The 72,089-nt window shown below is 41.5% G+C and overlaps 2 protein-coding genes across 7 annotated transcripts in view; both read left to right on the top strand.

Annotated features, from left to right (window-relative positions):
- Positions 1-6,854: 6,854 nt before the first annotated feature.
- Positions 6,855-34,874, top strand: LOC307036490 (uncharacterized protein). 3 transcript variants are annotated; one of them, XM_079676856.1, is made up of 3 exons: positions 6,855-10,645; positions 11,348-11,469; positions 34,797-34,874. In XM_079676856.1, the coding sequence occupies exon 1, from the start codon at positions 7,306-7,308 to the stop codon at positions 8,407-8,409; it is 1,104 nt and encodes a 367-aa protein (XP_079532982.1). In that variant the 5' UTR covers positions 6,855-7,305; the 3' UTR covers positions 8,410-10,645; positions 11,348-11,469; positions 34,797-34,874. The 3 variants fall into 3 exon arrangements, with proteins under 3 accessions (XP_079532982.1, XP_079532980.1, XP_079532981.1); XM_079676854.1 differs by lacking the exon at positions 34,797-34,874 and having other exon boundaries at positions 11,348-14,841; XM_079676855.1 differs by lacking the exon at positions 34,797-34,874 and having other exon boundaries at positions 6,855-10,073; positions 11,348-14,841.
- Positions 34,875-55,669: 20,795 nt separating this feature from the next.
- The window catches only part of LOC307036324 (uncharacterized protein), a 98,516-nt gene continuing 82,096 nt past the window's right edge, over positions 55,670-72,089 (top strand). For 3 of the 4 annotated variants that reach the window (XR_013807331.1, XM_079676548.1, XM_079676547.1), the window contains exons 1-4: positions 55,670-55,844; positions 56,252-56,320; positions 56,496-56,594; positions 56,775-56,929. Coding sequence is in view for 3 of the 4 variants with exons in the window: in XM_079676548.1 (XP_079532674.1) it covers positions 55,754-55,844; positions 56,252-56,320; positions 56,496-56,594; positions 56,775-56,929 (414 nt within the window). In the remaining variant the exon portion in view is untranslated. Of the gene's footprint in view, positions 55,845-56,251; positions 56,321-56,495; positions 56,595-56,774; positions 56,930-65,680; positions 66,010-72,089 lie in introns of those variants that run through there. The other variant, XM_079676549.1, reaches the window with a different exon arrangement.

The following is a 72,089-nucleotide window of genomic DNA, read 5'->3' on the forward strand; positions in this document are numbered from 1 at the left end:
TTCCATATTGACTTCGCGTGTATTTATCTGACTAGGTTAATATGTGTTCACTAGTAATTTGTGATATACAGGACAATGCTCGTCGTCACTCCTAATGTAGTTATTGTATTTATTTAGCTTCCCTGCCTTTGTCTAGACGTGTAAATAGTTTGAGTGTACAAACACCTGTATTTGAACTCCACCTTGAGTGATAAATGTAATAACAGAAAAGTACCAATAAAGCGCTTATATAGGAGCAGCGGACTGGCTTATTGAAAGCCAGTTGAGTAGCACTCGAAATGTTTTGGCACCTATAAACCCTGATTGTAATTTAATGATCCTGTCTTCTTTGATTGTATGTTCCTGGTGAAACGCAGTTATTGTGAGTTGTTTTGGATTAAAGCGTCTTCCAGGTGTAATGCAATATTGCAAGAGATACTACAAAATACGTCCAGCAGATGGAGCCAACAAACTATACCATTAAGCAATACTCGAACCGCTAGTCTGTCCTTTCTGTGCCACACCCTGTTTGCCACCAGATGGCGGCACCCGACCAGGAATGAGCTCCACCTCACTGAGGGGAGAAATGATTTTGGAAGCAGCAGGCTCAAACTTTGCTTCTTTATCTGACCAGTAAATATTCACAGAAAAATTCCCCGTACAGTCTATTCAGCTTTTATTGTCCGATGTTTATTTCAACAAGTTTAGCAAGCCTCTCAGCGCGCTTCAACACCGTCTTTCAACGATGTGACGCTGACATGGAGTAGTACCCAGGCTTCACAGAACTTTCTATCGTGACGTTTGGCTTTATAGATTCAACCCCACAGAACAAAGGATTAATGAGGTCCGGTCACTTCAAAATTGCTTTTTGAAGGTTGCGTTACTCTCCTTTGGATTTTACTTATAACTCAACTTCGATTCCTATGAACCTAAGAATTGTTATTCAGATTCGTCTCCTGGATGCCGTCTGAAAACGGTCACTGGACGTCCCCCAACGAGTCTTCAGCCGTCTCCTTTCTGAAAAAAGTATGGGGCCTTTCACCTTCGTCTTACATACCTCGTTGATTCACTTTTATGTTATATAACTTTCCTACCTATCTACAATATGTATCTGTACTGTTACTATAAAAACACTGTAAACTTCGTCTGACAACCCTAAAATTTGGAATATGGTCAAATCACAGATTTCGAATTAAACTGGCATCTGTTTACCTGTTATTGTCAGAGCTCTGTTGTTAGTTGTCAGAAGAAGCCGAGATGTTTAGCCCTGGACTATTCCGTCCGCTTGCTGCTGGTGGTCTCTTCCCCGAAAACACCCCACTCAGAAACGTCGGGTCACCATTTGTTGGAGATTTGGAGGATGTTGAAAACCAACCTCGTCTCCGCGTGTCGTTTGATAAGCTGGGTGAATTCGTGAAAAAGGAAGGGATTAAGAAACACCAGAATACAAGTTAAACAATAATCTTGCTTTAATGATAAACAGTAACAACACAGAATACACATACAAACACAAAGACAAAGGAAGTACTTCCTGCTCTCTCCCTGTCCTACCCTCCTGGTCAGCCTGAAGAAAAAGAGGTCGAACCCCGGGAAAACACAGTGTTTCATACTAAAAACACAGGAGGGGGTGTGTGCGGGCTTTCCCCCCGAGGTCATTTTATTGGCAGAGACCAACACATGGCCTGTCGCACCCAATCAGTGCGACACAGCAGAAGAAACCCGGAAACAAAAAGTCTCATTCAGTTTGACGAAGACCAGACACCTTTTGGTGTCTGGTACGAACTTGCTCTCAACAACAAGTTTCCCTATCTTATTTCACATCTTGTAGCCAGCACACACACATCCCCTTTGTATGGCCCTTTGTCCCTGTGTCCATCTTCCCCCCTTCAGGTTACCACACACAAGTTAAAAGTATGTTTTAAGATATAGTTGTTATAGTTGGCTAAATATACGTAATACATGTTAATTACTTTCATATCAATAATAACGAGGAACACATTACCTATGCTCTTAAGCAGTATTAGAGATGCTTTTCAAATAGTCAAACTTCACACAGGCCTCATATAGAGAACACACTCATTTGTCCTATAGCCCCTCCATTTGTTTGAGCTATTGTTCACATCTTTACTTCAAATAAAAGGTTTCACATTGTATATTTCCAGCTTCCTTTACACATACTGTTATTATTAATACAAAGTAACCAACCACACACATCTATTGAAAACAAGTCGATTCCCCTGACAATTGACATGCTGAAACTCCTCGGAATGCGCTCCCTCCCCCAACTCTCTCGTTCCTGTCATAAAAAACTGCTTCCATTTCATATAGAGTAATGAAAGATGTTTAAGCTAATTTCTCCACAATGTTTGTAGCCATTTAGTACCCACACATGAAAGAACAAGAACAGAGGTATAGTTGACCAGTAATCCTGTAGCACATATATTTTACTGCAATGAAAACACACACACATCTGCTACAAGATTGTGTAGCGCACACCCTTCTTTTACGAGGGAAACATTCCAGAGTTTCGGCCCTATCTCCAAATAAGGGTGTCCCATGCTCCCATCTCTTCTCAAAACACCAGGACTTCACCTCAATATATTGGGGGAGGGAAAAGATACTTTGTCCCTTCAAATTTAACACACATGAACATATATAAGGTGACACCAAAATGAATATACCAGATTTAACTTTCCTGCCATACCCCGTTACTTTAATACTTCAAATAATTCAAATAATCCTTCAACTCCTGAGAAAGACTGCCTAAATTTAAGTTAAAACAAGCCTAAATTGATAAACATTGGTATCCTACCACACGTGGCGTTGCTTTGTCACAGGCAGGGTGAATTCAATTAATTGTGTTCTATTTAACCCTGCATGCTATTAGTTTGTCTGTTATTACATGTCGGCTAGAGGCCAATCACTTCTATCAGTGTCTTTTGTTGCGTTTTAAGTTAACGTGAATGGTTTTAGGCCATTAAGCAGTCGGGACTGCTTGAGGCAAAGACACAGCCAAAGTTTGAAGCTAAGGTTATTGGAGTGAGTGTTTTGTGTTAACAACAGTGTGAGGCTGTTTTAAAAAATTCCTTTTTCAAGGAAAAGGCCTGAGGAGTTTGAAGCTTTCAGTTGTTACTTTATTTCTGTTTTCAAAAAGACATTGCGTTGTGGATTACGGCAGGAAGTGCGACATTCGTGCGTTAGATAGACGATATTCTTCTGATTGTGTTTGGATAGCGTCCCATTTTGTCCCATAAATAGCGTGTTTAAACAGAAGAGATGACCATACTGGCTCTTAAAGTCAAAACATTTACGTACATGAGTAGAGGGCTATGACGTAATGGTATAAGGCCCATTTATCATTGTAAACTAAATAGAAATGTTATTTTAAACTACAGTGTTGTGTGCTGAATTTACTAGACAAAATATCACCCCACCATTATTTCAACTCCAAGTGTTTTCTCAAATCCCTTTGTTCTTCAGGTCAAAGGTTGGAAAACCAGTTGCCATCTTGTCTTGACCTCATGTTCACAGTGAACCACACGGCAGTCGCCATTTCATGAAAGGCTAATTGAAGTACTCTGTTTGCTTTAACACACTGAGGCTAGGCATTCCATCTTCTAAAGAACATTATAAAACGGACAAGTCAAATCAAGCAATCTGATTGGTTCTTAGCCGTGATATACTGTGCGTATACCACGGGTAGAATTGTAAGTTACTTTTCACAACAAGTCAGTATCCCTCCGCGTCTGAGAAAAACAGTATACCGTTGGGCTGAAAAGCAAACTGCCTGCAGTTTGCTTTTCATACTGGAACAAGAAAGCAGCGGAGAAGTAACGGGGCAGAAGCTGGGCAGAAGCCCTCCTTTTTGACGCAGCGGTCCAGACATAGACATCAAATGGCAAAACATATTCAGTGTGCAGTTCCTTTGGCATTAGGGCAGGGATATCTAGATACTTTTGAAGGTTTAACATAATGAATTGTGCTACTTTTAAAGCAAGCAACGATGTTTTCAAATCTGTAATCAAAGAGGTCCGCAAAAACGCTATCGACCAATCAGATTGCTTGATTTGACTTGTCAGTTTTATAAATATATTTAAATTTCTTCCGTTACGAAACAAACTTACAAAGCATAAAATGGAAACATTTAAGATTAACTTCGACCTCTGGGGGGGTCTTACTATAGTATGTAGGAGTGGATTGAGCAGTTCCTATCTCCAGAAAAAAAAAGCACTTAAACTACAACATGCAGAGCTACGTGAAGAGCAGGTAGACCAACTGGAAAAGTAGCACCATTCAAAAGCTTTCTGATGCGGGTCTTGAAACAAAGCAGTGAAATTATGACCGTTAGTGGCCACAGGTGCGAAAGCTCTCTCCAGAGCTACTGGAAGCCCAATCCCGGGGACCGGAGAAAGTGGAGCAATATTCTCGCCACGCCAAGCAACAGCCTCGAACAACCTCGAACAACCTCAACCTATACAAGTGACCACGTAAGCCATGCTACTGATGCTGGACAGTTTTTCAGTGGCTGCACAATAAACAGCAACATACACATTAATGTAAATAAACAGCCAAATAATGGATCAACGCTCTCTGTCTAATATGTTCGCTTGCTGTTAGTGTTGTTGCATAGCAACCACCTTGTACTATGTTTTGTGCAGAAGGCAACGGAGGGACTATTTTATTTTGAACATCATTATTTACTAATAAAAACTATTTAAATTAGAGTGTGTATTTTTCTTTCATATTGCCACACTTGGTAACCGTTTTATAAAAGCAATAGCTCACTTCAGGCCGTGGTATATGCTCATTATATCACAGCTAAGGGGCGTGGTTCGGCCCGACGTTTCACCTTGTTAAAAACAAGTCAGTTTTGCAACAGCTATTCCCTAGTGGATTAAGCTGGAAATTAAAATAGCGCACTCTGGTGGTAGTACAGAATTATTACACCAATAGAAGAAACACCATAACATTGTGAAGTATCATTTTAAGTGTTATAAACAGTGTTGGGTGTAACGCGTTACAAAAGTAACGGAGTTACACTAATATATTACTTTTTGCTGTAACGAAGTAATGTAACGCATTACTAATGAAATGTGGGTAATATATTACCCGTTACAATGCTCAGTAACGCAGTTACAACACATTTTAACCCGAAATTAAATGGTGTTTTGTTTTTTAAGAATGTACTAACATAGCGAGACATTCCGACACCGGACAAATTCTGCGGGTAGATTAGTAAACCTGGTGTTTACCCTTCAGGGTTCGCGTCGAGATCTTCGGGGAAGTTGAACGTTATGCAACCATTCAAAAAAGAGAACGTAGCGAAAAATACTAACAACAAATTGTGTCAGGTGCGCGTGACCTGCTCCGCTGCGCGTGCATCATTTCCAAAGTGCTTCCACAGCAGTGACACACATCGGATCTTTGGATAATCATTTATACGAAAATGGTTAAAGCAACCATCACTAAACGCCAGCAACACTGCATCTACTCCAGACAGTAGCAACAGGTCAGATGCGGACATCACGTTACCCTCCGTTGTGGACACTAGCTTACTCCCGCCTGACTTGCCGGCCCCGGAGCAGCAGTCTTCGTCGCCCGAAACTACGCCGCCCCTCTGCGGCCCGCAGGTGCCAGGTATATCTAAACAACTACCCGCCTGTACAGTGGGGTAAGGCGGTCATTTTGCAGCTTGTGGTATAAAAATAGACAATGGCTAGAATATTCATGTGAAAATAGTACCATATTCTGACATGCCTTTAGAAATGTTGGGTCAAAAATAATGCATACAATAGCACAGATGCCTTCACCACGAATGGCTACAAAAATATCTCATATCCCAAGCTTATTATCAACGAGCTGATGTTGAGGCTGAAATGTTCTTCAGGTCACAAAGTCAACCTCACATGATGATGTGATACCAGTTTTCAAGCACAGTAAATATTCTCTTTCCAGCGTATATGATGGGACCAAGGTGATGATGTAGTAGGCTACATGGTTTTAATAATACTTTTGCCTTTCAATGTTTGCCATTTCAAACCATTAGCATGGTTTAAATAATATTTGCCTTGATTTACAATATGTTAACCTTCATTATAGTCCGTGACAGCGGTCTGTACTGCTGTATTAACAACGTGTCACATGTTAAGAATTTACAATCAGAATCGAGTATTCAACTAAGCCCTGTAATACAAGTTGTTAGTAGCCTTAAGGGCCTACACAGTTGTTATGCTATACCTCATTGCCCTTCACTTGATGCATAATGAGCTGCACTAAACTACATTTTAGCATTTAAAATACCTAGCTATTCTTTTGCGTTTATTTTGGTGAAAGTAACTAAAAAGTAACTAAAGTAGTGTAACTCATTACATTTCAGAGACAGTAATATTGTAATGTAACTTATTACTTTCAAAAGAGAGTAATAAGTAATATGTAATATATTACATTTTGGAAGTAACTTGCCCAACACTGGTTATAAATAAACACATGCTTGATCGCCAAGATAGAATTGCAAGTGGTTTCTAATTATAAGAGAAGAAACTTTACATAATACTTTTTCAAACACCAATTTATTGAAGCTAACACAAATAGTGACATTAGCATAATTTCATACATTTCGGTATGCACTGTACACAGGAGATTTGGATTTGAACCATATTCATATTTCAAAGTTAAAACCATACACGGTACAACTTTATTTTAACATTTCATATTGTAATTTTGCATATTTTTTATATATTAATTAACTTTATTAATATTTTTACCTTAAACTTAAAAAAATAATAATCTATAATTAAAAAAATAATAATAAAACGTTGAGCAAAAAAAAAAAAAAAAAAAAAAAAAGATTTAAAGTTCGGACGAACAGCAACGAAGGTGCTAGTCAGAAGATTAGTGCTTCATCTTTGATAAGTTAATAAATAATTGGAGAACATGTCACCAAAACAAACTAAGTTGAGACTAGACGCAGGGCCAGGCTCAACAGCAGATATCAAGGGAAGGATACAAATCAGATCAGATGCTATAACAGTTCCAAATCTTAGACAAAAGACATGGAACCACATGGAGAAACTGTTGGAACAATGGCAAACGAGAGGACTGCATCCAGCTGATGATCAACCAACACCAACGAAAGCCCATAGAAAAGCAGTAATTGACCATGAAAATTGAAAATACCTGCGAGAACAACAAGCATGGATCAAAGCCGGACAACCCCCTTGGTATGGACCTGCTAAAAGCGCTATAAACAGAGCTGAAAAAAGAAAATCTAGAGTTACAAGTCTGGTACTCCATCTAAAATATGTCAGCCAAGAATCAACGAACAGCATGTATGTGGCTCAAGGAGCAGAGCTCACAGCAAAGGAAGATAAGAAAGAAAAGACAGAAGAAGCTCCAGTAATCCAACCTTCAAAGCTCCATCCAAGCCTGACAGATGCGCCTCCTCCCTACATGACAGAAGAATACAGTTTCTTTCAACCCCCAATACAAGCTCCAACTCTGGGTGTTTTAGGAGGAGTATTGGAGTTGGACGGTTTCCCCACAGCTACACGTGTCAAAGACTTGGAGTATGAGGTAAGACTCCTATCTGGTGAGCTCAACAGAAGATTGGAAGAACTAGGCAGAAGAATGGAAGAGGAGCTCAACAGAAAGATGGAAGACCTCAGCAAACGTATGGAAGCACAACTCAAGAGAAGAGAAGGTGAAGGTTCTCCAGACACCACAACCGTAACTGAAGCTGGAAGACTCAAGAACTGCTCAACACTCACGCTACCGGTGATAGTGGCTGGAGAAGGAGGATTGAAATACCAATCATGGACTCACAGAGACATGGAAGCATTAGCGGCAAAACTACCTCCACTTACACAAGGAGGTCAGAAGTGGGTGAATGATCTGGAGAAATACACAGTCCAAGACCACCTGTGCTTGGGAGACATGAGGGCACTGCTTGGACGGATAGAAGGAAGACTAGAGACAAGAGCAGTGGATTCCAAGGCCAAATGCATCAACTCTCCAGATTACATTTTCTTCAACAAAGTCAGGTCGAGGTATTGGGCTGCCATTCGTCAAATCTACCCAACAACACAGAGTTTACATGCCCTCAACAGCCTGAGAAAAGAACCGGGGGAAGACATGTATGCCTTCCTGAAGAGATGTGAAGGAGTGAGGGAGGACTGCACTGGAGAACGACATGACGTTTCACCGTCTGTCGTAATGCTGTGGAAGAACGCGGTCATTAACGCCCTTCCCCAATCAGTGCAGGCAAGCCTGGGAGATGTGGTGGCATTAGACGCTATACCCATTGAAGAATGGAGACAACATCTCATTTACCACGATATGAAATACCAAGCAACCCAGAGATGTCAAAGACGTACAGGATTTCCAAACATGAACCAAATGCCACAGACAGCCTGGTATCAACCACAACAATGAGGAAGCTTAGAGGACCAGACCACCAGGTGATGCATCTTCAGCACTAAAGTATTTTGAAATCCAGCTAAATAGAGCCACATATGTCACCACAGGAGGGAGAGGTTGAATATTATTTAAAAGATAGTGAGTAGAATATTTCATTTACACATAAAGCATCCACAGATTAGAAGTAGCAGAGTAGAACATTTAGCAGACTATTTTTGTAATTATGAGAAGGATACAGATTACAAGTGATGTTGTTCCCCCACACAGAAAACTATTGTGTCGACACAGCGAGTGAGGTCAAGACGATGGGCTTCCACCCAAAATATGCAAGGGGCGGCGATACACCTGACGTGAAGCTGTCCAGACCTGAAAACAGAAATTCTGCTGTGGTGAAGTCTGGCTACAAAGGGAGGTGTTCCAATAGGGTCCCTTGTCTCAAACCAGTGAAGAAGTCAACAAGAACCCAGCAGAACTAGAGAGTGACTGTTAGCGGGAGAACTGTGACGGAGCGACAGAGACTGGCCCAACATTTTCCAGCCAGTACATAGGTAGACCCCGTCAGAAGACCGGGGCTGTGTTTAAAGGGGAACTTCATTTATTCTTAGCCAGAAGTGCAGTTTTTAATCAAACAATTATGTGATTTATGGAGTCAGATTACATTTTTCTCATAAACATAATTTTATAATCGGTCTGAAGTATCTGTTTTAAGGCATGAGCTGCAGATTAAATAACATAACACTGATTAAGAGCTTGGATGAAGAAGTTGTAGGGTTTTTGCAACAGTTTCAAGAATCAGTCTTTATTTATTTATTCTTGAGTAACTTTACTGATTTATAGTGTAGTGCGTAAGGCAATATCTCATTTGAGTGAGGGGCACCAGCCCTTCATGCAGGTCAGCCTCTGTGAGAATAGTTCATATTTTCCCTCCGGTTTGGAGAAATATTATTTTATCATATGTTAGTTCAGCAGTGTCAACCAATCCTCTAATCCTAGAATTATTGAGACGCATTAGCGGAAAAAGGGGTATGGTTTTTCGCAGCAACGATGATGCATAATACCAAGACAAGAGCCATTATTAAAAGAAGCAAACTAATTTTGTGCTAATGGCAGATCTTTTTGTGAATATGCATTTATACCGTCAGAAAACCATACATCATACGATATTTTTGTACGCCTTATGGGTACATAGAGAAGTTATATTTATTTAATGCAACGTTATGGGTTTTACATGTCCTGTTCATAATAGGGTAATCATTGCAATATTAATTGAGCATTTTATGCTCAAAGGAGGGAGTGTCATGATTATACAGATATGTTGTTTTCAGTGACGTAGTTAATAAATAATAACATGTAGTTAACAATAGGTCTCATAACAAAATAGGTCTCATAACAACAAGGGGTATGCCAAAGCTGGGCCTTCTCCAAGGAGGGAGTGGTCCAGTTTTAGATATTAGACAAATAGAAGTGGATGAATATGTCAGAACTCTGAGTAATATTATGCAAGTTTTGTCTACACAGGCTAGGAAAACTACAGAGATACCAGACGAGACACCAGAAGAGACTCCTGTTCGGCCAGGTGAATGGGTGAGGGTGAAGGTTCACAAAAGACAGTGGGCTGATCCCCGGTGGACGGAAGCGTGAGAAGTTGTAACGAACTTCACACGCAATCCGGTTTAAAGGTAAAGAAAGAGGAGCAAATTGACACCACCTCACACATTGTCACCCTCACTGGCAACTTCCAGAACATTATTGGGAGTTAGGACTGATTTGGCAGAGCTGGAACAAAACAATAAATAGAAATAAGATAAAGATAGAAACAGCTCAAAAGACAAATTGTCTATAGAGCTTTATAGATTGTACATTAATGTGAAAACCAATTTTTTGTTTTACATCTGTAAAAAGAGTCCAATTTTTTGTATATGTTATTTTTGAACTCATTATTTAAATTCTGTAACGGACACAACCAGGGATAAAATAGAGATGATGACGAGAACAAAGCCAAACCAATTGTGGGGTCCCCTAGGGATAAGAGTTAGAATAGCATTGTCGATTGTGCTCATTACACTTGGCACCTTTCTGGTTGGAAGGGGAGTACAATATCAAGTAAAACATGGAACCATTAGTTCACTCATAAAGAATGCCCACATCACTAACAAGACTCCAGCTGTGTTTCAGAGAATTTCACTTATCCCCAGAGCCAAAAGATCAGCTGAGCAACAAGAAGAGGAGTTAGAAATACTCGTTCCCAAAGGTGAGGCGGTTATAATCAAGATGATTCACCCCCCCTATATGCAGTTCTTGTATCAAATGATGAGATGGGTTTAAGAGATCGGGATATGTAAGTGATGGGGATTTACAGATTAGGGGAATCTCTAAATACACTGGATCCATGTTTTAGTCCGTACCAGAAACACCCCCTGTTAAGCTATGAACAACCGATCGGTGACCTGAGCACAATTATTGAAAATGATTGTTAGACACAGGCTACTAACCCACAAGTACAGCTTTGTATGTACAAACTCTATGAACAAGATTCCCCAGCAGATAGTGGCGACATTGCAGATATGTCCAGTCACAAAAGTTATTACGGTTCTAAATAACAGTGAGATTTAAAGTGATGGAGAAAATTTCGAGACGTTCTTTTATAGTGTGTGAAATATGTGGTGCTTGAAACATGTAGGTATTTAAATGTATAGAAGAAAATGGTTTCCTGAAAGAGTTAATTGGAGTAGACATGTTACAGTGGGTGAAAGCAATGTTTAGGGATATGGTACAATTATTAGTAGACATGAATTGTGTTTAGATGACATTTAACAACTAAGATGGATAGTAAGATTAGGAAAATAGAGTGGAAAAGGTTGGATTTATTTTACCTCAAGTGTGTTAGAATTAACTATAGATAATGCGTCACGAGATCTCTCTCTCTCTCTCTCTCTATCTATCCGCCTGTCAGAACGCTACGACCCCAACTTCCAAGCAGACAAAAGACCTCACCACGGAAGACTCCTCCTCCTCCATCGAACAGACAGAGAAGCAGAGCTGAACCATCTCCACCTGAAGAATCCAGAACTACAGGTGACATAAAAAGGCACACTCATCGGTCCCCCACAGGACATGAAGTTCCAAGCTGAGCCACAAGATTTGGGCACGAGAGCAGAGTGTGGGACATGAGAGCGGAATACGCCTTCCATGCAACCAGTAGAGACTGTAAAGGAGGAGATGAAATGCAAAGCAGATGGGACACTGAAAAGAGTTACAGCGGAAGGATCCAAGAGCAGATGGACTGAGGAGAATTTGGGGGAGATTTAATTTGTTACAGTATAGACCTACAGTTTAAAGGGATGGTTTTAGTAACCACTCTATAAAAGCAGACAAATCTTTATTTGTATGGAAAATGTTAAAGGTAGAGCTAGTACCAAGCCAAAGATAGTATTCAAATCTAAAGTATTGATTTCTCCATTGTAGCATGGTTATTACCACAGGATAACTGTTAAGGAGGAAATAACATTTGTTTGTCGTCCAAGATGTAGAGTTTTAAAAAGACACTGGGCAAAGAGCGATAGCAAAGTTTAATTTTTTAAAAACTAATGTAGTTGGGAGCAATACATGCGGGGCCTTGGGTCACTCATTGTGATGGTGCATATTTGTTACAACAAACATCGTTCAGGGAGAAGGGGTCGCTCAACCCATCCTGCAGATGTTTTCAATCTTACTTGCAGCTTCAGAGGGAGCGCACGGCACCAGAGTATGAGTTTTAAAAGACAAGCGCCACCAGCTCCTAATGGTCATCCATTCAATCAGTGATGACCTGACATTTAGAGATGTTATTTAAAGGAGAAACATATCTGCCATAAGTATAAATTCCGGAATTGAACTACAAACCATTAATGAAATGACTTCTGTTTTTAAAATCCTTGTTAAAGGAGGGAGTAATTATCACATGCTCGGGCACCCAAGGTTCCACACACTGTTAAAGGGGTTAGCATAGCTATTTAAGTAGACCATAATTGAAGATAAATTAGTATAATTAGTTATTGATATTCCACCGGTTCTCACACCATTTCAGGGACTTTATCACTGCATTAGAACAGACCACCCAAAGGTACTTAGTAGGAACTTTTAAGTGATGACATTCTACAACTGTTGTAACTGACCAAAATCTTCTCCCAGAAATGACTGTCTAGAATGCCGTACCCCAGAGTAGAACGCACAACGGCCCCTTCTAGAGAACATATTACTTTAATACCTTAAATGGTATGAAAGGAGGGAGGGTACATTTCTCATGAGGAGACAGTTACAAATGCTAGCAGAACAAGACAACCCACCCCGTATACAGATGTTGATGACAATGATGAGTTAGTTTAAATGATATGGATGTTCGGAGATGAGATTGATCAATGAATGTCCAGCCGATGTGATTCTTTACATGATGAAATCATGTGAAGAAGTGAGCAAAATAAAATGCTAAAATGGAGTGAATCCATTTCAATTTACTTCATACTATTCCAAGATAGTATATTTTTATTATTCCAATTAATTTTACACTATTCTAAGATAGTCCATTGTATTTGACTTTATTATTTTATACTCTTCTAATATGGTAGATTTCATGTTGTATAAATCAAGGGCGCCGGAAGCAGGGGGGCCAGGGGGCCATTGGCCCCCCCACTTTTCAGCCCTGCCCCACATTTTCGCAGCAGCAGATGCCGCGGAAAACTGTACAAATCCCGTTTCAATAATTCCCCTCTACTCTAAAGTCGCATCTAAAACGCGATCTGATCTAGCTGTGTACATTTTGTTATTTTTGATTGTTATATTCAGTCTCACTAGCTTCAGGCATGTTTGAAGCTTGTAAAGGGAAGATGACAGCTCTCACTCGCCACTCTGCTGTTCCTCAGCGCCGCTCCCCCTCCCTCCCGCTGAAATTATGAATGTAAGGTGTATAGTAATCATAGATAACACGGCAGGGTCCGTTACAGTTTGTTTTTATCTGATTTCAAATAAGCAAAGTCTTGGCTTTCAGTACATTAAACTTGTTTCGGCAAATTCAGATGATAAATAGGCCTACAACTTTGAAGCTTGTAACGGAATAATTACAAGCGGAGAACGGAGTAATTTAACGTCACTGCAGGCATAACAACAGCCGGTGTTTCTCGTGAGTCTTTTCCCCGGGAAACAAACACAATACACACAAACGCAAAAATACACAAACACACACGTATATACACGCGGCGCGGAACACTGTACAAATCCCGTTTCAATAATTCCCCTCTACTCTAAAGTCGCATCTAAAACGCGATCTGATCTAGCTGTGTATATTTTGTTATTTTGTATTGTTATATATATTCAATCTCATTAGCTACACGCATTTTTTAAGCTTGTAAAGGGAAGACCACAGCTCGCCTCTCACTGGCCACTCTGCTCTTCCGCAGCGCCGCTCCCCCTCCCTCCCGCTGAAATTATGAATGTAAGGCATAGTAATCATAGATAACACGGCAGGGTCCGTTACAGTTCGTTTTCATCTGATTTCAAATAAACAAAGTCTTGGCTTTCAGAATATTAAACTTGTTTCGGCAAATGCAGATGATAAATACAGGTTTGAAGTTTGTAATGGCATAATTACAAGCGGAGAACTGAGTAATTTAACGTCACAATAGGCATAACAACAGCCGGTGTTTCCCGTGAGTGCAGTAATCCAAACGAAAATATCTTCCCTCCGTAGTATTTTTGATCATTTGCTCCGCTAATAATCAATCAGATCGATGGATTCCAGAGAAGAGAAACATTTTAAAGGCCTTTTTCTCAAAACGATGACTCTGTAACAGTCATTATATAATGTGACATATTTTGCTTAATATTTGGAGTACAAAAACAATCCTGATCTCATTAGAAAGCTAGGAATCAAAATGTGTCTTCGGGTCAATGCGAACGATTTCGATGGAGCAGGTCACTTTGCATTAGGTAAAATAAAGCAGGCAGACATAACAGGAAGAATATGTACATTTTAACCCAATCAAATAGGACATTGTCACACCATTCAAATGTATCCATGTAAATTACAACCAATAAAAAAGCTTAGATTTGTTTATTTGTTACGTTGTTTACTTTATTTGTTACGTTGTTCTGCTGTGTGTGTCAGCCGTTAACCTAGAGATATAAAGAATATATACACTTGCAAACATGTCAGAAGAACCAGCGCAGAAGAAAACTAAATACGGTCAATCTAAACTTAAATTTAACAACTGGAAGGTCACATCCCTGACTACCACATCTCCGGAGGTTGGACCTTCTTCAAACAGCGAAGCCAGATGAACCCAAAAGCAGCAGCTCTAGTCTGCGGCCGCAGAAACTGTCAAAACCGCCGCCGACCCCACCGCCGCCGTTGTTGAACCGAAACAGGCTGGTTCCAACTGCATGGAGGTTTGCTGTCGGGACATTGAGGCGGTTAAAGCTGTACAGCTAACTATCAGAAAAAAGGAGACCGCTAGTAGATTATTTGGGCAAAAAGAAGGTACTTCAACGCAGAATGGTACAAAAACAGAGTGGTTAATTCTTTGCAAAACCACTAAACGATAGTGATAAATTGCGATGTTAACAACCTCATGATAACCTCATTTTTTTTTTTACTTAGGATCATACCTGTGTTTAGTCTAGAAAAAGGTGAATGTGTGCATTTTATTATAAAATTGTGTATATTTACAGACTGTTGCAAACACTAAGAAGCTTATAAACATCAGATTTAAAACTAAGAGCTTTACAAAAAAGTAACACAATTAAAGATGTTTGGAGTTTTATTTGAGTTATTCATTTACATTTTTTGTCAAAGAGATGCTGATTTGAAACCGTTGTAGCCGTTACGGCATTTCCTGTTTCTGCCGGAGAGAGGGGAGTTTGTCCCAAAGCTTGCCGCTGTATTTACTCCCTCCATCTGACAGGAGGGAGCCTCATGTGTCACTCCACGGAGTTCACTCCGTCACGGAGGGGGAGTGTCTAGGGCGTAGTTTGGGATTGGGCCATACACACGCACTTTTTTTGGCCCCCCCAATTCTAAAATGAATCCGGCGCGCCTGGTATAAATCATTGCTATTCTAAAATCGTTTGTTTCTTTTCACTTTGTAAAAACAAGTGCCTTAACACTGAGCGTGGTATGAGAACGGTTTATGTGAAAGGAGGGAGGAAGAAATGTTCTGATACCAAGCCATTGCTGCTATTTTGAAGAATGATATTGAATGCAAACACTAGAAGTTATACACAAGGGAAAACTTTTAGGTTTGAACCAGGCAAATAATTTATTTTGTATTTTTGTAAAGTTAAGCCTATTGAACCATTCCATTTAGATTGTATGTTTGTAATATGAGATATGTACTATGCGAAGTTCAGATGAAGAACTCATTGATTTCAGTATTATACACACCTTTTAGGTGTGTAAGGAGGGACTGTTAGAAATTAAGATCAATGTTTTGATGGTATAATGTAGCTTAAACATACCGTCAGTTTAAACGCTCTTTTATACTGAAAAACCAGAAATTCTTGTGCACAAGCAGTTAAGCTTTTATTCTGAAAATCCTTCATCTACGGTTAGCATTTAGCATGTGGCTAATATACGATTTCCTAAAGAGGTGAATTGAGTAGCGAAATGACGTGGTGTGGTGAAAACCGAAACCTACTGATTTAACACTACAACTATAGATGTCGAGATACTACCATGCTGAATATTAAATGAAAGTACAGTTTATTTGAATACACTATTGTTTACAGACGAGAGTAGCATGTGACAACATCCGGAATGACCGGAAACCAAACCAGCCGTGAAGCATTTTCTGTATGTTTTAGAGTATTGATTACAGCATTTAGAATGTGTTACATGAAAAGTGATAAAAGAGAATATGAGGAGAAAAGGCGTGTTAAGCAAAAGTACCAATCCTCTGTTTAAATGCAACAACGGACATTAGAGGCGAGGCGAGCCGGCAAGCGGGGAGGAGCCAGCAGAGGATATATAACGGCACCGAACGGGGGATTGGCCCTTCTCTTCTTGCTCAGGAGAGCCAGATCACAGCTGTTTTCTGCCGGAACAATATTCTGTCTGTAACACTACCGCACCTTTTTTTTATTAAAGTATCCCATTTGAATCTTTTCAGAGACTCCATTTAGTCTCATTTTAAAGCTTCTCTCCTGGACGCGAGAATAAAGAACATATTTAACAGTAGCCTACAAGATTGAAGCTGGTCAGATAACGAACGAGTAAATGAAACAGAATGAGGCGGAGAAGTGTGTGTGTGTGTGTGTGTGTGTGTGTGTGTGTGTGTGTGTGTGTGTGTGCGTGCGTGCGTGCGTGCGTGCGTGCGTGCGTGCGTGCGTGCGTGCGTGCGTGCGTGTGTGTGTGTGTGTGTGTGTGTAAAATAGCCCAATTGCTTTTACAATAAATAAACCTTGAATGTGTTTAATTGAATAGTAAAGGGGTTTAACGTTAGTGGCAGGTTGTGTGTGAGAGAGAATACATAAGACAGCCCAATATTTTAAAAAGTTGTTATTATTTTTTCCCGCATATTTAGCATATTTCGCAACTTTCCGCATATTTCGTAACTTCCCGCAATTTCACCGCATAAAATCACATAAAAACCCTGCATGTTTAATCGCATAATCAAGGATTTTAGCCCGCATAATCAAGGAATCTAGCCCGCATAATCAAGGAATTTAGCCCGCATAATCAAGGATTTTTGCCCGCATTTTTCTGGAGAGTCTATACAACGTTTTCATTGTTACCAAGGTGGTTGCTAGGGACGCTGCTATCGATATTATTTCTGTTATGTTGTGTAACTGTTTAATGGTGTTATCTTTATTGCTACCCCCTTCCCCGTCAATGTATAGTGTTGGTCCACAGCGCAAACGTATTAGTTTAACAAAATCCGCATCTAAAATGGTGCCATAGATACGTTATTTTCCCCTGTGCAATTCCAGTCTGACATGTCACATCTCACATCACATCGTCATAAACAAATACCGGAAACAGACCGAAAACACTTTATTCCGAGTCTGCTTGCTTTTCTCTTTGGAGGTCATCACATAACGGCATTGTAATACACGGTTCGGCTGCATTAAATGTTACATATCTGCTGTAATTCTCTATTTATAGAGCCTTGATGAGAAGACTTCTAGACAAACATGAGGAACTGCCGCCAACACTGAAAACGTGACGTGGATCATAAATATATCAGCAATTAAACAACATCTTACATTTATTTTCACACAATACATCTCCTTACAGTATCAACACTAATTCCGCTGACTTTTATATTTGATCCAATTGGTAGAAAGGCTGTATTTACACCATAAACGTTCAATCCTGATATAAAGGGACATCTAGTGGTTAAAGCATGTTATTGAATTTCACTATTTTTATTATTAGATATTAATAGGATCCCTATAAAGTATATTCATTACTCGTTATTCTCTACTAATAGTTAATTAAAGACTGTATATAATGACTAGTTTGCACATCCCTTTCAAGATTTCAAGATTTTCTAAGGTTTATTGACATACACAAACGGTGTAGTTATGCAATGAATGAAAAACTTTGTGTATACCTTCAGCAATGTTAACTCTGTTGAAGCACTTATTTTAACTGATATTATACATAATGTATTATACTCTTATATAAGATGTATGTAGATAGTATAAGACATGTGCAGAATATGACAGTTTAATGGTGGAGGTATACACAAATATTGATAGATGTCTTGTAATGCACTGTTGAGGAACCTGCGACCCAAGTTTTTCATCTCCGGCCTTGTCAGGTATTGAATCAATCAATCAATCAATCAATCAATCAATCAATCAATCAATGTTTATTTATATAGTCCAATATCACAAATGTTACATTTGTCTCAGTGGACTTCACAGTTTGTACAGAATATCAGTATGACAATACGACACCCTCTGTCCTTAGACCCTCACATTGTATTAAACAATCAATAAATAAAGAACACAGAATCATTCATTATAAAACACAGAATTTGTGTGATTATACTAAATGATTTACAAATAAACACCACTGCATGTGTTACACAATAATTCAATAACATGCTTTAACCACTAGGCGGTGCACACAAGGTACACACAGCCATAATAACTTTGTATTAGAGAGAACCGCAGTGACGCGTCGTAAAACCCGGAAGTAAGTTAGCATTTTTAGCACTTCCGGTTCCTTCCTCAAAAAGCAATGCATTTTTTCCATAGGGTTTTGGAAAATAGCTTGAAATAAGGTCTGTGGTAGACACAAATTTAAGAGATAAATCACGTTTTGTTCTACGACATTAAATACATCAGCAGTGACCCCACTGGGGATTTTTGAAGAGTTTACGTGTCTGAAAAACGATGGTTGTTACCGAGTGGCTGAATAGGACTACAGAAATTGTCGAGGCCGTTTTACGTCATTACGCCGAACACGTAAACACTCCCGCTAAGTTTGTTTCCCCCTGTGTTCTTCTTGAAAGCAAGTAACTGCATATCTGTAGTATCTGTATATCTATATCTGACCATTAGAATCTGCATTTTTGAAATTGTTGTTTTTAACACCGTAGTTTTACAAATTATAGAATAATTAATTACCAATGTTTTCCAATTTTACTCGGCAGTTCGTTTCGTTAGCTAACGTTAGCTAAAGCTAGCGCTACTAGTTAGCTACGCAATGGTTTGTTGCTTTGCTCCGGGTTGCAGCCACAGGTCTTCGCATGAAACGTGCTTGTTCTATCGTTTCCCGGCCGATGTTTTCCAAAGGAGAGTCTGGATTCGTGTCATGAGGTAAGCTGACGTTACATTTTTGTCCATGTCACGGTGAAATGTAAATGATGGGTAGTGACTGTATGGCCGTTTTAGAGATGGCGCTGCTGAAAAGACCGCAACATAAGTAAAGATAATGAATACATCCTATTAAAACCTGCGTGGCTTATATGATAAGTCTAATTAGTACAAGCAGCATAACGTTTCACCATGTAACTAAAGATTGTAGTCAGGGAAATCAGTTTGACATATTGAACTAATAACAAATCCACTCTGGCTGGCAGAGAACTCTCTGCTCCATAGCTTCTCTTGGACGTAAAATCACATGTACATTTTACATTTATATTCAATTTAATATTCCATCCCTCACATACTTTTGTATATATAATAACTTATATTTTGTTTTTCTTGTTATGCTGCTGCAACACAAACATTTCCCAAATTGGGATCAATACAGTAATATCTTATCTTAATTAATTAAGAAATATAACTATTATAATTAGTGTAGCAGCTGACACCTATTTCCAATATGGATTAATCTACCATTTATTTCTTTAGTTCAATTTTCATCTATAAAAATGTCAAAATAGTGAAAATGTTCCCGAGACTTATCGAAGTGCAAGGTTATATCTTTAGATGTTTTGTTTTAGCCTATGTACTTTATGTCTTAATGCTCTTATATGTGACGGTGTGACTTCCATGAAACTAATATTTTATATCTTCCCAACAGACGAGCTGACATGAAACCTAACACTCTAACAACCACAACATTGCAAAGGCGAGTAAATGTAAATTAAAAAGAAATTCACAATTTTTTTATTTCTTCTTCTTTCTTGCAGTGAGGTGAAGCTGACCTTGCACTTGGTGCCAGTAAGGATGTTCCTCACGCAGGCTGAATGTTTCTCCTTCCTTACTGACACAGAAGCCCTTGATTTGCAATGCTTCACTAATTGTCATTTCCCTGGCTCCGTAGGGACACTTTACCTCCAGCACAGCGGAAGACCCTACCAGACCATCTGGAGATGCCCCCAACAATCCTGATAGGGAGAGCCACAAATCTGACTCATGGACCTGCATCTGGGTTGCATTGGTGAATGCCCTGACACCCTCACATTCATTCATAGTCCCCCACTGTAAAGACAAAACACCATCAAGGGCCTGTTGTTGCCCTAGCACCCTGGCAATAAAGGAAGCAGTCACACGCTTTGACCTCAGGACAGCTCCAAAGTTGCTGGCAGTCAACCTTCCTTTCCTGAACAAATGCCAGTTTGGGTTGGTTCGCTGACCAGTGGTAGCCACCTGAATTGCCCTCTGTTGCTCTTCAGACAATGCCATGCTTGCCACAATTGCCTCAGATCCCTGATGCCCAACAGATTTGATAATTTCAGGAACAGTAAGTGTTTCCAAGCTGCAGTGTTCCTCTTCTGGCTCGGGGGAGAGAAGCCAAGAAATTCCTGAAAACCTGCCCCCGAGTCTGTCCCTCAGCCAGTCACGATCTTCGGAGGTGGGCTCTCTTGTGAGCGGGTTAAATTAGTTATTGGTTTCAACAGTCACATTAAAACAGTTACTAAATCAGCCTACTATCACCTAAAGAAAATATCTAGGATTAAAAGACTAATGTCACAGCAGGATTTGGAAAAACGTGTCCATGCTTTTATCTTCAGTATACTGGACTACTGCAATGGTGTCTTTACAGGTCTCACTAAAAAATCTATTAGAAAGCTGCAGCTGATTCAGAACACCGCTGCTCGAGTCCTCACTAACACTAAGAAAGAGGATCACATCACTCCTGTTCTGAAGTCTTTACTCTGGTTACTCACTAACACTGAGAAAGTGGATCACATCACTCCTGTTCTGAAGTCTTTACACTGGCTTCCTGTGTGTCAAAGAATAGATTTAAAAATACTGCTGCTGTTTATAAAGCACTGAATGGTTTAGGCCCAAAATACATTTCTGACCTCCTGCTAAATTATGAACCATCCAGATCTCTCAGGTCTTCAGGGACTGGTCTTTCTGTCCCCAGAGTCAGAACTAAACATGGAGAAGCAGCGTTCAGTTATTATGCTCCAAATATCTGGAACAAACTCCCAGAAACCTGCAGGTCCGCTGCAACTCTTTCTACTTTTAAATCCAGGCTGAAGACTTTTCTTTTTGTCACTGCTTTTAATTGAACTATTCATATCTTAGACTGCACTGTAACTTTTATCCATGTATTTTTTCTTTTAATGTTTATTTTATTAGCTTTTCTTTTTAATGACTGATTTTAATGCCATTTTCTTAATGTCTTTCATTTTTTGTAAAGCACTTTGAATTGCCTTGTGTTGAAAAGTGCTATATAAATAAACTTGCCTTGCCTAATAAAGATTTCATGTGACACATACAATTGATTTATTGATGGGAATTCATGTGAATAAATTAACTCTAGGTTAACGGTACTCTTGCTATCACTACTCACCGACACTATAAACCTTGTCCCTCATGCTAGCCCTGACAACACCGGTAAGCACACCTTCATCTAGGCTGCACTGTTACGTGTCCTGACTTGTAGTGGTTCTCTCCTCTATCTACATTCTTCTTGTCATCTTTGTAAAACGATATCAGACTGGTAATTGACACAGCCATGACTTTTAGTTCAATTCAGTGTGGCTAAAATGAAAAGCTTTGTTAAAATATGCAAGCACGCGAAAGTCAAATTCAGCTTTATTGTCAAAAATTCGACATGTGTTATACATCCAGAAATATCGAAATATCGTTTCCAACAGTGTGACATGTATACATAAAACAAAACAAAAAGGGCCTAGATAAACGTGGTACACATTAAACAAAACAAAAAGTTCCTAGATAACCGGGGTATACAGTTTAAAATGTTAATATATTTAAAGTGTTCAAAGTGCAGTTTCAGTGCAAGTCAGTTGAAACAATCTTAAATTGGCGTGACGTTGAAGTCGTGCGACCCTGCTGCTGTACTGGCTTGTAGTTCGTTTATAGCATAACGTTAGCATTTTGCTTCTGGCGACTAGATTTATGATTAAAAAATTATAAAAGTAGGGTTGACATGTGGAGATTATTCGGCTGAACAAAACGTGATCCCTCTCTTAAATGTGTGTAAACCACAGACCTTATTTCGAGCTATTTTCCAAAATCCTATGGAGAATTTGCATTGGTTTTTGACAAAGGAACCGGAAGAAGTTTACTTCCGGGTTTTAGGACGCGTCACTGCGGTTCTCTATTAGTGTAGGACACTTATTGTAAAGTCAAACAGAGCCTAAGGCTTTAATAAATATAAAATAAAAAACAGATGACAAGTAGTCAAAAAAGAATATGGACACATACCAATAACAAAATAGGCTAATGTTAATCAGAAGTTAAATCATTAGAGCTACACATTTGTTTCATTTAAAAACAAATCACCAATTAATAAGGATATACAACAGGTGTGAATGATCGCGGTCCTGCCTCCTCTGGCAAGCTGGGTGTAATCACCCTAATCACAGAGCCCAGTGCTGCATCCTCAAGAAGGGTTTTAAATAGTTGCTGTGTGCGATCCTGGTAGACGGAAGCGTGTAGACGGGAGCAGTGGCGTAGCTGTGCACGTCTGGCCCACCCACAGCCAATCAGCGCGTTATAGCGCAGAGCTGGGAAACTGCAGTTCCTCTAGTGGCCAACAGGGGATGGATGCAGAAAGGAGCAATTCCCATAGACACCCATGTTAAAATGCCCAACTTTACAGCAGAAATAAACATGTCTATAGCCTGGATCCAATCAAAGTTATTCTGGATATAGTTAGATTCCACCTTCATGACAATGGAATAGGGAGTGCATTTTTTTAACGTGAATAAATTAGTAAGTAAAGTAAGTTTTGCCGTGAGTGAATTAAAGTCTTTTTTCTTCTTGAGGTCTGCAGTGAAGCGTGTACACATTTGCTGAATATGAAAAGACTCTCTCAGTGTGTGCCCACTGTGCGACTGTCAAGGATAAACAACCTGTGGCCACCGAGCCAGTCATGTGTAGGAATGGGTACCGAGCCCCGGTATTAAACGGGCCCAAATTATTAAAGACCGTGGTACCATTAAGCTCCGACGTTATCGGTTGGTACTGGAGAGAGACATGTAAAACATATCTGTCATATGTATTATTGCTAGACAAACATTATATTGCAGTTTTAGTGTCGCCAACTCCGTTTCTAGCTGATAAGTGTTTTTTCTGTTTTTTCTCTGCCTGCTTGCGAGGGGGCGGGGCAGTTTACACACACGCAGCTGCTACATGCAGCAACACACACACGGAGGAGATGGCAGAGAGAACGCGCTCCGAGGTGTGGTTAAACTTTACCCGTCTCGATGCTCGTTACCAAAAGTGCAATAAGAGTTTAGCATGTAAGGGCGCCGGTAACACGAGCAATTTGTCTAAACATTGAGCAAAAGTGTATCACATTCAGACGGAGAAATGCACCGGGTTCGACTGTCTTTCTGGTAGCGGTGTAGCCCCATCCACGAGTAACGTTTCCACGTCAGGTGTTATGAATGCTAGCAGCGACACACGGATTTAACTCAATTATACAAACATGGGTTAATGATTAGAGGTAACTGAGTTATTTATTTGGTTAAAGTTTCAGCTATTCTGTTTACAGTTCTATCCGATTATTTAACACGATGTATACAATTGTTGTTTCTTTTGATGTGAAATATTATGTATTTAATTTAAATAAAAAGCAACGTTAGTTTTGTTCACAATTTGTTTAGTTAGTTTACCTTATTTTTTTCTCCAAAAAAAACAATAAAAGTACCGTTGAAGCACCGGATCGATAAGCGGTATCGATAAAAGTAGTAGTAGGCCTACCGTTAAAACCTTAACGATATCCCTAGTCATGTGGATGTCAGTATAACACACATTCTGAGGCCGCCGTGCCTATGTTTTTGTTTTCACTGCTAGTTTATGCTTATGTTCAATTAGTGCATTAAAAAATCATTAATGAAGTTTCAGCTCAGACCCCACGCTTAATAAGTCTCCCCCTGGCCCACCTACATTTCTCCAGGCCCACCCACACAATAATTCCTGGCTACGCCACTGGACGGGAGGCATTTCTACCGAGTCAGGACAGGCAGCCGGTAAGATCACATCCATCATGCTGTGAGAACTCTGCAGAGCCGCTGGTGAATGTTCTGTTAAAGTGGAGCTATCATGCTATATTCGAATAATATAGTGTAGGACCATACCTATATAAGACATTTATACTTTTTATTTTTCAAAATACAGAACAGATCATGCATTTTAGCCATTCCTCATTTCGCTCAATTTAACACTGTCTTTGCATGGGCTGATTCTGTGAGAACAGCACCATCTACAGGCCTGGCTTATGTACTACAGCGTCTCCAGCGCTTTCGAAAGGCAATGTCCGTGGCTGTCTCCTCCTGATTGGCGGAGTTGGCCCAATAGCCGTAACGCCACTTCTTTGACGTCACAGAAGTGTTCAAATCTGGATCAGTCTGTATCAGATCCGTTGCAGACACTTTTTAAGAGAATTGGGTATGGAGGAAAATAGAGAGGGTTTTATTTTCTGACACTTGGTGAGTTTCCTTGAACACCGGGGACCAGGGGCGGATCTAGACAAATATTCACGGGGTGGCAAGAGGGTGGCAGGAGAATTTCAGGGGTGGCATCCCCTGGCAGAAGTATATGCTGATTTAATCGCAGTCATATTAATCCAGGGGTTGCCAACACGTCGATCGCGAGCTACCAGTAGCTCGCGGAGGTTTTCCGAGTAGCTCACCAGAGGGCGCTAAAGTGCAGTTGACATGTTGAGACATATTTATTTATGTAGTATATTTTGAGAGTAAGAAAGTTTGAGAAAAAGAGATGTAAGATGCAGTCATGACAACTGAGGAAGGTCCGTCAAAGAAGAAATCTAAAATATACTACTTTCATGACGAGTGGGAACATGAATTTTTATTTACGAGCATCAAAGACAAGTGTGTGTGTTTAATTTGTGGCTCGAGTGTTGCGGTGGGGAAGAAGGGAAATGTCGAGCGGCACTTCACAAAACTTCACGAAAACTTTTCAAAGGAGTATCCCGCCGGCAGTTGCCTTCGCGTTGAGAAGGTACAACAATTAAAAGCTACGCTACAAAGGCAGCAGTCATTGTTCACGAAGCCTGCCAAGAAAGCTAGCCTAGCTACAGAAGCATCGTTCCGAGTCGCTCAGTATTTGGCAAAGAACAAAAAAGCTTTCACTGATGGCGGTGTTCTTAAGGGAGCGATGTCTGTTATGGCAGAGACTTTGTTCAGAGACCACAAGAGCAAGTCGGAGATAATGTCTGCCATTGACGATCTGCAACTGGGAAACAACACTGTGGCGAGGAGAGTGTCGGCGCTGTCAGTGGATGCCATGGGACAGTTGGAGCGGGACATGGTCAGGTGCAAGTGGTTCTCCATACAGTGCGACGAGTCGGTGGATGCGAGCGACACAGCTCAGCTGTCTGTGTTCATCCAGATGGTGTTTGAGGATTTTACGGCGAAAGAGGAATTTCTGACACTGCTTCCACTCAAAACAACAACAAGAGGTGTGGACGTGTATAATTCTATTAAGAATTATTTCATAAATAAAGGCGTGCAAATGGAGAAGCTTGTATCCATAACAACTGATGGAGCCCCGGCTATGAGAGGTCGCCACAACGGTTTTATCGCAAATTGTAAGTCAGATCCATATTTCCCACGTTTCCTGAGTTACCATTGCATCATTCACCAAGAAGCACTTTGTGCCAAAGTTATGGACTTCAATCACGTCATGAAACCTGTGATACAAATAATAAACTCTATCCGAGCGAAGGCAAAGCAACACAGGAGCTTCAAAGTTTTTCTTGAGGAACTGTCAGCTGAATATGGAGATCTCCTTCTCCATGCTGAGGTGAGGTGGTTGAGTAGAGGGAAAATCCTACAGCGCTTCCTCTCCTTGCTGAATGAGGTAAAGCTCTTCATGGAAGAGAGGGGGGAGGACACCTCCATCTTATCTGATGCTGGTTGGGTACTTGACCTGGCCTTTTTGACTGATCTGACAGGAAAATTAAACCAGCTTAACCTCCAGCTACAAGGCAATGGCAAAACAGTATGTGACATGATTAGTGCTGTAAAGGCCTTTAAAGCAAATCTGTGTCTATATCTCCAGCAAGTAAAGGGAAATAAATTGCATCATTTCCCCTCTGTTCAAAAAGTACTGCAGGAGAATAAAGCTGCTGCTGGCTTTCTTGACTTATCAAAGTACTGTGACTGCTTAACTAAGCTTGGGCAGGAATTTGAGGACAGGTTTCTTGACTTTAAACAGCTTGAGCCCTGTGCAAGTTTCCTTGCTAACCCATTCAACATCGTGGATGTTACTGACATGTCTGAGCAACTGGCCAGCCTTTTCAGTCTCAGTGCTTCAGAGTTGGAGCTGGAGATAATCAATCTCCAGAATGACATTCAGCTGAAAGCACATCAGATGGACAAAGATTTCTGGAAGCTATTGGACCCAGAGAAATTCAAAAACATTCAAACTGCTGCACTGAAACTGTCCTGCTTATTTGGGTCAACATATCGCTGTGAATCAGCATTCTCTGATATGAACTTTATCAAATCCAAATTCAGGACAAGACTTACTGATGAACACCTCAATGACTCAATCAGAGTGAATTTGTCAGGATACACACCCCAGTACAGTGCTCTGGTGGATGCTATGCAGTGCCAGGTGTCACATTAGCTGAGTCAGGAGAAAGACAACAATGCAGTGACAGACTGAATGTTTGAAGACATATGTTTGCTTGATGCAAGTTGAGAAAAGCACAAGCCATATTCCCCTTTTACATGTGAAACAAATTTGTGAAATGCTTGAAATAATTTAAATTATAGAGCTAGAAATGTTATTATTACAATTAGGAACTTTGCACTCTTATCTGTAAAACTGTTTACTGTAGTTATTGATGTTAAAGCAGAACTCAGTATTGCATGGTGATTATTTGTCTTTTTTTCTCTTCATGAGAAAGTCAAGTTTATTCATGTTAATGTTAATGTTTCTGCTCTTGAGTCACGAATGTGATATGTGCACTGAAATCTATATAAAATAACATGAGTAGCTCTTGGCCACTTTCTTTTTTCAAAAGTAGCTCCCGGTTAGAAAAAGGTTGGAGACCCCTGTATTAATCAATGTTAACTTGGAAAGCCACAATATTGATATTTTAAATCAATAACATTAGGTGACATTATTGTGGCACATCAGTAAAGCCTTACATATAAATATATAAGGTGGCAGACATAATTTAATGAATTTTAACTGAATGAGTTGGTTTAACTCTTAGACCAGCAGGGGTACCAAATCTATGCAGACTGCTGCAGTAAGTACATTAATTAACTGTCTCATCGATGTGTGTATGAATATGATAATATTAACAATCACATTATTCCTATCAGCTGTCAATCACTGTTATGATTCACATATTAAGTGTTATTATTAAATAAACTATATTTTTTGGAGGAGTTAATGATGAATGTTCTTCAAGATGCTTGCTCAACCTCCTTCAAATTTGAAAGATAAGTAATTACTATCATAAATCAAAAATAATCAAAAGAACAGTTCAGCGCCCCGCAACTTCATTGCAAACACTTACAACCTTGACTTTACATCAGAAAGAACAAACATTAAAGAAATGACTAACTGCATCAGTTAGGGTTAAAAAAACGTGTATTCAGCTCAAACATATACATCGCTGCAGTTATTATCCAGTGGAAAGTCCTTACCTACTGGCCTAGATCAAAGTGGTTACTTTTTTTTGGCTGGGCAGTGTAGTTTTACACACCGTCTTATTTGACTTTCTCAGGACTTCAAACAGTTTTTTGGGGCAGACCCCCACAAAGAAGAAAAATATATTTACACACGTAAGGTTATCATTTTAACAGATTATTATTCTCATCGACTCATCCGTGAGCAGAGCATCAAGTTGGCATGTCTATAACAGCTGAATGTGACGATTACCATCTTGATCAGCAAAACGATTTAAAGATATGGTGCGTTTTGATTCAATGCTGAGTACAGCCAAACTTGACAGACTCTTCTCTGTCATTGTAGACCGCAAACAGTGGCGGCGCCAGAGTATTTGTGTTGGGAAATCTATGGTAGGGCCGGCTAACCCATACAGTGGTGGGGCTCTCAAGTCAGTATTTGCAATTACATACACGCTCCCCTTGACAGTGAAACGCCACGCGTGAGGTTTAGATTATTTCCCTGTCTCAATCCAAATTGAACTGTATGAAATAAAAAGGCACATTTCTTTTGTAGTAAATAAAAAGGGCGAACTGGAGCCAATCCTGCAATTTCCCCACAAGTGAAAGAGTTGACATGCTGAAAACCCAACCCCTGCAGGGGGGTCTGGGGGGATTTCCCCCCAGGAGATTTTTTGAAATACTAACATAAAATACACATTCTGGTACTCTCTTGAGAAGAAAAATAAATAAATCTATTATTCCACGACATATTTAAAAAAATGAATGCCATTTTAATTTTTGGTTACTTTGTTCTGAAAACTGAACCTGCTGCTCCTCACAGAGAGAAGAGGGGAGAGGCTGTGTGAATTACTTTACATTGTGGATAAGGGTGGATAGCCCCCATTGTTCTGTGTGTCAAAATGAAAGACAGCCCACACACCTATCAATCATCAAACCGTGGGGTCTTATTTCATTACGTGTTGATTTCTATCAACACGTAATGTTGTATCGATGTATATAGAGATGTACTACAGCAAAAGTATTCTCCGTCGGGACTTCCTGCAACAACACCACGCCGTTATCTTTGACATTATCAAAGATGTTCTATTGAGAAGACGATCACAACGTGACACAAGTTCAAAACCGTTTCTAGTCTTCGGTGACAAGTGGTGACTGAAATCAATCTTACTAACTGCTGTCAGTCTGTGCAATTTACTCCGCGCGAGTTGGCAGACTTTATTTTGCTTACTTTAACATCATTGTTCATGGTGGGGCTAAGGCATTTCTTGGTATGGCTGCCTGAAGCCTACCCCAGCCATACCCTGACCGCAAATACCTTATTCCTTCCGTCTACTTGGATCCGAAATTCTTCTCGTTTTTCGCTGTCCCCCCGTTCAAATGAAATCGCTGCCAATCATATTTCCAAGCTCGCGCCAGGGGGGGAGGGGTTACAAGGCTCACGTATTGTGCTGCATTCACTTGCACTCGGACATTAGAGATTTTCTCTCATAAATGTCCGATGAGCCACAACTTTTCTTTCAAAACAAAGCTGCCAACTGGGGTGGCAGCTGGGGTGGCAAGGCATTTTTCTGAGGAGGCAGCTGCCACCCCGTGCCACCCCGTAGAACCGCCACTGCCGGGGACACATTAATGTATAAAAGACGTACAAAAGTGCATTTTGCATGATAGGTCACCTTTAAATTGTTTAAGTGTGTGCGCCACGTGTCTTGTTAGAGCTCTGCGCAGCATTGTTTATAGATTATATGCATGTGTATTGTTAGAGCGCGAGCGGCGCTGCGCAGCATTGTTTATGTGTGCTTTCAATGTGGTGCGTTAATTGTGCGGCACATTCAGAGCTTAGACGCGCTGTTTATTTATCTTAGAAAGAAGCTTCCTTGTTTAGAAATAAGTAATGTCTTATCATGGGCGGCGCCAGGATTATTTTGCTGCAGTAGCTACACTTTACAAATATAATGTTTTTTTCTGAACAACTTTACCATTCAACCTCGTCCAACTGATCTTCCTGCTGTCGCTCCTGGGCTCTTGGTAGATCAGGCATTTATCAAACCTGGCAACTCCAGGTTTCCTGGCAGCTGTCAATCAAAGTCCAGTGGCTCCGCCCTAAAGGGTCAGAAACTTTTCACACGCGCGCAGACAGACTCCGCGAGCGAGTGAGGCTGAGACTCCCTCGAGCGAGCAAGAGGGCTGCATAGCTGCTCGCGGGGGTTTAATCTGCGCGCGAAGGTCATTTTATGCGCATGTAAAAGCACATTTTCCGCTCGTGAGTAGCTTGTTTTGCGCGCTAGAATATTGACCAAAAAAAAGTCCAGTAGATGCCTCATCACTTTCAAGTGAGGAATATACACAAAATCAGAGGAGACTTGACACTTATGTATGTACAACATCTGAAGATGTGTAGTTTTATTCATGTTTTCACATATCTTTAAACACTAAAAGTCCTTTTTATATCAGCTGTGCACCGTTTTGGTGTAAATATAACCTATCTACGAATTAGATCAAATGTAAAAGTCAGCCGAATTAGTGTTGATACTGCAAGGAGACGTATTGTGTGAAGAGAAATTGAAGATGTTGTTCAATTGTTGATATATTTATTATCCACGTCAAGTATTCAGTTTTGGCGGCATTTCTTCCAGTTTTTTCGAAGGTCTTCTCTTCAGGGCTCTATAAATAAAGAACTACGGCAGATCTGTAATATGCAGCCGAACCGTGTATTACAATGCCGTTATGTGATGACTTTCAGAGAGAAAAGCAAGAACACTCGGAATTACAGTGGGGCAAAAAAGTATTTAGTCTGCCACCAATTGTGCAAGTTCTCCCACTTAAAAGAGTGGCCTGTAATTTTCATCCTAGGTATACCTCAACTATGAGTGACAAAATGAGAAAAAAAATCAAGAAAATCACATTGTCTGATTTTTAAAGACTTTATTTGCAAATTATGGTGGAAAATAAGTATTTGGTCAATAACAAAAGTTAATCTCAATACTTTGTTATATACCCTTTGTTGGCAATGACAGAGGTCAAACGTTTTCTGTAAGTCTTCACACAATGTTGCTGGTATTTTGGCCAATTCCTCCATGCAGATCTCCTCTAGAGCAGTGATGTTTTGGGGCTGTCACTGGGCAACACGGACTTTCAACTCCCTCCAAAGATTTTTTATGGGGTTGAGATCTGGAAACTGGCTAGGCCACTCCAGGACCTTGAAATACTTCTTACGAAGTTGCCGGGCGGTGTGTTTGTGTGTTTGTCTGAAAGACCCAGCCATGTTTCATCTTCAATGCCCTTGCTGATGGAAGGAGGTTGTCACTCAAAATCTCACGATACATGGCCCCATTCATTCTTTCCTTTACACGGATCAGTCGTCCTGGTCCCTTTGCAGAAAAACAGCCCCAAAGCATGATGTTTCCACCCCCATGTTTCACAGTAGGTATGGTGTTCTTTGGATGCAACTCAGCATTATTTCTCCTCCAAACACGTCTAGTTGAGTTTTTATCAAAAGGTTCTATTTTGATTTCATCTGACCATATGACATTCTCCCAATGCTCTTCTGGATCATCTAAATGCTCTCTAGCAAACTTCAGACGGGCCTGGACATGTATTGGCTTAAGCAGGGGGACACGTCTGGCACTGCAGTGTGTTACTGATGGTAGCCTTTGTTACTTTGGTCCCAGCTCTCTGCAGGTCATTGACTAGGTCCCCCCGTGTGGTTCTGAGATTTTTGCTCACAGTTCTTATGATCATTTTGACCCCACGGGTTTAGATCTTGCGTGGAGCCCCAGATCGAGGGAGATTATCAGTGGTTTTGTATGTCTTCCATTTTCTAATAATTGCTCCCACAGTTGGTTTCTTCACACCAAGCTGCTTACCTATTGCAGATTCAGTCTTCCCAGCCTGGTGCAGGTCTACAATTTTGTTTCTGGTGTCCTTTGACAGCTCTTTTGTCTTGGCCATAGTGGAGTTTGGAGTGTGACTGTTTGAGGTTGTGGACAGGTGTCTTTTATACTGATAACGAGTTCAAACAGGTGCCATTAATACAGTTAACAAGTGGAGTACAGAGGAGGCTCTGAAAGAAGAAGTTACAGGTCTGTGAGAGCCAGAAATCTTGTTTGTTTGTAGGTGACCAAATACTTATTTTCCACCATAATTTGCCTTTTCTGGAATTTTTTTTCTCATTTTGTCTCTCATAGTTGAGGTATACCTAGGATGAAAATTTCAGGCCTCTCATCTTTTTAAGTGGGAGAACTTGCACAATTGGTGGCTGACTAAATACTTTTTTGCCCCACTGTAAGTATTATATATATATTTTTAAATGTTTTTAGGATTTCATATCCTATAAACACCAAATCCCAACATGCATTGCGACTAAAACATCCAATCAGCGAGCTTAAACCATAGCTGAGGATCTTGGGTAATCGCTCGAAATGCCTACGTCTGTTTCCGGTTATTTTTATTTTGAAATTCAGTTCCTGACGGACGCCAAAAAAGCCAGAGATTATGGAATTAAACAAATAAATAAAAACAAGGATAATTGTGTGTTATTGGTGATTAAATAACAGTGTGTTATTTAGAAAAGAATAACAAATTACAAGGAAAAAAAGATTTAAAAAAATACAGATTTCAGTATTTTGAGGCTCTGAGCCCCATTTCTTTTCCTCACAGACGACAAAAAAAGTCTGACATTATACGATTTAAAATAAAAACAATAATCGTGGCTTGATATTGAGTAAGAACATGTTTTTATGAACCCCACTGCTTCCGGTCTTCCAAGAGCCGAACGGACAAAAAGACGTGCTGCAGGCACAAAACATACTACCAATTGCTACATTGCTTTTAAAATCGAACTGTGTGACAACAAAAAAAGAAGAAGGGAAAATCGTGTTGGTGAACACGAATCAATAGATTAAATGTCGTGACTATAACACAAAATGCCGTGAGACTGGGTTGGTTGTTCATAGTAGATTGTAGGGATTTAACGATATACCGAATATCGCGGTATCGCGGTAAATAAACTTCCCAATACCGTCGTGAGACTGACAAAATCTACCGCGATTTTTTTTTTTAAACACTTTTTTTTTTTTAAAACCTTTATTTAACCAGGTGTTCCCATTGAGATCATCGATCTCTTTTTCAAGAGAGACCTGTCCAACATGGCAGCAAGTAGGTTAAAACATGAAAATAAAACAAGAGATAACACAAAAGGACATCGTATTTACAGGGCTACATTTACGCACCTAGAGACATGTACCAACCATATATTTATATCTCGCCATGTCAATAAGCCTGGCGTTAGACTTTTTCGCTGTCCGTCATTTTGACAGACAGGATCGTAAAATATCCGTCATAATCCCTTATTACCCGTCGGGTCGGAACAGTTCACGATAGAGCATGCTCGTGAACTGTCAACGGGGGGGGGGGCGGTGTTATGCCGTGTGTGCATGCACCTCGCGGGACGCGCACAGCGTAAAGCAAAACCTCCCAGACATGTATTGATCTGTACGGCAAAGTACGGTTTGGAAACTATATCATTTCCTTTTGGAGGGAATGCATAACACGGCATAACACCAGAGCCTGGCTGCGGGGAAACGTTGGCGCTGTTCCGAGTTTGTTCTAATCTGTCAAAAATGACAGACTGCTTTCAGTTTTTTCCGTCAATGTTAAATAAAATATTCGGTTAACGCGACCACTGATGTCCAAGTAACATCAGTACCAAGCGAGAGAGTTTTTTCCAGAGCAGGGGATATTGTAAATGCCCAAACATCCCAGCTTATAAATACCTGGAAATGTGGACATTCTCATATTCTTAAAAACCTGTCTGATGATGCTGAGTGAGTGACTAGTGAGTTTGAGTTGAGTTACTTGAAAAACTAAAGTGAAACTTGATTTATTTTATTGCAGGGTCTGATTATTAAATGTATTTGTTTATTTGTGAGATGCAGTGGCATACAGAAAATGCTTACTTTGTTTGGTAGTACTCGTAGGTACAAAAACACTGGTGTTCTTGTTCCAGTCTGTTACTGTCACTTTGTTTTTGACACTTTAAAATACTGCTATCCTACAAAAATGCTGTAAAAATCAGATTTATTATGTAATAAAAAAACATTTTCCGAGTAAAAAAATGTTTTATTGAAAAAAAAAAATTATGATTTCCCCCCCCCCTCCCTTTATTATTCAATATCGCGATAAATACCGTACCGTGGACTTGTTATCGCGATAATATCGTACCGTGAGTTTTTGGTATCGTTACATCCCTAGTAGATTGGCATATTACACTGAACAACTAGCAAACGTAGGTTAGCATATTAGCTGGCAAGCTAACTGTGTTGATTAGATAGACAGTGTCACAGTCTGCTTTCTCACTCACCTATTTTCTGCATTAACCTTCCTTAGTCACCTGGTAGTCGCACCCTGTCTCTCTCTCTCACTCTGTTACACCCATCAGCTCCATTAGTATTTAGGCCCACTTCACTTTCACCTCAGTGCCAGATCGTACTTTGCAGCATGCCAGTCTTTCCCGCATTATCCTCCAGATTGCTCTCCCGGTTTCGACCCTGCCTGTCCCTGACCAGCCTGCCTCGCCTGCCTCGCCTGCTCCCTGACCCGATCTGTACCTACGACTCCCGTCTTGCTTTCTCCTGGAACCCTCGCCTGTCCCCGACCAGCCCTTTGCCTAATATCTGCCGTTTTGTCTCCTACAAGCCTATTGCCTTTAATAAAGCTGGTTACAGACCTGGTTTCCCGTGTGTTGCATTTTGGTTCTCAGCTCGTTTGTGACAGATAGATTAAATAGATACACATTCCTACAACAACTACTACTAACAAATCTAAAACAACTAAGTTTCTCTTATATTTTGTGATTTGCATTTGATTTCGTCCTGCCAGATCAGGAAACTCCTGGCGTATCTGGCGGACAACACACACACGGGATGACCACTCTGATGCCTCGTCCTAAAAAGCCCCGGCAGACGCTTACAAAGCTGCGATAGGCAAGATGCCGAAAACGCCTATAAGGGGAGGAATGGATGATAGTGTATATATGTATATTTACACATGTTAATTTTGTACATTTCTAAAAATAAAGTTTGATGGAAATACTTAGTATCCTTTCTTCCCTGAATTATTTGCTCCTATAACATATCATTCATATATAACAAACCATGATTTGATTTCTCATCAAACAGTAGTAGTTTATTACAGGTCAAAATAACTTACTCTTCTATAACAACAGTTGTAGGTACAGTTCGGTTAGTTAGCGTATAAAATATACGGCTGTACCGAGGCCATTATAAGACTGATGTTCCTTTCAGAGCGAGCCGAAAAAAAGCACTGTTAGACATGGGCTCTCTGGTGGTTGAATAATCAGAACAGAGTGGCCGAGCTGACCAATCATAGCACACTGGGCTAACAGGGAGGGGGGGCAAGAGCTGCAATGAGGCATTTAGTGGAGAGAGTGAATACTGCTGAATACACACACTTTCCAAAGATGCTCTCTGCGAAACCAATGTGAGTTTGGAAAAATGCACAGTATAAATCTATTTTAGTATACCTCAACAATGGAATTATGATCAGTGGAAATGGCCATGACACCTCTCCTTTAAAGCTCAAATTCACAACATCATTCAATCAAAGACCCCTTAATGTGGAGATCTAAACTCAGTCCTGTAAATCTACTGTAAAGGGAATTCCAATAGTACTTTGTGCTTTACCAGGTCTTCTTCAGTCTGCCAACAAAAGGTTCCAAGCCCTTGTCTATTGGCCTAAGCTCTGTCAACTTCACTAACCATGGGACACACTACCACAAACTGTGGCTCAATGAACTTGGGAGATGCTAGGAGTCAAACTTATGGGACCCTTTATGGGAAGCTCCACCAGTAACATACATCATTGTCTTTGTTGACTTTACACGAGATGGAAATGTTTTCCTTTCACGAAGCAACCGTCTAGACAGTATTCTAACAGATTCTAACAAGGTAGATTATGACTAGCTGGAGTTTTCCAATGGTGATGCTCTCAGACCAAGATTTGTGTCATCTGTGTTAGAGGAAACCTGCAGGCGGTGGATCCGCCAGCAGAACAGGACCTAAGGCCCCGGCCCCATGAGGACGATAACGGTCGTTTGCATTACTGTTTAGTGTCATATAGACCGTTTTGCCACACGAGGAGGACCGAATATGACAGTAAACAACTACGGTAACGATAACGGGTCCCAAGGTGGATAGCACGGCATACGCAACGCTGTGGGGGGTCCAACGGCTCAGTGTGTAGGACCTATATGACAATTTTGTGATAATGATGACGAAATAGCCCCACCTCTCCCCACCTCTGCTGCTCACCCCCGCGTCAAAGTAAACTGCACACTGAATTCAGATGATTTATCTTTCTCTCGATATGGACATAAATGCGAGTGAAGTCTAATCTGACAGGACGGAGACACGCAGCTCTGCTCACCTGCAGCTCCTCCCACTGTGATGCAGCGGTGAACGGAGCAAAACACACACTTCAAGTCAGATCATCTCCCTTAGCTATTTTAATTACCTCTCAAACTACCTAAACTAGTTATATTACATTACATTACATTACATTACATTGCATTTAGCTGACGCTTTTATCCAAAGCGACTTACAATAAGTGCATTCGACCAGGAAGATACAACCTTTAAGAAAACAGAATCATATAAGTACATCAGGTTTCATAGAGCCAAACATTTCAAGTGCTACTCAACTGGCATTTAGAAAGCCAGCCCTTTATTAGTATATAAGTGCTTTGTTAGTAATTTTATCGCTCGAAGTGGAGTCTAAAGAGATGAGTTTTCAGTTTGCGTCGGAAGATGTGTAAGCTTTCTGCTGTCCTGATTTCAATGGGGAGCTCATTCCACCATTTTGGAGCCAGGATAGCAAACCCACGTGTTTTTGCTGACGGGAACTTGGGTCCCCCTCGCAGTGCGGGTGCAGCGAGCTGTTTGGCTGATGCAGAGCGGAGTGCACGTGCTGGGGTGTACGGTTTAACCATGTCCTGGATGTAGGAAGGGCCAGATCCATTCGCAGCATGGTACGCAAGTACCAGTGTCTTGAAGTGGATTCTAGCAGTTACTGGAAGCCAGTGAAGGGAGCGGAGGAGCGGTGTGGTGTGGGAGAATTTGGGAAGGTTGAAGACCAGACGAGCCGCTGCATTCTGGATGAGCTGCAGAGGTCGGATGGCACATGCAGGTAGACCAGCCAGGAGGGAGTTGCAGTAGTCTAGGCGTGAGATGACGAGAGCCTGGACCAGAATCTGCGCTGATGTCTGGGTCAGCTGGGGACGTATCCTCCTGATGTTGTAAAGCGTGTATCTGCAGCAGCGGGTTGTAGCAGCGATGTTTGCAGTGAAGGACAGTTTGTTATCTAGGACCACACCCAGATTCCTTGCAGTCTGAGTCGGGGAAACAACAGAGGTGCCGATGTTGATTGTTAGGTCAAGAGTGGGACAATCTTTACCCGGAAGGAAGAGCAGTTCAGTCTTGTCAAGGTTGAGCTTGAGGTGATGAGCAGACATCCACCGAGAGATGTCTGCTAGGCAAGCAGAGATGCGTGCGACGACCTGGGTCTCTGAGCGGGGAAAGGACAGAATTAGTTGGGTGTCGTCAGCGTAGCAGTGGTATGAAAAACCATGCGGGCTAATGACAGACCCGAGCGAGTTTGTGTACAGGGAGAAGAGGAGGGGACCAAGAACCGAGCCCTGAGGGACCCCTGTAGTTAATTGACAAGGGTCGGACTCGGACCCTCTCCAAGTAACCCTGTAGGTGCGGTCGTTGAGGTATGAGGTGAGGAGGGAAAGTGCAGTGCCTGAAACTCCAAGTTCTTGGACAGTGCGAAGGAGGATCCGATGGTTCACCGTGTCGAATGCAGCAGACAGGTCCAGAAGGATGATGACAGAGGAGAGGGAGGCTGCTTTAGCAGTGTGCAGTTTGTCAGAGACAGCAAGGAGAGCAGTTTCTGTTGAGTGACCTGCCTTGAAACCAGACTGGTGCGGATCCAGAAGGTTGTTCTGATGGAGATAAGAGGAGAGTTGTTTAAAGACAGCGCGTTCAAGTGTTTTAGACAGGAACGGGAGGAGAGAGACGGGTCTGTAGTTAATAACATCAGACGGGTTGAGAGTGGGTTTCTTTAGGAGAGGGTTTACTCTTGCCTCCTTGAGACTGTTTGGAAAGTGACCAGAAGTTAGAGAAGTGTTGATGAAATGGGTGAGAAATGGTAGAATATCAGGAGCGATAGTCTGAAGGAGGTTTGAGGGGATAGGGGACGCACGCATTATAAATATGTTTATTTTTACTGTCGGCCGGATCACTCATTACTGGATCAGCTGCTGCATGAGACAGACACTGACACTGTCAGAAGAGAGGGAGGAAAAAGAGAGGCTCCGTTTATTTTATTATTATATTACATAGATTTGTTATTCATTTGTTTTAAAGCTCAATAAATAACAAAGAAGACCTTTGACCAGCACTTTTATCATTTTGTCCGGAAGATTTAAACTTTAAAACACGTTGACTGGCGAAAAACTGCCCGGTTCCCTCGGCCCCCACCGCGGAAAACAAACAGAAGGGCAACCATGTTTCTTCGCTGCTTTTGTGGAGGATGTTACAGCGCCACCTACAGGCTCGGCATATGCAATGCTGCTTTTTCCAGCGGTTGGAGCTAAGCGGAGCTGTCTCGTGTGGACAGACACCATCCGGTGAATATTGCGTGTGGACGGAAGCTTTTTTGCGATTGCGTTAATCCTATGCGTTTTGCCGTATGCGTCCTCGTGGGGCCGGGGCCTAAAACTGCGACAACACTAGCCTGAAATCCGTTTTGCATTGAACTCTAGCTACAGGAGTTACACCTGCAGAGCTCAACGTGAGTTGTCTTCTTAAAGGCTCCTTTGAGGTCTGTTTAGTGTAATCAAGAAAGTCGGACCTCTACACTTCAAGGTGGCCCTGGAAGACACCTTCTGGTCTTTAGGCTCAAGTCCTGCTTTCCCACAACTGAGGAGATGGACAGAAAAGCGGGTCAACGTAACCTCGAGATCTTCAAATTGGAAAGCAATGGGTGTGTTTCTCAGCCTCTGGAACGTACCAAACATTTATATTCTAAATTGAGAGATGAAAAGGTGAAGCTGTGTCTTCAATACAAAAATGAAATTGGTTTCTCCCGGATCAAAACACATCCACTGCCAAACTGTTCACGAAAGCCAGTCATTCACCAAAAACCCAGCAAACCCAGACTGAAGGGAAGGACTGACAGGCTGACTGACTAGCATTAACCAGCAGGTAAAACAAGACCACAAGGGGGATTCTTTTTGGTGGACTGTGGGATTTGGGATAAATATTTAAATATTGTGAGAGTGTTTGTGTCTGTGTGTGTGTGTGTGTGTGTGTGTGTGTGTGTGTGTGTGTGTGTGTGTGTGTGTGTGTGTGTGTGTGTGTGTGTGTGTGTGTGTGTGTGTGTGTGTGTGTGTGTGTGTGTGTGTGTGTGTGTGTGTGTGTGTGTGTGTGTGTGTGTGTGTGTGGGGGGGGGGAGGTGATGGTAACTAGAAATAATAAATAGACAGCTATTTTCAGTATTAATTTCAGCATCTGCCTCAAAGGGACCCTCTCTTTCTTTCTATCTCTTTCTTCTTCACACAGACTCACACACGCACACACACCCACTACACTCTTCTCTCCAGCTCACACACACACACACACACACACACACACACACACACACACACACACACACACACACACACACACACACACACACAAACACACACACACACACGCACGCACGCACGCACGCACGCACACACACACACACACAAAGTATACACTCTCCAGTGAAGAGGAGCCCATTGTGTGTGATGAGAGTTAGATTGGATGGCTCCCCAGGGAGCTGCTCTCCATTAGCTAAGGTGATCTAACAGGTAATCAGCAGATAATTAAAAGGCTTCACATCTCCGATGGGAGGGGCTGATGGAGTCGCACTTGACTGAGTGTGTGTGGGATGTGCGCACACACATGCAAACTTTTGCATGTGTACCTGTTTCTATGCAGTCCTTTCTGAATGTCATCAGGGCAGGAGGCTCGTGGTCGTTTTGTGTTATGGTTGGACATGCATCACTTTTATAGACGCTCAAGCCTTCCTGGGAAAGTATCTTTGAATGGATATTGAAAGGCAAAGTCCAGGTCAAATGAGCCAGTATGTGTGCTGTAAACAGATATGGATGAGTGCTGCAGTCTGGAACAGTCTGTAGGAGTGTATCTATGCTTTTTTCTGCCACAGCAAATAAAACGCTATGTTAAAAGGTTAGTCAAACTTCCTACATATGATCCATGTGATGTTACATTGGATATTTTCCTGTTTACATCATTTTCTTTCATGGCAATGTCTCTACTAACAGTAGGGAAGCTCAAAGTGGCCCTTTTATACTTTTGTGGGTTTTCCCTTTCGGTAGTGTGTTATATAGTGTTGGTTCCTCTGCATGTAAATGGTCTGCAAAGGCTTGAATCCCGAAGTTGCTCTCCCACTTGCTATTAACAGCAGAGTTAATTGATCAATCACCTTATCACATACATCAATATTTGCTCGTAAATCTTTAACTGAAATATGTTAGCAAGGCACATGAATAAAGGATTGAATAAAAATATCAAAATGGGGCAAAGATTGATAAAGATTTTTGTTTCCAATAATTTTTTAACCACCGAAATCAAGGAAAGACCTTCGGTGAGTCACTTTGTTCCCCATCTTAAGTTTGTCTGGGAAAAGATTGACTGTTCCCTGCACTCTGGCCTCCTACCAGCCAGCATACATCCCTGTCATTAAGGCTCTGATTTTTGATTCCTCAGCCTGCCAGTCTTGAGCCAGCTCCAGTCTCATATCCATTCCTAGTTTCGCCCAAACTTCCTAGCTTCAAGAAAATAAAACATGTGTCTCTTTAGGCCATGTAACCAGCAAGCCAGACAATTCGAGAGCCTGCTAGCAACCAGCGTTTCTCCCTGTTTACTATCCACCAACATGCTTCTCCATTGGCTAGCTTTCTCTTTGAAAGTCATCACATAACGGCATTGTAATACATGGTTCGGCTGCATTAAATATTACACATCTGCCATAGTTATTTATTTATAGGTCCCTGATTAGAAGACATACCTGGGAGTACGCTTATCCAGTCTACATGTGTTTTGTAGACTTGGAGAAGGCGTATGACCGGGTTCCCAGGGAGTCACTGTGGGAGGTGCTGCGGGAGTATGGGGTGAGGGGGTCTCTACTCAGGGCCATCCAATCTCTGTACTCCCAAAGCGAGAGCTGTGTCCGGGTCCTCGGCAGTAAGTCGGACCCATTTCAGGTGAGTGTTGGCCTCCGCCAGGGCTGCGCTTTGTCACCAATCCTGTTTGTAATATACATGGATCGGATTTCAAGGCGTAGTCGTGGGGGAGGGGTCTGCAGTTCGATGGACTAAGGATTGCACCACTGCTTTTTGCAGATGATGTGGTTCTGATGGCTTCATCGGTCTGCGACCTTCAGCACTCACTGGATCGGTTCGCAACCGAGTGTGAAGCGGCTGGGATGAGGATCAGCACCTCCAAATCTGAGGCCATGGTTCTCAGCAGTCCAAGTAGGGAATGAGTCCTTACCCCAAGTGAAGGAGTTCAAGTATCTCGGGGTCTTGTTCTTGAGTGAGGGAACAATGGAGCGTGAGATGGGTCGGAGAATCGGAGCAGCGGGAGCGGTACTGCAGTCGCTTTACCGCACCGTTGTGACGAAAAGGGAGCTGAGCCAGAAGACAAAGCTCTCTGTCTACCGCGCCATTTTCTTTCCTACCCTCACCTATGGTCATGAAGGATGGGTCATGACCGAAAAAACGAGATTGCGGGTACAAGCGGCCGAGATGGGTTTTCTCCGCAGGGTGGCTGGTGTCTCCCTTAGGGATAAGGGGAGAAGTTCAGTCATCCAGGAGGGACTCGGCGTTGAACCGCTCCTCCTTCGCGTCGAAAGGAGCCAGTTGAGGTGGTTCGGGCACCTAGTTAGGATTCCACCTGGGCGCCTCCCTAGGGAGGTGTTCCAGGCACGTCCAGCTGGGAAGAGACCAAGGGTTAGACCTAGAACCAGATGGAGGGATTATATCTCTTTGCTGGCCTGGGAGCGCCTTGGGATCCCCCAGTCAGAGCTGGTTGATGTGGCCAGGGAAAAGAAAGTTTGGGGCTCTCTGCTGGAACTGCTACCTCCGCGACCCGACCACGGATAAGCGGGAGAAGATGGATGGATGATTAGAAGACTTCTAGACAAACGGTGCACAGCTGATATAAAAGGACTTGTCGTTTTTAAAGATATTACTGATTTTCTTTGAATATAAGAATGTAAATACTGAGTTGAAAGAATAGTCAGGGGTTTTGGGTGATGGGAGACACATCCATGGAATCGGAATTTCAATAGCTTAGCATTAAATGACTGATATACCTTTCTGTCTGTGATGTTTTACAAATAAGATATTAATGTGTAGAAGTAAAACATGTGAAATAATATAACAATATCCTGTAAAATTATGTGAAAACATGAATAAAACTACACATCTTCAGATGTTATACATACATAAGTGTCCTACACTAATAATACAAAGTTATTATGGCATTGTATGCTGTGTGTACCTTGTGTGCCCCTCCTAGTGTTTAAAGCACGTTATTATTATTTTTTTTAATATGTTATATTTGATGAAATAAATATTAAGAGTACATACAAAATAGGGGGAAAGTAGAAGGTCAATGATAAAAATATAGAATATAAAAATCAAGAAGATACTGTAAGTGTTCTCTACAATAAAACAGTTTAGTGCCGGATGTACAAAGATATTAATAGGAGGATGTGCAAAACAGAAAAACGAATTAACCTTTATTTAAACGTTAAAGAATACTTTAGGTTAAGATCTTCTTTTAAATAAGAAAAAAGCTTTGGGGGTATCTATCTACAGATAAATATTAAGCCTGAAAAAGTACTTAACGTCTAATATATTGCTTTCCTGCAATGTTAACTATGTTGAAGCACTTATTTTTAACTGATATTATACATATGAATTATACCCTGATAAGATGTATGTAGATAGTATTAGAAATGTGCAGAATTTGACAGTTTAATGGTGGACGTATACACATATTGATAGATGTCTTGTAATGCACTGTTGAGGAACCTGCGACCCAAGCTTTTCATTCATTGCATAACTACACCGTAGTTGTGTATATGATATGTCAATAAACCTTAGGAAATCTTGAAATCTTGAAAGAGATGTGCCAAATAGCCATTATATACAGTCTTTAGTTAACTATTAGTAGAGGATAACTAGTAATGCATATACTTTATAGGGATCTGCAGATAAATGTTTATTCTTCTTAAGCACCAACTAATATCTCGCCTGATTGTTGGCACTTGACAATCACCTTCCCTGAGTTTTACTCAGGTGCAACTAAAGTCTGATTTAAGGGTTGTTTATATTTCACATCATTAATCAGAATCTGCACTAACTAAACTAAATGTAGTGGAGTAGAATTACAAAGTAACAATGAGCTTTCATGTGGGTATACATTAATGCTGCCCATTATGGACACAAGCAATTGTCAGCCATTTATTAATGATATGTTTTAAATTTGATTACACAAATGTGTTTAATACTGTCAACTTCTAATTATGGGAAAAACGAAAACGTTCCCAGTAGTGACGTCCCATAGAACACTTTGCGAAACACAATAGCCAGCATGTGTAGTTCTGGGGCGGGGCTGGTCCCGTTCGAGTCCAGTTTTGGATAGTCTGCCGTGGTTTTGATTTGGTTTTATTTCAAAGAGCAGTTTGACGCTCAACGTAACCTTGGCACACTACCACTCCAACATCCAATCCCAGAGCTTGAAGATTAATCACAGGGACTTTAGTCCCAAACGATAGCTGAGGATTATGGGTAGTGTAGTGTCTTCCGCCATCCTAAACTCCGAAATGTTTTTCGGATTTCATATCGCATTAACAACATATCCCAACGTGCATTCTGGCTAAAACATCCAATCACCGAGCTTCAAGCTGAGGATTTGGGTCAGTGGGTGTGTATCGCAATGATGCTCGAAATGTCCCATATAGGCCTACGTCTGTTTCCGGTTATTTTTATTTTGAAATTCAGTTCCTGACGGACGCAAAAAAAGCCATAGATTATAGAATTAAATAAATAAATAAAAACAAAGATAATTGTGTGTCATTGTTGAGTAAATAACAGTGTGTTATTTAGAAAAGAATAACAATTTAGAAGGAATTTTTTTTTTTTTTAAATACAGATTTCAGTATTCTGAGGCTCTGAGCCCCAATTATTTTCCTCGCGGATGACAAAAAAAGTTTGCCATTATACGATTTAAAATAAAAACAATAATCGTGGCTTGATATTGAGTAAGAACATGTTTTTATGAACCACACAGCTTCCGATCTTCCAAAATACAGTAGTCAAGTTAAATTTGAGTGAAAGTCTCTTCTCCAAATATGGTCAAGGTTCAGGTTTAATTGTATAAAATGTAAAAAATGTACAATTAGTCAGGGAAATATAATGAAAATCTGCAAACTAAATCCTTACCAATCAATTTCTTCACTAATGCGTTTGTAAAGGTGTGTAGTAAGATGTATTAAAAGTTGAAGTTCAAATCCTGTATGTTTTTTTCGTAACAACTGCTCAAAGTTGAGGTACCGAATACCGATTTTCGAAAAATCTAAAATGTTCTGTTTGGCCTTGGGTAACTTGTGAGGGGTCAAACTAGGGGTTTTTCATGATTCTGAGTTGATTGAAATAATTTATTCTTCACTAAAATCATTCCTTGGTTGAAAAAAGGCCACGCCCACTCTTATATTTAAATTCAAAAGTAACTTTATTTGTAGTTACAAGTAGTTAAAAGTGCTGATCACTTCAGGAGTCAATCTCTGAGTCTTCTCCAGACTCACCACCATCATGACCACAGTTCGTGCATGAAATTCCTTTACAGACTCCACATGCTGAGATGCATTTAACACTATTCCTCTTGCAGCTGCAACGCCGGTTGCTGCAATCTCCGTTAGAGTTGCAGCTTGTGAACTGCAGTAGCTCCTCAGGAGCCATGGGGTCTAGTGTTGGGACAGGCTCATAGCCATGTACACCTAATGTCCATCCATAGTCACTAGGGTTCAGAGACATACTCTGCAGAAGGATCCAGTCCTGGGTTTGTAGGTAGGCATTGAGAGAATGCTGTGCAGCTGCCCCCTCTGTTGGAGGTAGAGTTTCTGGTTTGATCAGCCCTGCCGCTGCCTTCCGTGAGAACATGTTGTGTCGAATTTCACCCAAAGCAGTATCTGGTGCATGGTAAATGTACTGGAAGATGGTAGTACCAGCCTGTATCACTGCATCCTTAGTAGCTTGTGTGTCAAGGAAGATGTCCATGTGTTCATCAATGTCCCCTGCACAGAACCTGCAAAAAAAATGCACTTTGAGATTTGTTTCAAATATAAAGTGAAATAGAAAATAAAATTATTATTATTACCTGTCAAATAAGGTTGTTTTCCCATGGCCAGCTATTGCAGAAACCGTATCACAACCAGTGAAGGCGGGACAAAAGAGCAGGTAGCATCTCTCTCTTTCAGAGAGAGCTTCGCGGATCCTTCTGACATCATAAGAGCCCTTTGATGTTGTGAAGAAGAGTGGATGGTTGGTGTTTGGAATATGGTGTACTAGCATCACCAGCACATCTGCATCTTCTGCCCGCACCTGAAAATAGAACAAGATATGCAAAGCGTGTTGCATTATACAAAACCAGATACAACTATTCAAGTTTGAATACTCAAGAGTGAATACTTTTGTTTCCAAAATAGGCTACCTACACAAATGCTACTAACCTCAACAGAGTCATCTGTAGCAGTGACCAATGCCTCTCTCACAATCGAAGTGTCAGCATCATTGTCACACTGCTCCACTGTGATGTTATGTTTTCTGAATGTTGAAGAGAGGAGGTGGATTAGCTCACTCTTGTTATTGGTGTTGTCCAGGAACTTTGCTCTTGGTGTCCAGTGTATCATATCCGGTCGAATCTGGAGATCATCAAAGACCACAATGGTCTTCTGAGAGCGGCGGCCAAGACACTGTACGTAGCTCAAGTAACTGTTGGCAATCTCCTGCCAAGTCTGACCTTGTTCCCACTTTACCATGTAGAGAAGCCCTCCACCATCAACTACAAGAGTGGAGCAGGATTGGTTAGTGAGGTCAAGCGGATCAGTTAACTCCTTCAGGCTAGTCTTGGAAAGGCCTGCCTTGTTCGCCTTGTTCATTTTCTGATCTTTATTGCTGAAGAGGGACAATGGGAAGGGAGTCAGCTCATACACCAAGCTTGTCTCAGCTTTCATATCCCGTTGGGCAAAAACTATCAGTCGGTTGAACAACTTGAGTGAGTCAAGGTGTATCTTCTTCTCGTTGATCTTGGGAATCTTTCTGAGTGATAACAGGGCTTGTACCTTTGACTTCACTTCCATGGACGATGTCACTGACTGTCCATCCAGCTTGATCTGCATCTCTCTCCCTATTTCTGCGGCTCTCTCAGCATTGACTGGGTCATCTCCTGTGCTCCTGAATCCTGTTGAGAAGACACAAGCAACTCCTTGTCTCGATCGGGGTTGAATGGTTTGTTCTCCTCAAACCATTGGAGGGCAAGGTCAATTGCTTCAGCATCTCTCTTAATCTGTGTTTTGCCAAGGTCTCTGTGGAGCGGAGCATGTGTCTTGACACTTTCCTCCATGCGCTGGTTGACATTGGAGAAGTTGAGGGTGAGCACCCAGCACTTGTGACCAGAATCACTGTGTCTCATCCTCCCTCTGCTCAGTCCACCTTCTGACTTGGCTGACTTCATCAATGTCTGCTCGATACAGATGTCACACCAGGTGCCGGACCAATCATGGCTGGAGTAACGGACGACATGATTTCCGTGGGCAGTGAAATTTTCGAACGTCTCCTTGTAAGCAGGCAAAGTTTCAAGTTGCTTCACGAGTTGACAGTACAGCCGTGCACCCTTGGCATATTGATGATGCCCTGCAGCCGCAAAGATGTCCAGCATCCTGCTAACAATGCAGCACAGGTGGCCGTTGTGATCTGCAAGCCGCTCAGTTCTGATGAAGACCTTGATCACATCTACCATGTAGTGGTACTGCACCCAGAGAGCAGGCGTTCTTCCTCCTTCAGCAAGTCTTTTGAAGGTTTCTTCAAACCGCCGTTCAAACAGTGCCACTATTGGATCTGTGTGTCTGGCTCCCATCTTCCCATCAGCTACCTTCTCCATGAAAGTCCTCATTTTTCACTGAGTTCCTCCTCGGTAAGGCATGTTTCATGATGTGCTGATAGATGGCTGCATCGATGAGGAGGTGAGCACGGATTGCCTTGTCAAAACATCCTCTATCCAGGATGTGGTTGGCTGTCGTACTCCCTGGATAAATCAGCTGGATCAGCTCCATTAGTCCAGAATCCTCCATGATGTTTCCAATGGATCCAAGGTAGGACTTCAGCAGGTGAAATCCACCCAACCTCGTACTGATAGGTAGATTTGTCTGTTTTATGATGTCCACAGCCTTCAGCCAGATCGGAAGATCGAATGTCACAATAGTGACTCTGTCTGCAGAGAGCCGCGTGCACTCTTTGAGAGTGGTGAAGATGGTGTTGAGGTAATTAGGGTCACCTTCAATGATTGGGAGGAAGTCGATCTGTGTGCGCTGCTTGACATCATCTGCATGGATACTCTTCATCCAGCCATTCCAGTTGGAGTGTGGGAACTCAGGATCCTGGGCTTTGATCACTCACCCTGCTGCCCAGAGTGTATCGCCCGGAGTGAGGAGTAGCTGGTCTTGTGTACCGGAAGAGGCAAGCTCAGTAATGGGAAGAAATGTGATGGTGTTTATCCCTTTCCTTGTTCTGTTGGTGAATCGAAGAATCTTCACTTCATAGACCCTCCAGAAAAATGCGGGCAAAAATCCTTGATTATGCGGGCTAAATTCCTTGATTATGCGGGCTAAAATCCTTGATTATGCGATTAAACATGCAGGGTTTTTATGTGATTTTATACGGTGAAATTGCGGGAAGTTCCGAAATATGCGGAAAGTTGCGAAATATGCTCAATATGCGGGGAAAAAGAATAACATTTTTTTTAAATATTGGTGTGTCTTATTTATTCTCTCTCACACACAACCTGCCACTAACGTTAAACCCCTTTGCTATTCAATTAAACACATTCAATGTTTATTTATTGTAAAAGCAATTGGGCTATTTTAATCTCACACACCCCCACACACACACACACACACACACACACTTCTCCGCCTCATTCTGTTTTCATTTACTCGTTCGTTATCTGACCAGCTTCAATCTTGTAGGCTACTCACTTCGTTTCTTGTAGCCCTCGAAAGGGTTTTGGAGGTTTGTGCCTCGGTGAACGTAAGTTGTTTGGCTTTCTTGTCCGCAGCAGCAGAAAGCATTTTCGAATGTTTGAATGAATCAAAGTGGGTCGTCACCGTCGATTTTCTCTTATGCTCCAACACACAGTTGCACGGGGTGCAGAATAGTTTCCCCCCACTTTTTGCCCGGTCTTTAGTAGAAATGTTCGTCGGTAAATGAGATGGATTAGATTTTTTTCATCTTGGTGTTTTCTCTATCGTGTGAGCTCCACACGTTCACTCTATACAGTGTTGTTTACATTCTGTGATGCGCGAGCTGATGACGTCGCGTCAAGACAAGTTCACTTTTTTTCCCCTCAACTTTGTGTGGAAAAATGCGGGGATTATGCTGCCTTTTGATAAATATGCGGCCTTTTAAAAATCTGCGCCATTTTGCTGATTATGCGGTAAATTCTGCGATCACAGAATCGCGTTTTTCTGGAGGGTCTAACTTCAGCTCCTCTGAGGATCTTAGCTTTGTCAAGTGCCTTCAACTTCACTCTGTGGACAGCTGCTGTCGTCGGGGGATCTGGCAAAGGTGGTGCCGGAGAGGTGACTTTGATCCAACCCATTGAATGGAAAGGAGTGTTTCCCTGAACAGAGACAATGTTTAAATCTATATTGTCTCAGACAAACTGAGTGAATACATTGGTTGTTTCCCCAACCTCCATGGCCTCCATGACCACCCAATTGTACTGGCTAGTTTCACTTCCACTGACTGTCTTAAATGATAGATCCTCAAGTGCAGAGTCAACCGCAACCTCATCATCGATCTGCTCATCAGTTTCTTCCACAATGGTATAAAGAGTATCAGAAGTATCTTGGATGCCATCTCCATTCCTTTCATTAAGAAAGCAGTATTTGTAGTTTTGTGTCTCGGAATATGACTCTGTGTATCCAAGCTGGTGTAACTTGTTCAGCATCCATTTTGACCCAAATCTATGATCAAGTTGTATGGCAAGCCCCATCTGGTATGGCAAAACTCCTGATCGAGGCCGACAGGCCTTTATGAAGTTCTGCCCCCAAATGGCTACTCTTTCGTCGGTCTTCACTATTGGCCTCAGGAACATCTGAAGACTCTCAGGAACAAGAGCCAGCTGACTCTGGATGTCAGTCATACTGTGTGCTGTGGGGTATGACTTTGGGTCTAGATCGACCATGGCGATGTCGTTGCATACGAACTTTAGTGCAGTCTTTATGATCTGAGTCTTCTCATCTCCATGCTCAATATTAGCATGATGCTCTCGCAGAATGTTGTCTGTGTCATCTTTGACGAAGAGCACATCTGCCCCTCTCTCCTGTGATGTGAAATACAAGGTGTCATGGAATTTATCTTGGAGTTTCTTCTTTAGCCAATACTTTGAATAAGAGAGGCTCTTATCTGGTGACGGATCAAACTGCTGTAGCTTTTTGTGGACTTGGTCAAGAGTCATCACCCCATGCTCGAGTTCTGAGTCTAACCAATCACAGAATTCAACAAAAACAGCCTCTCGTTCCTCATCAATTTTCTTTTGTCCTCTCTTCCCTTGTCCTCTATCTTCAGTCTTGGAGTAATGGCCACCTGTCTCAAAAAGAGTTTTGCAGCGCAAATGGTACAGGGTTTCTTCTGCCACAAGGTCATTGATCCCTTCCAGACGTCCAACAACTTCAGTGACCCAGTCATCCCCGCGACTCTGTGCTGTCTTCCGCAAGCTTGCCTTCAGTCTATCTGCAGTCAAATTATCTGGCACTCTGTATCTCTTTCTAGCTTCCTCTGGACAAGTTTTGTAGATCTGTGCAGGTTGGTTGCAAAGAATGCATACATTCTTGTATAGAAGCTGAACAGACCTTGAACTTGTAGAACTGCATGCAGAAGCTGCACTGAAGTCAGAGCAAGTGCGTCTTCTCTTCTTCTTAGCTGCCTCTTTCTCTGCCTTTAATGTTTGGCCTGAGTTCTTGGTGACTTCAAGAAACCTGTTGTATAAATCATCTTTACACTTTTTGTGGTACCTGAGTCTTCCTATGTTCTGAGCCTCCTTCAACCGCTACAAAATCTTAGCATTTTCAACTACTTGTGCTTGTTCGAAAAAAGTAGGGTAGCCTTTAGGAGTTGGCTATATCAGCCTCTGAGCTGGTGTCTCCGGGCTTTCACAGATGAAACAATGTAGCAAAGGTGGAGTCGAGTCTTCATCCACACTGCTAGACTAATATGTCCTACAAAGTAGAATAAACATTGTATTATTCAGTCATAATATCATTATTTTGTTACATTAAAGACAATCTCATGTACAGTAGATGATTAACATTGTAATAGATATTATTGCAAAGGAAAATAGAAGATCTGCTTCACAGTAACGTTAAACACAAAAGATCCTGTCAGAGACAATACACCACTGTAACCTAATGGGCCAGAAAGCTAGCATTCAAGAAAATAAAATGATCATAAGATTCAGTTTGAGGTGTGTAATACATCATGGTAGTTGCCTAGTTGGATACAATCATGGAGTAATAAATCATGGATTTAACGTTAGCTAGCTAACCATGTTGCTGCGCCTACTGTTACACAGCTAACAAGTAAGCAAAGTTGACAACTAATCATGGAGTAATACATCATGGATTTAACGTTAGCTAGCTAACCATGTTATTGCGCCTACTGTTACACAGCTAACAAGTAAGAAAAGTTGACAACTTGTACAGTATGTTACATTTTATTACCAAAGTAGTGACATGAAATATTTCAAGTTAAAAATGTAGATAATACTTACATATCAGCATAGCCGCGGGAAGTCATTTTGCTCAGGGGGTGCTGCCAAAAGTGGGGAGGGGGACCGCTTAAAAAAAAGAAGAAAAAAGGCGGTGCCGGGCCGGCCCGGCTGTCAGCGATACGAGCAGCATAAATTGTTTGTTATAGGCGAGACACGGCAGGCAAAAACATCGTTTTTCATGCACTGGTACATTTTGAGATGTTGTGCTATTTTGATTCCATAACATGTTTTCTTTCAAGCTTTTGGAATGAAAACGTACAAAATACACACTTAAGTTTATTTTACTATAGTTTTTCTATTTGCGTCTGTATATTTCTCCTAAATTCACCAAAAGTTAGCATTCTAACGTAACATAAAGTACCGTGACCGCTGTTTGCACCATGTCATCAGAGATATCGCTGGAAAGCTCCGTCTCTCCTGCACAATCTCATCGGATCCAAATATGGTCATTTCCTTTGCATCAACAACCAATCGTGAAAGTACAAAAGGGTCTTAAACCAAGAAACGAAATCTCATTGGCTGGTGTCAACTTCTGACAACGTGATTCGTTCAGATGCGTCACGTGGTGTGCTAAAACACTTCCTGGTTAGCTTTCCGCTAGAAATTTAAATCTCAAAATGGCAAAAGAACGGCGAAAAAACATTCACAGAGAAGACAACAACAATTGTCACTTGCACGAAGCAAGATTATACAAAAAATAAATGACCCAGAACATGAAATACATTCACGGAGAGCGTTGACGCGCAAGCTGTCATCCAAAGAACAGGAGGGTTTAGCTAGCGCCACACTGCAATCTTTAAAGGTCGTTTTCTCAAAATGAGTTTTTTCTCCTACTCTCCGAAATGTCCACTTCAGTTGCACTTACATACACCAAACCTTCCAGTTATATTCCTATCAATATTATGAAGGCTTTTACTAAAGGGTTTGTTGATATATCATTCATAGCCTGAATTATATAAGATTGTATACCTAAAAACATGGCGAAAATTGATATTTTAGGGCTGTTAACAGTATTTTCTGATGTATAGAGTGATAAAAAGAGATATCCAAAATCCCTTCAGTAAAAGCCTTGGATGCTAATATGAATACAAAATGAAACAATAATTTTGAACCTGGCTTTATCCAAAGTAGACATTTTTGGTTCCTGAAATGTGTTCAAAATATGCGCATTTTTAATGAGATAATGGCTCATTTGCATATTCAGACAACTTGTAATACAAGAAACAATTGCCTTATTGTAGGTAATTAACTGGAGAAATTTCTAGCTGATATCCTTAACTGTTATGCTTAATAAACCATTATAGACCTACATCATTTAGCAACAGCTGCACATGCCCACACGCTAACTATGGGTCTTACAAACCTACATAACATTACAAATAGTCAGAAAATATTATTTACAATATTAATAAAACTATGAATTCAATTTTAACTGATTGAAAAGGTAAAACACTGCACAGCGGCAGCAGCATGAAAGGAAAAATATCGTCTTACCTTGCGTATGTGTTGGGGCTTCACAAAACCCCAAATGTAGCCTTCCTCTCTGTGGTGGCACTAATGAAGACCCTCAATAGAGCAGATACACCCACATTGTCCAAAATGTTACTATGGACATGCATCAAAGTCAGATGTGTCAGTCTCTTCTGTGTCATATTACTCTAGTTGGAGTAGCTGGTGGTCCACTCTTTTTATTGGGTTGTTTGTTGGAGAAAAAAATCCAAAATCCTTTTTTGCGCCATTCTAAAAAGTTGTCACTGCAGTGTGTGTGTCGTGTCAATTACGTCACTATCCCACGACCTACGACCTAGATGACTCGGATTTTATTTATTTGAAGAATAAACTCAAGCCACCTGACTGATACAAATATATACTATGACTATTATATGCTACTGTATACAACTAATTTTTAACTATTTTATGTAGTTTAATCATTTTTATTTAGGTGGTCACTCAGTTTTTAAAATGTACACCACTCGCCAACAGGGGGTGGTGCAGCCCCCCCAGCACCCCTACTTCCCGTGGCTATGCATATCAGGCGTAAAAAGCAGTCTGTCCATGATCAAATGAAGGTTGAAAATAGCTTCAGCATGTTAACTCTAAACATCCTCACTCTGAATGCCAACCAACTAGCAGTTACCACTAAACAATAATGACTCCTAAAAGGGCAAATAGTAAAATAATCAAAAAATGTTATGCTAGCAGTGGAAAGGCATTATGGGGGTGTTGGGGGGCGGGGCGAGCGGGAAAGGTGGGCGTGGCCGTTTTTCCACAAAGGAATGATTTTAGTGAAAAATAAATGATTGCAATCAACTCAGAATCATGAAAAAACCCTAGTTTGACCCCTCACAAGTTACCCAAGGCCAAACTGAACAATTTAGATTTTTCGAAAATCTGTATTCGGTACCTCAACTTTGAGCAGTTGTTACGAAAAAACATACAGGATTTGAACTTCAACTTTTTAATACATCTTACTACACACCTTTACGAAGACATTAGTGAAGAAATTGATTGGTAAGGATTTAGTTTGCAGATCGGTCAAATATCTGATAAAATGCCCTTACTAAATGTACTTCTGCACTCACACTCAACCAAACAAAGAAGGGTGCTCTCATAGTTGAATTCACACATTCTCTGGCACCTGACAGAGAGGGCTGTGATTATGCCGATATTAAAAGATAGGTCAATGTCTATTTTCTGCTCCACTTAAAGCTTCACTGCTGAAAAAAATTGCCAGGATGAGCGGGAAGCACAATACAAATGGAGGAAGAAAATACATGTGTGTGTGTGTGTGTGTGTGTGTGTGTGTGTGTGTGTGTGTGTGTGTGTGTGTGTGTGTGTGTGTGTGTGTGTGTGTGTGTGTGTGTGTGTGTGTGTGTGTGTGTGTGTGTGTGTGTGTGTGTGTGTGTGTGTGTGTGTGTGTGTGTGTGTGTGTCACATCTACATGTGCCAGAAACAAGTTGTAGCAAATCAATACTGTCCGACAATGGATTTGGTTTGAGGTGAGGGTTCTGTTAGATATCTGTCTAGACTGTTTCAAAACACACACACTTACACATTTCGACACACTCAGACATGCATTTTGCTATACAAACACAAAAGAAGATGTTGGGCAGTCACCCAGTGTGAACCACATTGAGCTTCTTCTGCAGCTAAAATATTCGTACCATTTTATATTAACCTTTTTTGGAGTTTTTAGGTTGCAAAAACCAACAAAGAGATTGAACGTGGTTAAACCCTCCTTAGGGGTGCTTGTAAAAAAGGATGCCTTTAACCCAGGGGTCGGCAACCCCTGGCACGCGTGCCAGCATTGGCACGCGGCACCGTAACCAGTGGCACACTAGGAATAAGTGGAACAAGTGTGCTAAATATTTAAATTGTATTTTCGGATCCTGAACGAGACCGCCGCCAGAGCGCGTCTCCCCGTTCCCTGCAGAAGGAAGCCATGTACGCAACGCACCCCCGCTCCGTGCTGATCGTTTCACCACGGAGGAAAGCACTTCACTAATTGCAGTACCCATAAGGAGCTGTACAAATGCCGAAGTTTTTGCGTGACTGTGTATTTAGTTGAAAGCCCAGTGGCGATCTGCTCATCTCTCATCGAAATAATATGCTACAAAGGGTCGGACTGGCCATCTGTGTGTTGAACTTTCTTGTCGGCTCCCAGACCGTAGTCGAGGAGGGCAGAAGCAACAAGCTTCAGGTTCAATAACCCACTTTAGCTTAAATGACTGGAGAGAGGTGAGCTCTTCTTGGGAGGCCGTTGCATTTATTTAGCTGTTCTTCTGTTTCACAAAATACATCACAGACCTCTGTTTTTCTGCTTTCCCGTTTCACTTCCAGAAACAGACACACGTTCTCTCCATAGGTTCTCTCACTGTCGCTCTACCATCCACAAACACACATGCACAAGCCACACCCCTCTCTCTCTCTCTCTCTCTCTCTCTTAAAGGGACAGCGATCTCTCTGCATGACCGTAATATCATAACATGTGTGCTCTGGAGAATCACAGAACGGAGGATCGTCCTTATTATTATGCCGTTTAAACCAATTATTTAAATGTGTTTGTTAAATTCGGCATCATGTAAGTTGCACTGACAGGTCCACACACTGCTTCCCCGCAGCTAGGCTCCCCCGCCCCTCCTGCTGATAGTTGACGAGCGTCAAGCTCCTCAACCCCCCCTGTTGATAATTCTCGATCGCTGGCACGCTGATAACAATTTTTTTTTAAATGGCACTTCATATCAAAAAGGTTGCCGACCCCTGCTTTAACCAATACAAAGATTATTAAAAAAAGAGAGAGTTATGGCCCGTTAAGCAGGGCCGGCCCACCGCACTGGCGTTATAAATGTTCGCCTAGGGCGCTGAACTGTAGAGGGAGCGCAGGGGTGCAGTCCAGATTTTTAAAAAAAATAGGCCTATGTATATTTTTTTATTTTTGTAGGCGCCCCCCAGATTCCTTTTTTTAGGCGCCGCTCAGATCAGGATTCATTTGTTTTTTTGAGAATATGAAAAATAAAACGTAGGGGCGCCCCAACACTGCACCACCCCTCTCTATGTTTTCTTTGGTTCTGTCCATTTGTGTTTCGCGTGTCGCGCGCACTCGCGCTCGCGTTTTGAACGAGAATTAGAACTTCACTGTCACAACATGAAGCGGGGCAACCCCAACAAAAAGCCGTCTGGGGCGCATTGGAAAAGGCGAAGAAAGAGAGAGGAGGAAAAACTCCAGGAAAACAGAGGTATGTCTGATGACTGTTTGTGTTTATTGGCATTTTTCAGCAACGGTATAAAGCTAGCTAGCTAACGTTAGCTAATGATAGCAGCTGATATATAGTATGATAGAAGCTAGCAGATGAGCTGCTTTACCATCTAGCTTGATAGCTCTTTTTACACCAACTGCACTGTGTGGTTTTTCTTGTATTCTTTATATATATTTATTATCATTAAAGCTATCTATTTTGTTCCATCTTTAGCTTACAAATGGTAATGGACACAAAATAATTCTGCTAAATCATTAACTAGCTAGGTTATCACTTAAAAAATATATTTTGCATATTTGGGCACAGGAAATTATGTCAGCTAGTCTGAACTGCTCAGTATTATTGCAGATAGATACCTACTACATTATTCTCTGTGTAATTTCCAGGTGCATTGTTAAAATATCTGGGTAATACCACTGCACAACCTGAGTCTACTGCATCACTGCCTGTAGCAGGTGAGTTCAGTCAAGTTTTTGGTGATATTGCCTGTTGAGTTTATTAGGGTTGTGGGTAGTTCATACACATGTTCACACCTGCACATTACAATAGCACCTATATCACTTATAATGTACATGTTAATGTAAAACAGTGGGTGTCTGACTGTATCCATGCATGTTCGACTGTCTGCAGGTGAAAACGTATCACTACTACCTGTCCCAAATGAACCTGCTGCTACACAATCTGCAGGAGAGACATTGGTCCCGAGTACCACAACACAGTCTGCAGCACGTGAGTCCAGTTTATTATTGCACATTACAATAGCACTTCTCTTACTAATAATGTACATGTTAATGTAAAACACACACACACACACACACACACACACACACACACACACACACACACACACACACACACACACACACAGTGGGTGTCCGACTGTATCCATGCATGTTTGACTGTCTGCAGGTGAAAACATATCACTACCTGTCCCAAGTGAACCTGCTGCTACACAATCTGCAGGGGAAACATTGATCCCGAGTACCACAACACAGTCTGCAGCACGTGACGCCACAAAGGCAGCAGCTGTTGACCCTGCCGACTGGCCATCCATGTCTGATAAGGTAAGAACAGAGTTTGTGAGCAGAGGACCCTATCAGGCAAAACCACACTTCATTTTTCCAAAAAGACAGGATGGGAGAAGCTGCCACCACCAATACTTTTATAAAAAACTGGTAAATGGGGAAAGAATCAAGAGAAGCTGGCTATTGTACTCACAGAAAAACGACAGCCTTTACTGTTTTTGCTGCAAGCTGTTCTCCCAGAAGGAATACAAATTAATCAGTGCAGGACTAAATGACTGGAAAAATTGCCACCAATTACTGAAAACACACGAGAACACTCCAGAACATACTAAACACATGGAATCATGGAAAGAGTTAGAGTTTCGATTACAAAAGGGGCAAACTATTGATAGGACTGAGATGGCACTTACAGACATAGAAAGGAAGAGATGGCGTGAGGTGGTAACAAGGTTGGTCGCCATCATTCAATCATTAGCTGAGAGAAACATGGGCCTCAGGGGAACATGTGACAGACTCAACAAACCCAACAATGGCAACTTCCTTAAAGAAGTGGAGCTGATGGCAATGTTTGACCCTGTAATGAAAAAACACGTTGCTAAAGTCAAAAGGGGTGCAAGCCATACCACATATCTCGGAAAAAATATTCAAAATGAACTCATTGAATGTATCGGTGAGAGAATCAGTGCCCACATGATTGAAGAAATTAAGAAGGCTAAATATTATTCCATCATTCTGGACTGCACACCTGACATTAGCCACACAGAGCAGTTATCAGTCATCTTAAGGATTGTTACAATGGAGGAGATGCCACAAGTTAAGGAACACTTCATGGGGTTCCTTGTCGCTGAGGAATCAACTGGCGAGAGTTTGTCATCCCTCATCCTGGAGAGGCTCCAAGAACTGAACATCCCCTTTGAGGACTGTAGGGGACAGTCTTATGACAATGGTGCCAATATGCGAGGGAAAAACAAATGAGTTCAGGCCAGGTTACTTGAACTAAACCCGAGGGCACTATTCGTGCCATGTGGCGCACACACTCTCAATCTGGTGTTAGCTGATGCAGCGAAAAGCTCCCTAGATGCCACTGGATACTTTGGCTACCTCCAAAAGCTTTTTACATTGTTTTCAGCATCCACAAAGCGCTGGGACATTTTGATGAGCCATGTCACCACTACCTTGAAATCATGGTCTGAAACCAGGTGGGAGAGCCGGGTCAACAGTGTGGAAGCTGTGCGATATCAGGCTCAACATGTTCGAGATGCACTTTTGGAGGTGAGGGACAAGGCCACTGACATAATGATCAAAATAGAGGCACAGTCTTTGGCTGAGGAAGTGGGGTCCTACCACTTCTCCATTTGCACTGTGGTGTGGTACGACATCCTCAGTAAAGTCAAACAGGTCAGTAAGGTCATGCAGTCTGTGTCAATGCAACTTGACATTGCAGTTGACCTCCTGAGAAAGACAAAGGCCACCCTGGAAGACTACAGAGCCACTGGATTTGCCTCTGCTCAGATCAGTGCTAAAGACATGTGTGAGGACATGGATGTGGATGCTGTCCTCAAGGAGAAGAGGCTGAGGTCAACCAAGAGGCAGTTCTCTTATGAATCACCTGATGAGCCAATGGCCAATGCCCTAAAAAAGATGGAAGTTACATTTTTCAACAGGGTGGTTGATGTTTGCATCACTTCCCTCAATGAGCGTTTTGAACACCTGGAAGAAGTTCAGGCAAAGTTTGGGGTGCTTGTCAACTTCCCCGAACTGCCCAGAAACGAGCTGACAAAGCAGTGTCAAACACTGAGCAACACCCTGAGCTCTGGCGGACAGTCAGACATAGATGGAAAAGAGTTGGCACTGGAGCTGATGAACTTTCCAACTCTCCCCTCACCCACAATGACCACCCTGGAACTGTTGGTGTTCTTGGAAAGGAAGAACCTGAGGGAGGTTTATCCTAATATGTGGGTGGCCCTCAGGATCGCAGTCACTATGCTAGTGACAGTGGCTTCAGCAGAAAGAAGCTTCTCAAAGCTGAAGTTAATTAAAACCTACCTGAGGTCTACAATGGTCCAAGAACGCCTCAGTGGACTTGCCATCATCAGCATTAACAGTGATGTTTCTCGTCAGCTGTCATATGAGGATGTTATCGATGACTTTGCAGCAAAGAAGTCAAGACGAGTGCAATTCTGAGTGTTTAAGTCAAGCAAGTCAGTAAGGTATTTATTTATTATTACAATATGTGTGTTCAAAAACAGAAATGTAATTGTTCCTTTTTTGTATAAATCGTTTTTATGTATTTGTTAATATTTTTTCATTTATTTTATTTTATTTATTTATACGTGTGTTCTTAAGTGTTCTTTAAAATATTTCTATAACTCCTTCTGCGGAAGCTACTTGTTTATTAAAAGATGTTTGTTGAATTATAACTAAAGCAAGTGTGGTTTTTGTATTTGTGTGTAGGGTGGGGGGGGTTGGTGTTTTCAATGTATACTATAAGACAGTAAACAAAAAATATCGTTTAAAAACTGGAGATAAAAATATGAATACATAAATGAGTGTTAACTAGGTCAAATAAGATATGAATGAACAACAAAAATAAAATAAGTTACATTTATTGGCTATGGTAGGTTATTGGTTATTGGTAAGCCTTTTTGCCTATGTCAATAAGTTTCTGTTTTTGTATTGTATTCGTCTTTTGTAGAGATTTTTAATTTGTTCTTTATATATTCTATGGGGGGGGGGGGGCAGCTAAAATCTCGCCTAGGGCTGCAAATTGTCTAGAGCCGGCCTTGCCGTTAAGTACAACAGGCCATACCTTGACCGCAACCAATGCTAGCTTTCTGTCATACCCAAAAACAAGTGAATATTTGTGAGGGTCTTCTAAATACAGTATGTTCTGGTATGCTTTCAGTGCCAGGGAAACCGTTGCAACCCTGGAAACTTTTGTACTTTGGCCGTAATAATAATCTCTACAAAAACAATAGATTTCATTGCAAATGAACAAATGTGTTGCCTGCATTCGAACCTGACATGGATGTTAAAGATGAGGGTTGGTCAGGGTCAGGGTAGGTAGGTCATGAGGCATCAAATGGTCGGCCAGTTTTTTAAATGGTTCTAAAATACGGTGGTGATCGCAGAACTACACCCAGCTTTTGCTTCAGCTGCTGTAGTTTACCACAGATATTGTTGTTTCTGAACGGTTCATTTCTGTGTCTTCAGGCTTCATCAACGGCTGATGGTAAAATTCATTATGAAGAGGAAGGGTATATACAGTAAATTGGCCGAGGTGCAGTTGAAACAGGTGGGTTTTCAGTCTACAATGGTCAAGATTTACTGATATCAATGGTGTTTTTGTTGAAAGGTACCTGGGTCCAAGTCGCAGTGAGGAAGTAGTGAGCAGATCGGTCCATGCAGAGCAAAGTGTGCGTTCTAGAGTGTATAGCCTAACCATGTGTAAAAATGGGCCTGATCCGCTCAAAGCATGGTAGGTACCAGTTTCTTGAAGCAGATTTGGGAAGCCAATGGTTACCAGTAAAGGCAGTTGAGGAGCTGTGTACTATGGGATAACTTATAGTGGTTGAAGACCTGTTGGGCTGTTGAATTCTGGATGAGCTGTAGAGTTTGGATGTCACAGGAGGGTAAACCAGCCAGTGGGGAGTTTCAGTAGACATGAGAAGAGCCTAGACCAGAACATCGTCTTCTAGGTCAGAAGGGGACGTACCCTCTTGATGTTGTTGAGCAGGGACCACCAACTACCTTTTTCCAAGGGCAAAAATCAATCCAATAGACACTTTCGTGGGCCAGCGATTTTTATATATAGTTGTTGACCGGAGGGGAGGGGGGGGCTAGTGGAGCACGCTCATGTACATGAGCGCATAAAGCAGACTCTTCACGCTAACAAAGGATCGCTTCTTCTTCAGGGCAGGGAAGGCTTCGCAGTACGCAGTGTACTGTCCCGCAGCTGCTGCCTCTCTGTTGGACTCCGGTACTGCACATTACTCAGGAGACGTTGTAAACAAATTTGTGGGGGGCGAACGCACTAGGCACTCCGCCAACGCCACAGTCACCCCCGCCGTCTGGGCCGGATGAGAATGTCTGGCGAGCTGGATGTTGATGGTCACTGTTGTAGAGAGTGTACCTGCAGGAGCAGATCGTTGCAGAGATGTTGGCAGTGAAGGACAGTTGGTTAGCACTTGGGCAGGTTTTGCCTTTGAGATTGCTTGATATAAACTGAGAAACATTTTGGCGACAGTGTCCAAAAGCAGAGGTCCTGGCTGTGGGGCTCGGATGGAGTCTCAGTGAGGGCAGAGTTTTGACCATGGCGCCAATTATTTTGTAAGTTTTGTTCCATTTTCCATGTCATATGTTGCGGAACTCGCATGAGTCCATGGAAACGCAGGCATCCAAGCTTTTTATCATCGGGAAATCGGGTTGTTTTAAATTACAACTTACATCAAGCATGCTGCTGACACAATTCTCTTAATGGTTGCTCATTGGTTCACTAACATTGGCAAATTGGCAAGCATACTTGAAGAAAAGGCATAGAAAACTAAAACGCTGAAACACAATTTCTTTAACATGGAGAGAAACACTTGTGGAGAGCATTTAGAGCTGGGGGAGGTGAGAAGATGGAGCATTTAACCTGGACTATGGAACATACAGAGATGGGCTCACACAGGATGGGTAAATGTCGGCATTTACCTCTGTTGGGGGGCAGTGAAAGCATGAGCAATGATCCCATGATGGGTGTGTGTTTGAAATTGCAAGCCTGTGTCTCTGCGTATGCAAGCTCCTACCAATGTGTTCGTGGGGTATGAATTTGTTTGCTGATATGCATTTACTTATGTTTATACGCACACACACACACACGCACATCATTTGGCCATGTGTGTTTGCATGCACGCAGAGGTGGGGGTTAAGCTGGTGCCGAGGCCCCTATAATGAGTAAGCATTGGCTGGCCAGGGCTAAGATAAATGGTGGGGGCCTGCCACTAGTGCAGCAGTCAGCAGGATGCACCAGGGCCGCAGGCTTGTTTGTGCCAAATGGAGCTCGCAAAATATCAAAGGCCAGCCATCCAGAAGACGCAAGCGTCTGACAAATTTTAAATTAACCATAAAGAGAGAAGGGGGTGGAGGAGCGGGGAGGTTACAGGGTGAGAGAGGAGGGGGTAGGAGTAAGAAGAGAAGGAAGACCGGGAGGTGGACGGAGACATAGAAAAAGAAATGTTGGAAGATGGGAAAAAGAAGAAAGAAAAGGGATGGGTTGTAAAACAGTGTGAGAGGATGGATTAAGGGAGAAGAAAAAACTAAATTATGCAATCTTTTGTCGCCCAGCGATATTCTTCCTCCCCCCTCTCCCCTCAACGTTCTTTTCTTGCCTTGGTAATCGCCAGCGCCATTATTGTCATTAGCCGGTGAGGCTGTTATTATTCCAATTGCATACTTACAACAATTGCTCAGTTGAAGAAACAAACAAAAACACACAAATAGAGAGTGAACCATTCCCAACCATGCTGTGAATTTGGTTGGGTGTTCATGGTAGGAGGGTCAGAAATGTTTTAGAAGGCATTTATACATATCGATATACAGTATGTATTACGCACACTGAAGTCTTCTGATATTAGTACCACAAAAGGTTAGTATATTTGGTTATGGACACATAGGTTCAATGTTCTTTATTTTGTCATACGAACATAGCTACAGTCATGGCCGTGGGAAGTAGGGGTGCTGAGGGTGCTGCAGCACCCCCTGGTGGAGGACAGGGGATCTGCACTCCCACAAGATATAATACAAAAAAAACGAATTTTCAGCCTTGATGTAACAACATTCATAATTAAGTAAAGATAACACCCTTTTCACCCCGGTTGCATTTTCCATTTGCCCTGTACGATGGGCGCTGTAGTGATGAAAGTGGGGGATGTTGGCTTAGCAGGCGCCCGCAGCTCACAGCCAAAGTTAGAGAGATAGAGTGAGGGGATACCGCGGTACCGGCGTGGATTGCTGTTAGCTTCTGCTGCGCTAACGGATATAAGAAGCTGTTTCTATAATAATGTGTAAGGAGAGCTCTGTCCTGTCAGACTGAGAGGCTCAGTGAGGTAAAGGACTCTAGATAGTTCACTTTAGTCTAAGTTATCTCAGTGAGTCTCAAACGTTTTGATCACAGTTTATCTAAACAAATATTTCCAAGGCACACCTTTATAACTATTGGGATAAATAAAAACAGGTTTGAAATCATTCCAATGTATACTATAGGACAGTAAACCAAAAATATCGTTTAAAACTGGAGAGATTTAAAAATATGCATAAATAAATAAATGTTGATCAAATAAGATATGAATGAACAACACAAATAAAATAAGTTACATTTATTTGTTATTGGCTATGGTAGGTTATTGGAAATGTTCACATACTTATTTGATTAATAAAATGCAAACCGATCTTTTTCATATAGGTGTTTTAGAGTAGTATCCCCTAGATCAGTCTCTAATTGGGCACTCAAAGTGCACCAGATTGAAGCATTTTACTTTAAAATGTGAAAAAAAAATCTTCCCGGGGGGACACGCCCGGACCCCCCTAGAGGATGTGAAGTCCACCCCCCCAATTAAAACATGTTATAATACTAAATACATTTGAAGCCTTGTTATATAAACTGTCCACCATGTCAATATGTTTCTCTTTTTGTAGTGTATTGGTCTTTTGTAGAGGTTTTTCATTGCCAGCTAAAATCTTGCCTTGGGCAGCACATTGGTCAGAACCAGCCCTGGTGTCATCCCCACAGCACCCCCCCCCCATTTGAAACATGTTCCCACGGCTATGGCTACAGTGTAGGCTCATGTGGTAAACAATCTATTCATTTACGCTTGAATACAAGATGGTGCAGTGCTAGATGGAAGTGGTGATATTGTCCTGTTCAAGCAGGGAGTTTGTTGGCTATAGTCCGTGGCTTAGGAGCCAAAAAGGGCAGCCTTTATACTGTATGTGTGGGTCAGTCAACCGTATTCAGGACTCAAGCATAGAGCTTAATAAAAAAAACACTCATGACCCTCAAGAATACATACCCAAAATAAAATATGAGCAAAAAAGGGGTTCAACTTATGATTTGCATGAATTAGGAAATGTATTTGTTGTTTTCACCTTCCACTGTTGTTTGTTTTCTTTGACAGATTCAATGCGTCTTAATGTTAAACTATTTATATAATTTATTTGATGTTCTCACTACAGTACTTCTTTTTTGGCCATACAGGAAGAAGAATGAGCTGAAAATATTACAGTAACATACTTTGACTTTAGAAAATCGTATGTATTACATTGCTAAACGTAAAGTTGTATCCAATAATTCCTAAAATTTAAAGAGCCAAAATATTAAGTTATTCTTAAATTGTCAGTAAAAAAAATCTGAAAAACGATTTCAAATTCCTGTTTTTAATATAAATTGACTCAGAATAGCTGACACACAACAGCAAGACTGCACTTCAGCCTATGTTGGTGTCTTCACACACTTCATTCCCATTCCCAGTGTTTCCCCCCCCCCCCCCCCCTTCCCTCTGTTGTCTAAATGAGACTGGGCCCGCCTAGTAAAATAGTTTTCTTTTACTAATGTCAATTTATGGCCTAGCAAGAGCTCCCTCTAATCTTTTCCTACTCATTACACACAATTTCCAGGGCGTTCAGCCAGGGTGCTGATTGGTTCCTTGCAGTGTGTGCAGCGAGGGGTGCAGTGATTGTTTATTATTTATTTGTTTATTTATTTACACTGATGCCCCTTCGCTCCCCCTGCACCCTTCTCTTTGCCTGTTTCTTCACCACCCACATTTCACATCCACAGTCCCTAGTCTGCATTTTCTATGAATAATCAAATTGGCTCCAAAGCATGTGGCTCCGCTTCCCTGCATCTGTTTTTCCAGGAAAGTCTGACCGCTTTCTGAAGGACAAGTCTCATACTAATGGTAACATTTTGTATTCAGCCCCTATTTAGCATGAACAATATTTGTATTAAAATTCAACCCATGTTTTAAAACATACTATCATTTAGCTTTAAACATAAATAATCACATTTCTGTACGTTTTTTAAATATACACCTGCCCCAATGCATCATTTCTTTATTACACTTTTTTCTCATAAGTTTGCATTAGTTAGGAGTTAAACCTAATACAAATAAGAACCTCATTTTCATAATTATTTCATTTATGAACTATGTTGAGTCACTGTACAAGAATAATACTTGTTAAAAAAAAAAGAAATTAAATAAATAGAGATATTTAATGTTTGAATGATCTAACAAACTTTTAGCAAAAGTTTTGGCAAATCTATTTCATGGCAAATAGATAAGGGGCATGCAACAGCGTTGACACCCTAAACATCATGTACTGGCAGTCTATTCCCCTCAAAGAAAAGGCACCCTGTTCCTCCAGTTGGGTACTTTGAGGGTCAAAATGTTCCTAAAGTGACATTGTTCAAACAGGAAAAATTGTCAGTTTGATTTGGCTTTTAGTCTTTGTGAGCAGGTCAGTCAATTATGAAAAAAAATGACCAATACTGAGAACAAACTACTGTATGTAACACTCTCCAATAATCTGAAAACCTTAACACATAAAAACCCAACTTCTTCCAATAATACCAGCACGGATGTTTATCATGAATTGCATGGCAATGAAAAGGCAAAGAAAGCGGACAAACTAGTACAAGCTTGCATTGACTGGAGACCACTGGACATCAGCAAGCATCATCTCTACCTCTGTGTAACGGCACACCTAATGCATGACAAATGTGTCTGCACTTTTTTGCCTTTGCTTTAGGTGTGGTGAAAACAGACGGCCTTTTTCTGAAGCATGCACCAGTTTCCTGAAGCATGCACAGGAGTGAGGGATAGCAGACAGGGTCTACTGTTTACTGTAGAAACAAAGATTGCTGCAATATGATGGCGGCAGAGGTAATACTACCATACAAGCAATATGCCCTGTGTAGCGCATATTATACAGAGGGGATCACACAGCTCTGTGACAGCTGGTCTGTTTGCCGGAGTTCATGAAAATGATGTTAAAATAAAGTCAAAACCATCTAATTCCTCTAATAAGTTTGTCATGAATGTCCTTATGACAACACTACATGCTGATTAATTGTAAGCCCCGCCCCAAAAAAGACAATTATATATATATACTGTATTATTGTTATTGTCTGTTTTATATAATTTATTACCTGATTAATGTTGGACGGATTCATACCTACTGAGATTAAAAGATGTGTCAATATCAAGTGAATTAAAGTACTTGAGGTCTTGAGAAAATATCTTATATTAACCTTAATATCCACCTGCAGATATCCCATAAGGACGAAACTGAGTAGGAACCACTGAACAGAGTCAAACACACACACACACACACACACACACACACACACACACACACACACACACACACACACACACACACACACACACACACACACACACACACACACCTCTACATCAGTCCCAATACCCAGAACACGGATGCCCAGCGGTCCATGACTATCATTGAACAGGACAAACAAAATTAATTAAAGTGCCATCATAAGTGACACCTTGCTGTCACCTGGTGCAGAGAGCTAGAAAAGAATGTGGACTGTCATGTGGACTGCCTGGCAGCAAATTGCCTCATCAAATATGCATGTATGTAATCATGCTCGCAGCACATAAACACTGTACATTATTCATTCTTATTCTGAATTAAAAAGTTATCTGGCTGTGTACACTGATAGATAATGAGGCGAGGAGTTTTCTGATTTTCACTTAAACTGCCTACCATTCATTTATCGGAGATGGTGATAGTGAGAGTATCGATTACAATTCAAATCTGATACTGGAGATTTACAGATCAGATTACAGAGAGCACACACACATGGCTGGACTCCTCTAATGGGAAGGCTTCATGATGCTCCCATGGTACCAAATAATAATCCCTTAATCCACTGTTCATTACCCTCAACATAGCCTTTGTCTGTCCCCCACTGGTCCATGTAACTCATTCTATATCATATCTCCATTTCCAATCACATTGCACAACTACCCAGCAGCAGTCATCATCGTCTCCCAGTGCCCACACGCTCTCTAAATGGACAGGAGAAAAAAGGGATGGACAGAAGGGGAAGAGGAAGGGACAGTGGAGGCAAAATGACAATCTGACTTTATATTGGCGCAAAGATTACAACTGCTGAAGGCTGAGGTGCAAAGAGTTGTGGGTAATTGTCGTGTTTTTCATTAGCGGTTAGATGAGGATCTGGAGATGAGGAAGGAAATGGCCTCATCATCATTGCTTTCTCTCTCTCTCTGTGTGTGTGTGTGTGTGTGTGTGTGTGTGTGTGTGTGTGTGTGTGTGTGTGTGTGTGTGTGTGTGTGTGTGTGTGTGTGTGTGTGTGTGTGTGTGTGTGTGTGTGTGTGTGTGTGTGTGTGTGTGTGTGTGTGTGTGTGTGTGTGTGTGTGTGTGTGTGTGTGTGTGTGTGTGTGTGTGTGTGTGTGTGTGTGTGTGCCTTTGCAGATCACACCCTTGATCACAAATGTCCCTGCTCACTGCAAAAGGAACAAATTGTTCCCTCTTTCTCTGTGCCCCACCATGTTCAACCATTATCTCTGGATATTGAAAGAAACAAGCCATCCTAAATGAGGAGCAGAAAGATTGAAGGAACAAATGAGAAAGAGGAGAATGAAAAAATAACTGGCGGTTGGGGTGGGGGTTTGGTGGAGGGGGTGCCTTTAGGGGTTTAGAGGCTATGAGGCCAAAAATAAGACTGGAGATGAGGAAAGGAAATGAAAAGAAATGTGTGCCAAAATTGTGATGAGACGCCACAATCGCACAGGCTGGGATGAGAAGGGAAAATTAGAGCAGAGGAGAATTGAAAAGAGACACCGATAGGAAGAGAAAGACACAGAGAGACACGGAGAGGATGGGGGGGGTAATGAGTGAGGCATTGAAAGACATACAGAAAAGGCATTGAAAGACATACAGAAAAAACTATAAAAGATTTTCCCCGTAACGCTCTTGTGATCAAACCAAAGATGTTTGTATTACAGTAATGTCAGAGAACTATGTTGTTATGAGGTCTCATCATATGGTAGTTTGATATGTCTCCCACGCAAATGAATAATAGTGAACCAGCAATTACATTTTCATCTACATACATATATTTTTTTCCCTGTTGAAAAGCAAGAACAAACTTTCTAGGAAGTTCTAAAAATCGCCCCGCCGATGATGTGCACGTGGCCTTGTTGTGATATTGTAATGTTTTATCCATCCACCAGGTTGAGCAGTTAGCAAAGCTGACTTGCTATTATATTTGCTCTGTGGAAATGTGCTTCCCTAAAACTTTCAATGATTATAAACATATCATAATGACCAGGCAAGGAATTTTATACTAAAACACTGTTACAGCTTGATATTTGTATGCATTAAAAAGCAACACGGCTAATGAGACACACCTCAAGTTATTATCTGATAATATTTCCTTTTCTGTCTTTTAAAGCTATAATAATGCGTTATTCAACAGAGTTCCATAAAAAAAGCTATATGATTGGGAAATGCTTTTTTCAGAAGTTACAAGGTGAGACAATACCAACATATAAAAGACAAGACCACAAAACCTAATAAACCCACAAAAGAAAAAATGACTTTGAGACAAAAAAAACAACAACGTTTTTAAAACAATTAAATAAATGATACGTTTCACGGATTACGGTTGCCAAATCTGGCAGCCATTACTAGCTCTGCCAGATTTAGAAAACCTTAACGCTAACCCCAACACTTTAATATTTCACCTGATTTAGAAGCCCCCCTGGCATTTTATACACCATGAATCCAGATTAAAATGTTGGCGTAAACTACAGGGGAATAACTAACACCAGTGATTTTGGTGAGATTATGACCATCATGACCAAAATCACAGAGAGGGTTCCAAATCCAGCAGCCATAACACCAACTCTGCCAGATTTGGAAGCACTCCTTTAATTTTCATCTGATAGGCTCAGAGTAAATTGTTTTTGTTTGCTTAAACTAGAGAGGAATAACTAATGCTGGAGTGAATTCTGTGAGATTAGGACAATCATGGCCAAAGTTGCAGAAGGGGTGTCAAATATGGCAGTCATAATGCTAGCTCTTCCAGATTTTTAAAGCCCCCTTTAAATAAAAGTACAAAGTATAAGCATCAGAAATGTATGAAAATGCATTTATTATTCAATCATAATAAATAATGAATTCATGTTTCACTTTCATTGTTGAGGTCTACTAGAATATATTTATATTGTGCAATTTTCCAAACTCACATTGGTTTCTCATACAGCATCTCTGTATAGTATGTCGGGATGGGTATCGTTAGGATTTTATCGATACCGATACCGGTACTGCTTATCGGTATCGGTATTTTTTTATACTCTTATCGATACTTTTCAATCATTTGGTGCTCAAAATGATAGACATGAATACAAGATGTGAAGATTAAACAGTCATTTTATTGTAATTTTCTTGCAGAAATAACTGTATAACTTATACAATAGCTTCTCAAAAGCAGAAAAAAATAAAATAAAATAACTTAAAGGGGCCTGGCTCGCCCTATCATGCTTTTTGGGGTTTTCCCTCAGACAGAGGATGAAAAGAGGCATTTTTTAACATTTGTAAATCACATCTTCATCCAGACATTTCAAACTGACAACCTAGCTCGACAAGAGATCCTTAAAACATTGTCCTACGGTGACATCATGCAAAACTGTGATATGAAGAAATTGGTAAAAAGGCTAAGATGGCAAAAAGGTAAAGGCGAGTACGTATATTATTCTGGATTGTACTTTTAAATCATCACAAAATAAATGATGTGCTGAACTGAAACACGTCAAAATGTGTCTGAAGGTTTAAACATAGAACAACGTATTTGAGCTTAAAATTTGTCAATTCCTAGTAAACGACCAACAATTGCTGAACCATACATTAAAACGTTGACCTTTAACAACATTTAAATGTAGTTTTCCAATTCACAATGACATCTGTAAATTTAACTGGTTTATAATTTATAACTATAATTTGGCCTTTCATTGAATGCTTTATAAATTATAAAGCTTTCAATGAAAGACCAAATTATTATAGGTGTAGGAGCTCACATTAATACACTGTCAGTGTTAATAAACAAAAAAAGACAAGGCCATGTGCCTGCAAGACTTCATTCGGTAAACAAAACATATTACCCGTGCGCAGCAGCTAACCTGCCTGCGAGCCTTCCCTCAGGTCACATTTTACACACGGAGCGACTGAAGCCCGCTAGCTCTAGTGATGGGAATTCCTGCTCTTCTTGGTGAGCCGGATCATTTGGCTCGGCTCACCAAGAAGAGCCGGCTCTTTCGGCTCCCAGACGGCTCTTCAGTTTACCACATATTATACCTTTTATAAATTATAATTAAATCAAATGTAGCCCTGTTTTGACTAATGATTGATATGTGTACAATACATCCTTTGTACTGAAGTATTCAAAAGTAAAAATTACATGTTTAATATAAATGATTTGCTGTGGCCAAATGTTTTCATTGCATTTACAGACCCTTGTAACTCTCTGATACCACCCAATGAATGCACTGACTTGCTTGTAGAACCACGCTACACAAAGCAGATACTGTAGCAACACCTTTTTAAAAAAGGGGGTACTGTATCGACATTTTAAAATTATATTTAAAGAAAAGGCCCTGACAAAACAGCAGGGCTCTATTTCAGTAACTACAGAAAAAAAGACAGCAACAGCTGACATCAAATCTTTGCTGAGCCTAATAAATAATAAATATATTGCAATGCTCAAAACAGCAGCATCCAACCGTCTCTAATCCATGTCACTGCATGCATGCACGGAGCAGCTGTAGCGTGGAGATCATCATATCATTCTGCCTTGTATTACTTCACAAAACAAAAACGGCTCGTTCGCGGGCTCTTTGAGCCGGCTCGTTCGCGACCGACACATCACTAGCTAGCACTATTAGCACTAGCAGTATCGCTAGCAGGTGCAGCTACATTGTTTAGGCTGTCAAATACGCTGCACCGTTTTAGATTCAATGAGTGTCTCGTTTGCAGATGCTTCATTAAGTTGCTTGTGTTACCCCCTTTACAAGCAACTAATTGAGTACATAGATTGCACCTTGCACTATCGCCACTACATTTTTTAAAGTGCACCCAGACCTTCGATCACTTTGCTCTGTCCGACATGCCTGCGGGAGTCTCACAACAATAATAGGAGCGCTGTTGAGAGAGATGGCGAGTGGCATTTACAGTGGCCAATCAGAGGGGTCTCAAACCGGATACATCACACGGGATGAGGGTTCCCAACCAACCAGAATGGTTTAAAGTTAAACTAACGTACTAAAGTAGACGTAACACATATACCGATAGCAGCACCGTTTGTCCAGCGGCTTAAAGGTATACCAATGCCGTCCAATCAGGTACCGGTATCGACTTAGTACCGGTTCTCGATACCCGTCCCTAAGTATGTGTATTCACTCTGTGTCCTAGACGGCTTGTTCGAGCTCCTGCCCCCCCCCCTGTGAGCCCATTGTGCTCTCCTCCGCCTCCTCTGGAGCCACGGTGGTGGACCGCTCCACCAGCGTAACCACCGAGTTTGCCAGCAACGCGATGTTATTCGCCGCCGCAGACGCCTGAACCGCACACTGGTGCGCCCGGTCAGCCTGGCGGGCGACATACTGGTCCTTGGGGGAGGCCAACACAGGGCGCCGTCCGGCGACCAAGTTGGCCTGCTTAACCCCAAAGAACGCCGTCAAGCTCTGCTCCAGAGCGGGGGTGGTTGCGAAACCCTCGTCAGTGAATCCCTCCACCTTAGTGAAGGGAACAAAGGTGGCCACCGGAGCCCTCAGGGTCCTCGGGTTCGCCGCAGCCCCCTCCTGGTACCTCCTAATGGCTGGGAAGCGCGGCCAGATCGGGTCACTCCTGCCCGTCTGAACGCGGGAAAAAACTCCGGCCATGTCATCCAGAGGTACCTTTTCCCGTCCTAGGGGAACGAGGAGACCCTTGCAGGCTGCCGCCTTGCCGATGATCTCCGGCAGCTCCAGCATGATGCCCCCCAACGCCGGCAGTGCCGTGGCAACGGAGAAGGGGACCGCGTGCTCGGTCGCCATACCCGTACCTCGCTCCGACCCCGTCTCCCCCGTCCGGGGGAGAGGGGGGAGGGGAGAGCCGCATGGCGAGCCATGGA

This window comes from Notothenia rossii, assembly GCF_949606895.1.
Source record: "Notothenia rossii genome assembly, chromosome: 4".
Lineage (NCBI taxonomy): Eukaryota > Metazoa > Chordata > Actinopteri > Perciformes > Nototheniidae > Notothenia > Notothenia rossii.

What these genes read in the sequence shown, in the direction of transcription:
- LOC307036490 (XM_079676856.1), top strand. Translation starts at nt 7,306, where the DNA reads ATGTATGTGGCTCAAGGAGCAGAGCTCACAGCAAAGGAAGATAAGAAA.